Source organism: Tachysurus fulvidraco, chromosome 2, assembly GCF_022655615.1.
Source record: "Tachysurus fulvidraco isolate hzauxx_2018 chromosome 2, HZAU_PFXX_2.0, whole genome shotgun sequence".
NCBI lineage: Eukaryota > Metazoa > Chordata > Actinopteri > Siluriformes > Bagridae > Tachysurus > Tachysurus fulvidraco.
This window is the reverse complement of record NC_062519.1, coordinates 35063898-35124845: the sequence shown is the minus strand read 5'-3', so window position 1 is coordinate 35124845 and position 60948 is coordinate 35063898. Positions and strand designations below refer to the sequence as shown.

Below are 60948 nucleotides of genomic sequence, written 5' to 3'. Positions count from 1 at the left end.
TCAACAGTTTTTTTATTCCCTAAATCCTTTGGAATAATCCCTACCATTTGCACACCTCTGGTATTAATATTCTAAGCATTTTTGATTAATTGTGTAAAACAAAAGGCTCCAGGTTGCTGTTGGAGTGGGCTTTTATTAAACAGACCACTAATCATAAACAATATTTTTTTTACATTTTTTCCCCTGGGGGCAAAAACAAAGTCAAAAAAACTAAACTGAAAGAGGCAATCTCTCTAAACAAAGCTCCTAACGTATTGTACATTGTTCAAAAACCCTTTAATAATCACGGAAATGATTGCTTTAACAACACGGTCAATAAAATGAAAACTGCAGTAGCATCAGAATTGAGCAGTATATTAAGCATTATATCAGATCCAATGTGGAGTTACACCAACAGCCTGATTTGAGAAAGTCCTCATCAAAATCACATTAACGCCTTGTTCAGTTACACAGAACTGCAAAATGTATACATTGATACAATATCTTAATGGGGGAGAAATTCACCCGGAGCCCATTAGAAAGTCATTGACAGCTTTATTAATCCATATATTTTGACCATGTTCTACAAAACATTCTACAAAAGACTGAGGAAGGCTGGGCTCCAGTTCATCAAGCGTCTCAATGTAAGAGTTTCGATCAAGAATTAGCCATCTAAAAAATCACTGAACCGTGAAGGCTACATTGCGCAGCATGAGATTAACAATGGGATTAGACCTAAACTGCTCTTGAAGCTGATACAGTTGCTCTTTGCCAGATGTGCATGAGTGTGGAAAAAAAGCTACCCTGTTTATGCATGGCACACACCCCGACACCTGATTGCTCTGTGATGTTAAGGCTAAACAGAAATGTACACCATGTAAGCATCCAAGAAAGTGCAAACTGAAGGCAATCGTAAGCTTTACTATAGAAACAAAACAAAACATTTGGTTCAGCAATTCTGCTATTAATAAAACTGCAGAACAAGTGGTGCTACACCTGAAGGAAGTGATGTAATGCTGTAATCAAATGATGGCCTTTACACACAGGCAAGCAGGAGAGAGGTGTGTGTTACTGTTAAAGCAGAACTGAATGCATTTTATTGGAGTAACTGTGTACTGTGTTACAGCAAGAAAACACTGTCTGGAATTTAAGCAAAAGCCCAATGAGTCAGCCGTGTTCAGTATCAGTGGTTAGTTTGGTGGTGTCGTCTTCTCCGCGAAGGTCCGGTTTTGTAAGGGTGCAGGTTTTCATCTCAATCAAACAGAAGCCAAACCAGATTCCACCAGATTCCTCAGTTGATCTAGGCTTTCTGTAGACCCAGGTGTGGCTTCTGCTAGTTGAAATGAAAACCTGCACCCACACTAGCCCTTTCCATATAAGACCGTACACTCCTGCTTAAAACTAGTTGAAATCAGTCCACTAAAATAAACCCATGCACAAAAATACTGCAGCTGGAGTAACAGTGACAGCAGCAGATACTCTGATAGAGAACTGTTACAATGACATTTTGGTAAAAAGCTCATCTGGGGCACCAAAATACAGAGTCGGTTCCCTGTAAAAGAGCCACATAGCACTGTCCACTAACATGGATAACAAAATGAAATGCCTCGGGTGGTACCGGTTATAATTACAGATTATGAAAAAGAAAAGTGACTGGACGTCGATTTTGTTTTCTTAGTGAATTTATGACCTTAATCTGCCTAAATATCTTGTTCAAAAAAGCTCATAAAAACCAAACACATCATTCATTTGGTAAGGAATAAAATTGTTTTTTTTTTACATTAACAGTCGCTCATTCTGAGGCGTAGTTAATTCAGTATATTTCTCTTAAACACAATTGTCTTCACAAAGTTCAGGATATATGTCATATAGCACACTGTAACTTACAGCTTACATATTAGGACAGATCATTCAGGCTTGTGTTTCGGTGTGTACGAGCCTTCGGAAGTACTTGCATGTCGATCGATCGCTTAATGGACTGGAACTGGTCTTCATTAAGAGGTTTTACAGGAAGCTTGAACAACATTACTCTGACTGTATTAATTCTTGGCTGCATCAACCTGCAACCTGGTCCAGTTCTCTTCTTCGATTCCTGAGTCGTACTCCTCCTCTGCTGCCTCTTTCGCTGGGGCTCTGTGAGCGGGGATAAAGCCGTATTTAGTGGTCAAATCTTTGGAGTGAATGAATTGATCACATTCCCTGCCATGTAGTGACCTGTATAAATCACAGGACTTCTTTGGCAGCTTTGTTCTGCATTACAGTGCAGCCGGAATGTATGGAAGGAATTACGTCCCTAACTTTAAGGCTGAACATGAGTCCTAGAGCTTTTGATTCTGAACGAAGTGGTACTTGCAGTTTGGGAATGAAACAAACAAACTACAGGAATAAACAAGGAATTGCCAATTCTCATGTCAGCTGATGGACTTTGTTCATTTTTCCACCCGTTCAACAAGAAGAGAAAGAGGGCAAGTGTGTAGCGCTAAGACAAGCCTTATGTGTTGTTGGTAATAATCAGAATCTACTATACACAAATTGGTAATTTTTTTTTAAACTATAGCAGCACTGAAATCTACTTAATATACATCCAGTATGTAAAAAAGTGTTTCACATTCCACTCATATCCTAATTCATGAACACTCTCTCAAAACTAGCAAACACTGAAATGTCTTTCTTCAAAATAAATTCATCAGATCTTGTGGATTGGACATGAGAAGTTCTGGTCATACACCAAAACCTGTGAGTAAGTCAATGAAACAATGACGTCTAAAAAGACACTTCATTGGTGCGGTGTTATGCGTAAAATAGTGTCACTGAATAAATCTTTTTTAGTGTACGGAATCAAAAGGTTCAAGTCACTGGGATGAATGGAAATGATATGTTGGTTTGTTTTCGAACAGTTGTGTTTCTGCGGTAATTCGAATGACAGGTTTCTATTTATGTGCTCGTTCTAATGCGTCATCTTTTCTATAGTAATAATCTTAATTGAAAAATCTTCATTTAAAACCAATAATAAATGGAGTATTAAAAATATGTTGTTTTGTAACAAAGAAAAGTATCTAATCAATTATATGAAGTTTTCAATAAGATATGAAGTTTTCAATAAGACTTTTAACATTTATGGAAGGAGTCTCCTGGGACAGTGTTTTGTAGGATATCCACCATGTTTGGACAAGGTTTTATCTTATTAACTTTGAAGTCAAAGGAAAAAAAAGATAAATTGGTCAGGTCACAATGCACCTCAGTGTCAGTGCAGGGTTGAAAAAAGTCTGCCAAAGCCAAGTAAAAGTAACCAGCCCATAAATAAACATTTATAAAGGGTTGGAGACTTATTCCAAAAGTATGGAATAGAAGCATTTATTTATTTCGTCACTTATACACTACAGCACAGTAAAATTATTCCTGTGCATATCCCAACTTTAGAGATTGGGACCAGAGCACAGGGTCAGCTATGATACAGCACCAATGGAGCAGTGAGGGTTAAGAGCCTTGCTCAAGGGCGCAACAGTGGCAGCTTGGCAGTGCTGGGGCTTGAACCCTGATCTTCCTAACAACAACAACAACAACCCAGAGCCTTAAAAGGTGGGGTGCACGATGTTTGAAAAATGCTTCAGAAAACCGAGTTGGGCCGACAAACAAAAACGTGTAGCCAATTAGCTGAAAAGGGCGTGTCTTGTCAATATGCAGCGGAGAGTGTGTTCAGTGTTACCATAGTATTACTCACTGAGTTCATTTATTAATAAAAATATCCCCTTAGCCAGCTGCCCCAGCAGGTTCCGCCATAATAGTTGCCTGGGTTACGTATGTATGTGTGGGGCGGAGCTATCAAAACAGTGGTGACACCCATTTTGGTTAGGGGTGTGTTTGTTTAGGTGATTTCAAATGTCAACATTGGCTTTCAAACATCGTGCACCCCGCCTTTAACCACTTGAGCCACCACTGCCCCTTGAATCATGAATGCATACGCTATTGTGTCTAATCTACAAGATTGTGTTTATAATAGCATCCAAACAAGTGGCAATTCCTCAGAAAATGCTACAATACTTTAGACCAGAGCAGTGTGTATCGGTCACATGGTCACAAAGTTAACGTTTAGCATCCGTATCATGTGCATATGATCTTGTCTTCTTCCTTGAACTGAATGAGTATGCAAAAACCTACAGTAAAATTCAATAAGAGGAAATGAATCTCTGTCGAAAGGACACCACATTTTTGGGAACATGCGTCACAGTTAATGACGGTGATTCAGCAGAATTTCATCCTCCTCATGAGCGCTCACCTGACATACTGAGGTGACGTTTTCCCCAGTACCACATCCTCGTTTACTTCCACAGCTACGATGTCTGAGTGAGGGACTTCAAACATTGGGTCCAGTAGCAGCTTCTCCTGTAGAAGGTAAACACCATCACCAACATTAACAACCCGAGAGCATTGAGAAGGAAGTATTAACACAGCCGACAAACACAAGTGCTCACCATGATCGATCGAAGTCCTCGGGCTCCTGTCTTCCGTTCAAGCGCCATTCTGGCAATAGCCCGCAGAGCAGGAGAAGTAACAGACAAGTCACACTGGAAAGAAATAAGAGTGGAAATCTTAGTTGTTGAGCTTTAAATATTCTAATTTTCAATTCCAAGATCTGAAAGATTGACTCGTTCTAATCAGGTCAAAATGATCAATTTAAATTTAAAAGCAAAAGACCATGAATATGAAAAAGCATTAACATCTCCAACATTAATCAAGTTTAACAATGCAACATTATCTGATGATTATTTAAAAAAAAATCAGTTTTAAAAATGTCATGTATATAAACCTAAATTAAAAGAAGTAGTCATCTTACTTGGAGCCACGTATATTGTGAATTATACTTTATAAACCTTTGTGTTACCTTGTCCATGCTGAAAAGTGCTTGGTACTGGGGCACCACAGCGTTGCGGGGTTCAGTCAGGATGCGGACGAGTGTGTCCTCATCCAAGCTGTGGAGCGGCACAACCACGGGCAAGCGGCCCACAAACTCGGGTATCATGCCAAACTCTATGAGGTCACGTGCTTCCACATGCTTCAGTAGCCGGTCTCTTTCCTCTATCTCAGCCACAGCGTCCACCTCACCACCCGTCATGTGGGCCACGTCGGCTGCAGCCGCGGCTCTTCGGCCTTTACCCAGGCTAGATGGTGCTCCAAAGCCCAGGTACTAACAGGAGTTTAAAAAACAAGGTCAATTTTATAACAAATAACAACTTCAGCAATGTTTACGTTACAATCAAATGCCTAAATGTGACACAGACCTGATTTTACTTTTAACAGTTCAGGACCCTTCACATACCCTGAAAATTCACTTCAAACCAAAGCAGAGAAACAATTACAACAAAACACAAACCTTCTCATTCTTTCTCCTGCCGATTATGCGATCCAGCCCATTGAAAGCACCGGATGCCACAAATAAGATGTTTGTCGTGTCAACTTGTACCGTCTCTCCTCTCAGCTTTCTGGTATTTTTTTCAGGAACGTTTACAATAGTACCTTCCAGGAGTTTGAGTAATCCCTATTAAAAGATAAAGCACAACGAGCAGATATTCTTTATAAGATATTCTTTATCAACTCGATTAAACATACAACACGTTATAGATATTTCAGGGAAAACATTTAAACACTGAAATATTTAGTTACTAACAAATAAATAATGTTGAAGGTTGTTATGGTGGCAAATATTTGAAATGCTACTCAAGCTGACCTTCAGTCACATCTGTATTATTTAGCAAGTGATTATCATTTAAGCGCAGTGTTTCATCACTGACCTGCTGCACACCTTCTCCACCCACATCTCTCAACTGATGGATCCCGGGAACACTGCCAATTTTGTCGACTTCATCCAAGAAAACAATGCCTATAGGGTACAAAAATAAATAAATAAAGGCAAAAGTCAGCTCATCACAACACCCACACATGTTTCCATGACCATCATTCTTCATAGATGAGCAAAATATTTCCACGTCATAAATGTTTTTTCTTACCCTGTTGAGCCTTCTCAATAACATAGTTGGCGTCCTGCAGCAGCTTGGCAATGACCGACTCAATGTCCTCACCCACGTAGCCAGCCTGTGTGAGGGTAGTGCAGTCGCAGATCGCAAAAGGAACATCCAGGCATTTAGCTAGAGTTTGGGCTAGAAGAGTTTTTCCTGCATAATAGACACAAAAAGATTTCATAAATTTGCATCTCATTTCTAAAATGCGTTTTGCTGAGATGCACTTTAGAAACTATCATGTCTGCACTAGAATTATTAATGCAGAACAGTTTGTCTAGTCTCTAACATACCGATCAGGCACACAGGCAGCAAAGTTTGTAATTTGATACTATTTAAGGTTTCATTTGCAAAGTTTGGCCTTTACCTGACCTTTATTCAGGCATTTTAATCCGTACTTCAGGATCACAATGGCTAAAAAATGAACGCTGGTTACTGTGGCTTTAGGCATCTCTGTATCTGTAGAGAAGGCACCATACCACACATAGCTCTTTTTATATTTTTTACTACAAGTGTACCGTGTCCTTCGTTCTCAGTATCTCAGTGTAGGAGGTGCGGCCTCCGTGCCAGTCAGTCTCAGTGTAGGAGGCGGGGCCTCTGTGCCAGTCAGTCTCAGTGTACGAGGCGGGGCCTCTGCGCCAGTCAGTCTCAGTATAGGAGGCGGGGCCTCCGTGCCAGTCAGTCTCAGTGTAGGAGGCGGGGCCTCTGTGCCAGTCAGTCTCAGTGTAGGACGCGGGGCCTCTGCGCCAGTCAGTCTCAGTACAGGAGGTGCGGCCTCCGTGCCAGTCAGTCTCAGTGTAGGAGGCGGGGCCTCTGTGCCAGTCAGTCTCAGTGTACGAGGCGGGGCCTCTGCGCCAGTCAGTCTCAGTATAGGAGGCGGGGCCTCCGTGCCAGTCAGTCTCAGTGTAGGAGGCGGGGCCTCTGTGCCAGTCAGTCTCAGTGTAGGACGCGGGGCCTCTGCGCCAGTCAGTCTCAGTACAGGAGGTGCGGCCTCCGTGCCAGTCAGTCTCAGTGTAGGAGGCGGGGCCTCTGTGCCAGTCAGTCTCAGTACAGGAGGTGCGGCCTCCGTGCCAGTCAGTCTCAGTGTAGGAGGCGGGGCCTCTGTGCCTTTCAGATGAACAGTCATACCAGAGCCTGTGGGTCCCAGCAATATAATATTGCTCTTCTCCAACTTGATCTCAGTGTGTGTGGAGTCAAGCACATCTCCTCCTCTTCTTTCTTGAGGGACCTGCTGGTTCACCTGCTGCTGCATGGAGGCTCCTAAAGCATTACCATGAGGGCTGATCCCTGCAATCTGCAGCAGCTCTGTAATAGTGATCACACATACACAAAAACAGAACAAGTAGATGTAGTTATATATACTGTTGAAAAATCACTGCTACTTAAGTTAAAGTAATGCTTTATCAACACTTTTCAAGGATTACAAACAACATAGTCCACAAACTGGTGTCACAACTGTCTTTCAAAGAAGTCAATGCTGCATGATAAAAAGGGCTGAGTCAGGGATATAAATGGATTTCCTGTGGCAACAAGCTCAATAAACACGGAGAATGTAAGTTAAACATGCATGAACAGTGCAGGAAGAAAAAAAAGGTGATGAAAGAAAAATCTAAAAGATGAAGAAATGGGTGATGATTACACACATGGATGCAACAACTGAAATTACTCAACCGATCATCATGAATTTTGTGAAATTTCCCAACTAAATCACACAGAGGACTGAAATTTCTCCTGGAATGTCAATAAAAAAAAAAGTAAATCAATAGTCACATTCAAAAAGCACTGCCTCTATAACCCAGTTACAACCTCAGAAGAAAATAAATCCATAATCTTCTACTTAAAATTTTCACTGATGATGCCCCAGAATGCCACCTCACTGTCCTCTCTAATAGACAGACAGAGTTTGGCATTTGTACAATAAACAATTTCATGAACTGAATTAAAGTAAATGAAAAGAACCGAAAGTGTATGGGATTCGGGCTGCCTGCATGTTTACAGAAATTATAGACCTGCATTATAGTAAGTAATTGGTGAACTCTAAGGTTATAAGCATTAACAGGACACTTACTTGTGAATCTGTACTCATCTTCCCGACGTCTTAGCTCTAGCTCTACAGAAAAAGTAGGAAATTTACAAACATATCACTACCATTATGCACATATTTCTCTGAGCAACTTCAATGATTTCTTTTGCATTTAGGGTGTTTAGACAATTTTTGGAAATTGTACAAATGCCAAATCACAAACATTCTTCCTATATATATATATATATATATATATATATATATATATATATATATATATATATATATATATTATATACATACATATATATATATATGGGGCCTGACTGATATATGAACTGACCAATAAAATCAGCAATATTATTTTTTAAAAATAATTATCTCCGGTCTTAAGTGAAAATATTGCCATTATATTTTTGACCGTGTACATATTATTGGCTGATATTATGGATGTAACCTTTTTTTAACCTAAATTGCAAACAGTGCAAATTTCAGTCAGGGTCTAATTCCTACACCGGAAAACAATCTCAGTAAAAATATAATGTACAGCAGAGGCTCCTAAACATTTTGGCAAAAAAAGATCCCAAATGGACATCATGCATTTTCTGAGACCCCAAGTGTTGACTACCCAAAATTTTTTAATGTATATTTTTAATTTAGAGCTTTGTAAGGGTTTAGGCCGCAGCAGTGTCCAATCTTATCCGGAAAGGGCCGGTGTGGGTGCAGGTTTTCATTCCAACCAAGCAGAAGCCACACCAGAGTCTACTAAAAGCCAAGAACAGCTGATTAAACAGATGGAATCAGGTGTGGCTTCTGCTTGGTTGGAATGAAAACCTGCACCCAAACTGGCCCTTTATGGATAAGATTGGACACCTTTGGCTTTGACAATGTAAGCAACTTTAAAAAAACCCCAAAAAGCCCCTCAAGGGAAATTTTGCTTGCACTGACTTGCCTAATCCAAAGGGTAAACTTGCATTACTTGAAATAGCATGTCAAACAGCCAAGAGGTGTGTTTGAAAGGACAAATCATTTCTGCCATCAGCACTACCTTTGACTCTTACATAAGAAGTAAACAATGATGAGGTGTGGTGTCATTTAAAAAAAAAATTAAATAAAAATAAATAAATTAAAAAAAAAACAAAACTGAGTGGTATGATATGGCCCAACACAAAGCAAAAGAGCCTGGTTTCCACTTGATGAAGTGACTTTGTTCACTACATACATCTAAAGTATTAAAAGTGATGGCACATCAGCCAGAAGGTCCCTGTTTGTCAGGTTTCCAAGACAGATTATAAAATCTTTAGCAATCTCATGTGCAGCAACATTAAACGGTGCTGGACATGACTTCTCTTTAAAGACGTTCCACCGTCGTCGTGATTGTTGTCACGAGCTGCTCAAATCTCAATCTTAAAACATGTCTTTAGTTGAGTTTGACATGTTTTATTTAATTCATCTTAACATGGAAACAACATATGGCTATTTTCCTCATGACAAAAATAAATAAGGGAAGTGACTTCTGGTTAAATCAGAAACGATACTCAGTGTTGCACGGTCCAACAGTAAAAACCAAGGACATCTAAATGCAACAAGTCTTTAGGGCATACGCATAAAGTTTCACTATACAGAGTGACAGCACAAGTACTTCATTAATGCTGTCCATCATGCCACACTACTGAGAACAGTCATGATATTAAACTTACCAGCTGTTTTTTTTTCTAAAGGAAAGACCAAGTAATGATACTGACTCAGAGTACCGTATTTTCCGCACCATAAGGTGCACCGGATTATAAGGCGCAGTCTCAATTACGGTCTGTACTTAACCCATACATAAGGCACACCGTATTATAAGGTGCACGCTAAAACATACGGTCTACGAAAAAAGGTAATGGAAGCAAAACAGTGAGTTTAGTTGAACTTTATTCTACTATTTAACAATACACACACATTAATTTTTAATCAATCTTCTCCCACAAATCCATCTAAGTACTCACCTACCGGAGGCGTGGCGGAGGTAAGCGTACGTATTGTACGTATTACATAATGTTCTCTGATTGGTTTATCGCTGCCTGTGTACGTAGTGTATGTATTACGTCCCTGTGTCAGCGGGAAATGGTCGGACAATCAGTCAAGCGGAGCGCTTACCAAAGTCACACAACTACATTTTCATAGATTTTGGAACTCAGTGCACACACAAGGCCGGATTATTAGGCGCACGGATGATTTTTGAGAAAATTTAAGGCTCTTAGGTGCGCCTTATAGTGCGGAAAATACAGTATAAAATTTTCCTAAGCGCGCACACTTGAACTTGAACTTGAACACACACACACACACACGTTCTCCCTGTAGTGTCTCTTCTACTGTATAACAGATATATACGTGGTACAGACCTCGGGGTGTGAGAGAGGCCTGTTTCTCCACCTCTGCCTGGTGTTGTCTGGAGCCAGATGGCATGTTGTTATAAATGCGTTTGTAGTGATTGTACACAGCCACCGACAGCACCTTCTTCGCATGGGCCTGACCCACGACATATTTGTCCAGATAAGCATAGATCTAATTAAAAGGGAAACAACAGGGACTTTAAAACCTGTCTTTAGTTATTAGTCTGAGAAATAAAAATATCATTCAGTGATCTGGAAAGGAATGCATCGTTCAGCCGTAGTAATAACAAGCGAGCACAGAAGGCTATGTTGAAGGTCACATAAGATTTTTGGTTGAAGTTCTCTTGAAAAGAAAAAGAAAAACAAACAAACAAACAAACAAACAAAACAACAAAGTAATAATAATAAAGATGCCAACATGATACACAGGTACCTTCTTGGGTGGTGGTGGGGGTTTCTGTTGGAAGGCTAGCTTCACAGCTTCGGCAGCTGATTCAGGGTCTTTATTCAGACTCTTCTTAGTGTCCGTTTCCGAGAGCACCACGAAAAAGTGATGACATTTTTCACATTTGACAAATCTAGTTGAAGCTGAAAAAACAAACAAACAAACAAACAAACAAAAATAAACATATGAACTGCTTAGAGCGGAGTACAAAAATGCTTTTAGAAGACATTAAGTATTTAGACAGAATTCTAAATGGAAATCCAACTACAGATTGATCTAATATAGGTGCATACATTAAACGCCGATAAGATAGGCTTTAATAACCAGAGTTACTACAGGTAACTAACTTTAACACTGTTGCAATGTAAATCATGAGAAGAAATAAGGTGTGATCTCAAAATGTGTAATGATAATGATGGTCCATGGCCTCCAATATTTTTTAAAAATATTATTATTAGTAGTAGTAGTTGTTGTGTAATATCAATATATTTCAGGTCTAATCATAAAATGTGTAAATCTCATATGTAGAATGTCGTCACATTGAAGCTACATAAATCGTTCAGGTTCCTGAAGCATTGTTAGGTCGTGTGCTTAAGCTTATGAGCAGCTACTTCTGTATATTCTTCTCTTCCTTTTATTCTGGTAGTTCATATTTAACTTATCTGTTCGTAAGATGTTATTTCAGAACTGTACAGGCTCTCTTTCTTTACAGACAGACAGATGGATGGATGGATCTATAGATCTACCTCCTTTTAAATCTGCTATACATAAATTCAGAAGGCCAACTGGATAATATAACTTCATGAAACGTGGACCAACAGAAAACACGTACAACATACAGCAATTTGTCCAATTTGCCTAAATACCATCAGGATGCTGCATATTTGTATTATAATACTCACAAACAAACGTTTCCACGTGCGTGCAGGGATCTCCGCATTTAGGGCAACGAAGCTGACTGCCACCTTTCCCGGAGTTGCCTGAGCTGGATCTTTTTCCACTTCCATCACTCACAGATTTCTTTAAAAGCAACAGAGCCAAAATAACACATGGTTATTAATTTTAATTGAATCTCCTGATTTAAGATAAAACATAAGATGTAAGGTCCTTAAAAAAAAAAAAACAAGTCCACCTTTCCACCATCACCATCTTTGATGCCGTCCTTAGGCGCATAATACACTGAGGACTCTGAGAAGGGTCTGACTGGGACAACTCGTGTCTGGCGGATTTCGTGAGTTGCTGGTCGGCTAAGAGAGAGCAGATGAACTCTGGAGCCTGAGAAACCTGCAATCAAAACAAATACTCTAACATTAGCAAAAGCAGGAACTGCAGCTGAGTAACCCTTCAGTCACACTAGTCCTTTCTTGTGTGCGTATGTGTGTGTAGCAACCACTACTGTTCTTTCTGAAGGGAAACAGTACTAGTTATATATTACTTATAAATAATAATAATAATAATAATAATAATAATAATAATAATAATCCCAACATCAACACCCTCATGCTTGTCATCTTATTCAGCTTGATGACGTAAAGCTGATTGTCGATGTAGCTTTACGACATCAATACAGCAAACCATATAGTCAAGTTTATAGCATCAAAAAGCATGTGTGTCTCAAACAGATTATTACAAAACAAACACTGGCTTATTCAGTTTAACCAGTTTCAAATTAAAGAAGTGCTGTTTTGTGTACTTTTAAGGGTCCGAGCAGACACTTACTGAGCTCGGGGATCAGGAGGCTTTTTCTTTAGCTTTTCTTAATCACAGGTCAGAAATTCAAACTCTTATGTGCAAGTTTAAATGGTGCATTCGATTTACTGAAACTACTGAAAAAAAAGCAAGGCTGACTGATTGATTATTCCTTTTGCTGTAAAACAAATTCTATTGTGTTTCAGATCAAAAGATAAAAGAAGAAATTGAAATTATAAACTTTCTTCTCATGTTAATTTCCTGGTATTTATATGTAAATGTGTTATAAGACCTTGCACAAATTGCATTGGAATTTTAACAATTTGTAGGTAAGCAAAAATGTGACCGACGAGCGTTTCTTGTCTGCTGTGTCCTGCTGATTGTTTAAATAATAAATAGCTCTAAACATCTACTCTTAGTTTTAGTACAACATGAAGATCACAAAGCTGTTTATGAGAGAAAAGCAAGCCAAGATGGGAAAAGAGAGAAAAATCAATCAGATGAATTGCACAAACACTGGGTATAGCCAATACAACAATTTGTAATGTACTGAGAAGGGAAGAAACAAACGTTGTTCTACTGATCAGCAAACGTTAAACAGGTCAACTAAAGAAAACAACAGCAGTTGATCAAAGATACATTGTGAAAGCTATGAAGAAAAACCTCAAATCGGTAACGTCACCAACAACCTCCGCAGTGTAGAGGTGAAGGTATCATAATGCACCCTTCGAAAGACAAATATGAGGCCACAAGTTGCAAACTACTCATCAGCAGTAAGAATCAGACAGTTAGATATACAGACGCAAGCCACAAAACATCTGGAATCAAGATTAACCTCCACCAAAGTGTGAAGGAAGAAAGGATCCGCTCGTGACCCAAAACATATAAACTCATCAGTCATGACATGACATGACTTGGGCTTGCACGGCTGCTTCTGAAACAGTATCACTGATCTTTATGAATGATGTAACTCCTGATGGTGGCAGCAGAATGAATTTTACAGAAACAGAACATCTGACAATTTACAGAAAATTTCATCCAATCTAATTGAAAGGAACACAACAAAGGATGTCATCTGGGTGAAAAGTGGAAGGTTTTTAGACTATCCTGATCTCAAACCCAAATGTCTTTGGTTACATAATAAAGTACAAGCAAAGGAACAGGCCTTGCTGTTCTAGTAGTATTGAAGAGGACTTTAAATATTGCGACCTCGAGTCCAACACAGCTGTCGTGCAGCCAAGTCATTTATCTGCAGTGCTTTCTGGATCTTTATCACAAATGGTTACTCTCTCCACTACTTTGTATTTGTCATTAACATGACATTAACATCACGTGTTTCGAGCTAAAGGTTCCTTTTAATGCTTGTGACATGTTTGTTTTAGGGAATGTGACAGTCCTTCAAACTGTTTGAACAAGTAATGTATAAATGTTAAAAAATAAATAATAAAGTTAAATATAATAGGTGTCAGTTTATGAGCAATTCCTGTTCAAACAACTTTCTTTATCAGAATCAGAGCATTAACGACTTTTATACTCAACCCAGTTTGATTCAACATTCAGGTGAGATTATGAAACAATATCAGAAGAGATCAGTATAAACTGACAGGCTTTAATAGAGTGACAGGCCTAATGAGTTAGCTACATGACCATCGGGGTAAACACTCTATATAAGCTAACGTAGGTGAAGTAGCTTGTCAGCTAAACATGAACACAACAAATAAAGTGTTTTTACCTTTGTGGGCTGAATTTATGAACAGACGGGCCACTGAAGTGCATGCACAGGACATGTTTCCTTCTTCGTTTTATTTTTATGCTGAATCAGCTAGCTAAGAACTAGCTAATACTGAACTGCTAGGCTACCCAGCTCACCACCATACCGTTCAATTAGCTATGTTAGCTTAGCAATGTTTTCTAGGGAAATTAGTCGGTGAAATAATATGAATCTAGCGCTAACTTGTTATATGATTAAAAATATGAGCTATTTTATGAAATCTCCATAAGGTTAATTAAAGTGCACAAGCAACTAACAGCACTGTGTTCTCAGTGACAAAGCAAAGCTAACTAGGTAGGAGGCTAACGTAGCAGGAAGATTATCTTTGTGTCCCAAATGACGTCACACGCACTACTCTGATGCACTATATAGTGTTCGTTATAGTAGGTTTCTAAGGGGTTATGTAGTGCACTACATGCTCACTGATAACGAAATGAAACTGGAGTGAGGTAAACGTGACGAGGGCACACTAAAACTGTCGCAATGTTAAAACGTCCAAACAAACGTCACTTAAGGAGTTTTGTACATAAAAAAGACCCACAACCACAACTATAATAAAATTAAACAATTAAAACACTTAAAAAATATTGCATTTAGATATTAAATAAATGTATATCAATATAATAAGTTAAATATGAAAAATTTTTCATTTAAAATACTTTATACTTAAAAAAACTGAAAAACATAATTGCATTGAAAACTACATTATTATTATTATTATTATTAGTAGTAGTAGTAGTAGTGTTATAATTGTTATAATAATAATAATGATGATGATGATTATAATTGTTATTACAATAATATAGTAATAATAATAATAATAATAATAATAATAATAATTATTATTATTATTATTATTATTATTATTATTATTATTATTATGGTTGTTGTTGTTATTATTGTTATTGTTGTTGTTGTTGTTGTTGTTGTTGTTGTCTGGAGGCCTAAACGAGGAACACCTATTACAGCTGTGTATAATTTGGAGCAAACCTTCCAAGAGCGTTAAAATTGCCCAAAAAAACAATGAGGCACATTTAGGCACATTAGAAAATTTTATTGTATATTACAGCGTTCCCACATACTTTACTTTACATAGTTTATGATTATATTATAATACGTTTGATCACACTGAGCATGCGCAAGATAGAAACGCCTCTGCGCATGCGCATGTTTGATGCGGAAGTCAACTGTCATATGACTGCAAAAGAAAGCTAAAATGTCGCTAATCCGCGGATGACAATTTTCGCTAAAAGGTAGATCAATTCACCAAAATACAGTACGGTGAAGTTTGCTGACTTCTCAGAGACGTGTCTGTGTAGTTATTTGCTTTTCTCTGTTTACTTGGTTGACTGTTTACATGGCGTTCACTTGTGATGTTATTTGTGTAAGAAAGCGTGGGGATTAAGAGCAGTTATTGTTTTGTGTGTCTGGAGTTTTTCTTTCTTTTGCTTTGACCTCCGTGATTACGTGTGTGTGCAATTCTCCACTTTGTAGGTTGTAACCGATAAAACAAAGTGCGTGTCAGTCTGAGGTTGAATCCTTCAATGACTCTGAACATATAGTGCAATAGCTATGTTGTAGAAGTCAGTTTGTTTGTATTGTGTGTAATGCACGCATATAGGGAGCATTGTACAGTTTACGACTGAGCCTACTTGTAGTGATACAAAGTGTGTGTGTGTGTGAGAGAGGGGGGGGAGAGAGAGAGAGAGTGTGTGTGTGTGTGTGTGTGTGTGTGTACGTGTGTGTGTGTGTGTGTGTGTGTGTGTGTGTGTGTACGTGTACGTGTACGTGTGTGTGTACGTGTGTGTGAGAGGGGGGGGGGACTGTGTGTGTGAGAGTGAGTAGAGAGGAAGGTTCCACCCTTTCTCTCTCCGAAATGAAGGACTGTGACCCTTTGTCTTTGTATAAAGTTGATTTATAAATAGCCCAATTTATTCCAAAACTTCAGATTTTTTCTGTTTCTGCTAGAGATGGAGGAGATAAGACTGTCTCCTGACTACAACTGGTTTCGAAGCTCAGTGCCCCTCAAAAGAGTAAGTGTGATGTACTTTAACATCAACTTTATTATCATATAGCTTTATTACTTTATTATCAAATTTGTAATCTTGTATGGTTGGATTATTTAATTTCACAAGTTAAGTTCCTTTTTCCTTTTTTTTTTCATTCATTTTTTATTATTTTTTTTTAACTACAGATGATATTCTATGGTCTTTTGTTTATACCATGTGATTCCCCTTGTGATTCAGCACCTTCAGCAATGTGACTTAGCCATTTTTTTGCTTTTAGATTATTGTGGACGATGATGATAGCAAAGTTTGGTCACTTTATGATGCCGGGCCGAAAAGCATCAGGTGCCCGATCATCTTCCTTCCTCCTGTGAGTGGCACGGCTGAAGTTTTTTTCCAGCAAGTGTTGGCTCTTTCTGGCTGGGGTTATCGTGTCATTTCGGTTAGTTCCACAACAACATTATCTGTCACACAGGTGTGGAGAAGCAACATGGTTAAATAGACCACACACATTATTTTAGAGAGATTCATGAAGTGAGTTTTGTTCTGGAAGACTTTGAACACTTCAAAAAAATGTTTATTATATTGATGAGAAATATTTAGAAAGGACATTTTAAATAATGAGTTGTCATTGATGTCAGTGTTTGGAGGTTGTATGTGTCAAGTGACTAAAGAGAAAAGAAGAAGTAATACAGGAAACACCTGGGCATAAAGGGAACCTTCTGCAGAAACAAGACAATATTAAATATTTTTTTTCAATAAAAATAGTAATGAAGTGTCACTATTAGTAATCATTTAGGTAATGAACTCAGTCACAATTACTTCCTAATGACTAAATTACATAGTCATGTAGCTTGTCATATCTGCTGCAGCTCCAGTACCCAGTCTATTGGGATCTTCTGGAATTTTGCGATGGATTTAAGAAACTTCTAGACCACTTGCAACTTGACAAGGTTTGACTAATTTTTCCTTTACTATGTAAGTTCAGATAAGTCCAATAACATCATAAAACCTCATTTTACTATGACATACTCATCCTGATTTAAATAGGTGCACTTGTTTGGTGCTTCCTTGGGAGGATTTCTGGCTCAAAAATTTGCAGAGATCACTCACAAATCCCCTAGAGTGCATTCTCTGATTCTGTGCAATTCATTCAGCGATACATCTATTTTTAACCAAACTTGGACCGCCAACAGGTAAAGCATACACTTGATATATAGATTGATACTAGTTTCTTTCCTGCAATCCTCACATTTTCTCAATTTCTGTTTTTTTTTTCAGTTTCTGGTTGATGCCTGCTTTTATGCTTAAGAAGATTGTTCTTGGGAACTTTGCCAAAGGACCTGTTGATCCCAAAATGGCAGATGCCATTGACTTTATGGTGGACAGAGTGAGTAATTCATATTCATGAAGTCATTTTGGTAACCCTAACCCTAGTCATTCCAGTTCTGTGGAGCTGTGGATTGAATTCAGGGAAAGTATGTGAAAGTACTGCAACAGCAAGTCCAAGTCTATTATTTTTGTCTAAGTCGACTGAAACCCTTTCGGTTCGAAATCAAAAGATGAATATGAGATAATGGATCAGAATTTCAGCTTTCATTTCTTAATTTTTCCATCTGGATGTATTAAACAGCTTAGGACATGGCAGCTTTCGCAAACAATATTGGAATAGATCATTTTAACATACATAACACTTTTCATTCGGTTTCTCTAACAGCGTCAATGATGACACCAAACTGTTGCATTAATTTTTTGTGATGCCTTTCCAGGCTTGTACCATTCGACCTATTTCTTTTAGCTTGTTTGATTTTGGAAGCTTCTCCCTTCATTCTCCCCTTCAAGAGGTAAAACACTGCTCATCTAGGTTTGTCTGGTGATTATGTTAATTTATCCCCAATGAGAATGATTAGACCGAGGTGACTATGGCAACTTTGGCAAGGGAAAAACTCCCTTAGATGGAAGAGGATGAAACCTTGAGAGGAACCAGACTCAAAAGAGAACCTCATCCTCATTTGTGTGACACTGGAAGGTGTGATTTATAAATATATCGTCTGAAAATTGTCTGTTTGTGTATTGATAAGGCGGTTGTTGTTCTCAAACACCACATGTAGTTGGCATCACCTCTTGTCAGATGATAGAAAACTTCCTGAAGCAGAATCCAACTGGACCTGGTACATCTCTGTAGATGCCTCAGGATCCTCAACTCAATGAAAGTCCGAACTCTTCATGACACTGAATACAACTGGAGCTGGTACAATCTCTGGATGTCTAGAAAAAGAGAACAAGTGGAGAGCAATTAGCGTAGCTGCTGTTCATAATATTAGCAAGCACTAGATGATAATGTGAATTTGTTCATATTTTTACTAGAGCACAAGGTTATGGGAAGTATACACTGTATGTGTACACCTGACTAAAGAGATAGGTCTTTAATTTGCATTTAAACTGGGAAAGCATGTCTGAGCCCTGAACACTGTCAGGAAGGCTACTCCAAAGTTTGGGAGCTAGATATGAAAACACGCTACCGCCTTTAGTAGATTTTGATAATCTTATTTTTAACTTTAGATGGCCTTCATGTTGCTTTAACCTTTAAACAACAAATATCTGAAACTCAGGGCTCAAACTAAGCACAGACAGTCAGAGCTATGAGAACGGAGCACACCGGTCAGTTACTGGTTTTCAGTATTTTAAAAATTGTATTGAAGCAGCAGGTGATGTGTTCTAAGTTGTATAACACAACTAAATGTAAACATCAGGAAATGAAAGCATCATTTGTCCTCAAGCTAACTTAAGTATGTACACATGTATAATACTTTTCTTAAATAAATGTAGTTCACTTAAAAATAAACACCAAAATGAGTTCCGATTAAAATAAATAGCTATCAAACTATTTGTTCAGTTAAAACTCATATATTTTTGATTTCCTGAAAAGGATAGACCTCCGCCAAACAACATTTCTAACCCTCCCTTTTGTATAATCACATTAATTAATAAATCTTTGGGTTTTAATCCCTAAAATTAAAATTATTGGTTTCCCATTATCATTCTCCTGCTTATTAAATAGTACTCGATTCCAGGCAGCCAAATATTTTGCATATAAGCATTTGATACTGTATTTACAAACACAATGAAGCCACAAGAGATTAAATCATAGTCAGAAAATTGTAATTTGTGCACAGGATGTGGACTGTTAATTAACCAGATAATTTGCTATCTTCATAAGTCAGATTCCTAAGTTAATGTTAGTTCAGTCCACTCATTTAAAGAAAACATGTCTACGGTCCGAAGGATTAGCTATTCAGGCATTCATATGTAACATTTACAGTTGAGTTTTTGGGGACAAGGTCAGAGAGGATAGATTGAGATGGTTTGGACATGTACAGTGAAGGGAGATGGTTATATTGGTGGAAGGATGTTGCTGCCAGGTAAGCGGTCAAGAGGAAGGTCAAAGACGAGATATATGGATGTGTTGAAAGAGGGTACGAAGGTAATTGGTGCCAGAGTAAAGGATGTTCGCTGGAAAGACCCTAATGGGAAAAGCTGAAATTAGAAGACGACGAAGGTTGACTTTTTAAGTCCTCAATGTTTACAGTCAAGAATAAAGGTCTTTGGGGGATCATTTATTTAATTGATTGCTATGTCAAAGTTGTTGGAAGTGGGCATCCTGTGTAAAATGAATTCCATTCCTTTTTAAATGAAGTAACATTACTTTAAAAATGGTGTACTTGATCATTGAGTCCAGAGAATTATGTAACTGGTCTTAAAGGTGAATACACAGTTATTTGTTAAAAGAAAGCTTTGTTCCAGTGCTCGGTGCAAATTTGGCCTATTCCTTGCCAATAGTAACGTCTTTGTCTGTATTTACAGCTGGAGAGCCTTAACCAGAGCGAACTGGCATCCCGACTCACACTGAACTGCCAAAACTCCTACATCGAGCCACACAAAATAAAGGATGTTTCAGTTACCATTATGGATGTAGGCTTTCATCTTTATTAATCATTACATTATTAATGACTGCACTTAGTTTCTTTTGGCCTTTTTTGTGAATGTTTGTACTCTTGTGTTTTCAGGTATTTGATCAGAGTGCTCTTTCGAATGAGGCTAAGGAGGAAATGTATAAACTGTACCCGAATGCCAGGAGGGCTCACCTCAAAACCGGCGGCAACTTTCCCTACCTTTGTCGAAGTGCCGAAGTTAACCTTTACATCCAAGTGAGTGATTTTATAGGTTGCAAAATAAAGGGGCGTGCATATGTGGGTTTCCATCTTCTTTTTATTGTACTGGCTTGTTTGGCTCTGTAGATACATCTGCGACAGTTCCATGGGACGAGATACGCCGCCATCAATCCTGCTATGGTTAGTGCAGAGGAGCTTGAGGTCCAAAAGAGCAATCTGAATAACATTAAAGAGAGCGATGATGAATCATAAGGAGATAAACCACCCACCCCAACCCACAGCCTACACTGAGCCGATTACAGAAGCTTTGACTCTTTAAGTCCGTGCTATACATCACAAGCCGGGGAAAAAAACCTTTTGGCCTCATGATTTTCTACAATGGATTCAATCAAAAATGATGAACATAAAGAGCCTATTTTTACTTTCTAGAAACAATATTTTGATAAGTATTATTACTGTAAATAATTGGAGACTGGGCACTTGGTCTTATTTCACAGGATGTTATTTTGAACTGGTTGCCTTATACCTTGTATGTGATTATTATTATTATTATTATTATTTTTCCATATTGTCCTTTTTCACACTTTTGTTTTGTTACTGTAACTCATGCACTGATTAAAGGTACAGCTTACAAATTTCACAGGTTTGGAAGCATGGGAAAGATTATTATTGACAAATTTGTAAGTCAGTAAAAATTTCCAGCCTCAGCTGAATCATTGAAATTTTACTATTAAATTACCTAAAAGAATAATTTGTAGCTAAAATACACAATGTTCAGCTGATTAGCCAGGACATGCTTGGTGATTTGGTTTGGACTGGATCCAGAAAGCCCAAAAACATTAGAAGCCTGTCTCACCACATTTTTTTTTCCCCCTGTAAACTCTAAACATTTACCGATCTTCTCTGTAACATGATGGAGACCATCATCTAGCTAGGACAATCATACTTTTTTTTTTTGTGCCATAATGCAATTTATCATTGTGTATTAGGTCAAAGTTTACAATACTCATGTATACATGTCTCAACCACTGCAAAATTTAAGATGTAGAGAAATATGCACAATAATACTAAATCAGTTACTTATTAAAAAATCACACAACAGATGAATGTTTTTGTAGCAAGTGTTGGAGGATTTTACAGAAAAGACTTTGGGTGAGAGAAACTTCGTTTACCGAGTAAGCTATGTTAAAGATTGGAGCTCCAGTGCAGCATGTACAGTACATCCTTTACATTGGTAGTAAGTGCAGAAATTACTAATTGAACAATTTCTTTCTAAGGTGTTTGCACAGGATTAAAAAAGTGTGGATCTCTTCCACTTCATTTCTGCAGGCTAATTATGATAAGCATGGCTTGAATTCACTGTGAATATTCTTTGTGAAGTTTTCATTTAAATCGGCTTAAGCTTTTGCGATGAACAGAAAATATGTCTCACATGGCTTAAGATGTGATTCAAGATTAAGGAACTTAAGATTCTTCTTAGTCAGTAATAAACAAAGTAATTTATTTCCAGCTACATGTATGCATATACACATTGCTAATGTTTTATTTTTTTTCCCCCTCCCTTGTGAGGATCATGTGTGAACACTGAAGAAGGACAGGTGACTTGAGGCAACTTCAGATTCAGTATTTTTATTGCACACATTAAAAAAATCTCCCCTTGTGACCATATTCATGCTTGTAGCCTCTAAACTGAATCTTCTCCCAGACTCCTGTAAGAGGAGTTCAATTCTGAGGATCTTGCTCAGGTTCACTGATTTCAGTGCTGTGTACCAAGTGCTCTTACAATAAATGGCAAAGTTTTTTTTTTCCCAGGATGTCTGATAGTCATGAGAGGAGCACAAGTTTATTCAGGTTCATCTTGGAACACAGTCTCCAACTTGGTTCCCTTCAGCTATAATCGTTTAAAAGCCAAAAAAAAAAAATTAACACATTACCGTATGCATTGCTGCATCATCTACCATCTGAATGAATTGTATGTAAGTAATTTATTAGACATCCATTAGGACTTGACAATTATTTACTTTATTTATCCAGTACTGATAATAATAATATTTCTTATTACTTAATTACATTTTAAAGCTGTAAACAGGACATTTTATGAGCTAAAACGTTACCTGAGTATTAAACATTATTAGAAAATATTGTTTTGAAAGATTCTTAAAGAAATAATAATTCTAGAATTCAATCTGCTTGTGATTAAATTTATAATGTATGAGATAAAGGTAAATCTTCCCAAAATATCCTTATTGTAGCCTTAAAATGCTAATTAAACACATTTAAGCAATGAAACCTTTTCATTCAAAGTATACATGTATATACATCAACAGTTTTTTTTAAAAACATATTTGAAGTCACAGTTAAAGGCAAGTCTTTTCATGCTACAGCATGTGATATAGATATTTGGTTAAAGCCATGCAAGTGAAACAGTTCATGTATTTACAAAAAAAAAAAACAGCGGATTTAGGGATAGAGAATAAAGTGATTTTTGCAACATAAGATGGCAAACACTGACAAACGAGTCTCCCTGGTTGGACATTTATCCCCTATTTTCCAAAATCTTTCTCCTCGGTTGTCGAGTCAAACCTAGCCAAACCTTGCGCAGGAGAATCAGTGCAGTTAGAGTCGCGAATTAAATGATAATGTTTGAATGACAGTATACCGGCAATGCAATGCATTAAAAACGGATTCGATTATAATAATTTTTTTTTTTTTTGGAACACAGTGTAAATTAACACAGTGCTTGTAGCTGTAGCCTCTTAACCCTGGAATTACAACAAAATAAAGGTGACAAGTTGCTGATGCTGGTTCATTTTCTATCTTAGAAATCATATCATATGTCTTTATATCTTATCTTTAATACTTTACTATGCAGCTATTGTTGTGCTGTCTGACGTTTTCTGAATGGTACGTTTGCTGGTTTGAATTGTCTGAAAGTGGAAAAACTCCTAGCTATTGCTCAGCTATATCTGTATATTTTACACTATATAATTTAATATAAGCAGGGCAGACCTACATCTAAGGAATTTATACAACCATTTGGATATGTCACATCACAGAATTCTGCATATTTGCATAAAATTTAAAAGTTCAATTATCTGCTTTTCACTGGCATACGGATCGACAGGTAGTAACATAGTAGCCCTTCAAAACTGATTATATCAGCGTGTTGAGGAAAGAATCTTCTGAAAAACCTGGGTTTCATCCTTTATCTATTGCTGTAAACTTAATTTCCTCAGTTTCACATTGTTGCACACTTCTTTGGAGTAGCGGGGTCTGCATTGGCCTGCTGCCGCATACTCTCTGTGAGAAGAAAGCAAAAATAGAATTACTCAGAATAATCAAAACAGCAATAAAAAATATCTTAGAAATCCTTATATGTCACTTGCTAGCAGGTATGCATTACCATATGTCAGCTGTGTTCACCATATTCACATAAAAGACAAACGTTTCAGATAAAATCAAGAGATCTTGAGCTGTAACGCAACGTTGATGGCTGTCAGCATGGTGAAGATTTTACAAAGACTTAAAATCTAGGTAATAAGCAGATAAAACATAAGCCTTAAATATTTGCAAGCATATTCTCATTGAGCACTTCCAGTTTCCTAGCAACAATATGTGGATTGCTTTGCATGTTCACCTAGCCTTGTCAAAAGCATGCATTTATATTACAAACACACAAGTAGATCTGGTAAAAAAAATAAAAATAAATCACAGTTATAAATCGGTGCTCTTGATCTCTTCTACGGTCATAATTTAAATTCTTTGGACAACACTGAAAGGAAGTAGGCTATAAAATCGGCTTGCATTTGATGGCATATAAAATATTTTATTCAAAAAGCAACAATTCCAGAATGAGATAATGCTCTCTAAGATGTAATCATCACTGTTAAACCAAGGACTCCCCTTATTTGCTGATATCTTACAGTTTTAGGTTTGTCCTTTGTGTATACAGTGTTAGGAAAATGTATTTGCCCCCTTCTGGATTTATTATCGCTTATTTTTCACGCCGTATAATATTACATGATATCAGAAAAAGAGAATCTGACTAAAGACAAATCATATTTATAGTTATCTATCACCAGTATATCACCCTATAGTGTGACAAAAACACAATAATTGGGGGAACAAAGAAAAGGGAATTTATTTAAATATATATATAATATTTTTTTTTTATTATTATTTATTTATTGATTTATTTATTTTTACAGCACTAGTAAGCTTCAGGTTTACCATTTACATTCTTACCTGCCAGATCCTTCCTTGAGATTCCCATGAGCCCTTCATACAAGCTTTTAATTGGGTTTTCTCCAGCAATCAACACACCATGCAGCCAGATCAGCAGCATGCGATGCCCATGGTCCTTATAGCTTTTAGTACCTTATCAAAGCAGATACAGTAACCGCCATCACACAGATATTCTTACAGCATCTACATACAATACGTTTCTTTTTTATACATAATGATATCTTGTTCAAAAGCACCTTTCATGACTGATTTAGTATTTCACAGCTACAATAAATTGTGCACACAATTGTAAAATAAATAAATCATTAAAAATTTAATAAATAAATTTTGGTCTGTCCGCGCCCCATGCCATTATAGTTCAAACTCAATATGCAAAAATAGGAAGTAGCAAATAATAATGGCAAAATCCATATTGCTTCATAAATTTGCAAAGAGATCATTACTGTTATCATAATACAGCATTATACTAGCAAGTGCCTTAAATCTTCTCACATAATGTTTCTCACCTTAGTCTTTCTTTTTTATTTATTTTTTAACTGTCCGTTGCTTATATCTAATATACAACTGTACATTATTCTAGTTATATGGCATAAAAATTATTTTCTGCTTCTTCTGTTCTATGCCCTGATTCTTTCAGAATTCAAGGCAAGCATTTATTTTTATTTATTTGAGCCCAAATTATTTGAAGGTAGTAATTGGTAACATGAAACACTTTCAAGGTAGCAGAGGGCAGTACGGCAGCATTTCCGGGTATGAAAGGGTAATACTAGTCCACTTTATTAAAGTAATAGGTAACACCATATAATTTTAGAATTGCTGTACCTGTCCACTCATGTTCTATGGCTCGGATGTGTGTGTCTGTGAAGTGCCAATGCTGCGCCAGTGTCTTCCACTCGCCAGCTTTCAGGTATTTCGTGGCTAATTTCCACAAGATGGAGCGAATGTGCTCTGTCTCCTGCTGATGGTCTTGTTTGAATGTCACATTCCTTCCCACTAACGACTCTGTGCAGTTCACATTGTCCTGCAAAACTGAGACTCAGTCAAATGCGAAATATGAATCATGTTAAAAAGTCATACTTTCATAAACAAGATTGAATTTAGTTTGCACACAGACCTACCTGTTCCCATTTGTAAAATCTATCCGCTTTGATAATCATGTCGACCACGTTCACATGATTGCTTCTGGCTGCAATGTCCAGTGATGTCTTTCCCTGCTGCAAGGTGACATACAGTACAGAGGTGTTAATTCAGTCTAGGTGCAAAGAAGTATACATGGGTACAATTACACTTGTGTGGTATAACTCAGTTTTATTTATATTGCATAAAGCATTTATCTCAAACCATTTATTTGAATGTACATAAATGTTTTATATATGTTTGATGTTTAAAACAGCTTTGAGACAATGTCCATGGTTAACGGCACTATGTGAATAAAATAAAACTGAATTGAATTGGATTATACCACATGGACTATGGACCTTGGGGCTGTACCTTGTCGAGAAGTTTAAGGTTAACCCCAGCAACGAGGATCAGTTCAGCTATGTTTTGGCGTCCGTGTTCTGCTGCTATGTGCAGGGCTGTTTGAAGCCGCTGTATAGAAACATAACTACTGTCAGTATGCTGACAGTAGTCTGAATTGGGTCTCAAAAAACTGTGATATTTAGTTTGTTAGTCTAAGATAGATTTTTTTTCTGCTAGAATAAAAAGTGTACTCACCTCATCAAAAACATCTAGGTCACATTCTGCATCAATGAGTATTTTAACAATCTCTGTGTAGTTGTTGAACACTGCTAAGTGCAGTGCGGTGGAATGATTCTAACAAAGAAACAAAATGATATAACTATATCAAAGAAAATAAAAATGATATACTGCTAATGTTCAATACTGCAGGATTGTATAGCACATTTAAAATTTCCCATTTCCATACAATGGCATAGTATTCATCAGTACTAGTTATCATTTACCCTGATATATTGGTCAATAACATATTTATAAGATGGTCCCCTTAATATAGTAAAAGTTAGAGAGAATAATAACATACTGCAGACCCAATGACTGGGTTAGGAACATATGAGCTAGCAAGCACGATTACTTACAGTGTTCACCGAGTCCACACTAACTCCAGACTCCACAAGAAGCTTGGCCTCTCTTTCAAATCCATGCTGGGCTGCGAAGTGAAGAGAAGTCATATTCCTCTGAGAGAACAAATATAAATAAATGACTAATAAGGCCAATAAAGCACTTTTAATAATCAATAAAATGACTCAAATTTGGAGATCACATGTGAAAAATACGATGCAAAGTAATAGATAAGCAGTTAAGCATAAGAGAAGTGCCAATGTTACAAAGTACAAAGACACTGGGTCAAATAGTGGAAAGTCCATTAAAAACCTTTTACAGTCAAACCATTCTGAATGAAAAGAGTATGAACCCAAGAGCCAAAAAAAAACTAGCTCTTGAATTTAATGATCCAGCTAAATGACACACACAAAAAATATATCCAAGGACTGAAACAAACTTAAGTCTACAATGAAATCAGAGGAGAGTAGCTTGGTGTGAAAAATAATAAAACAAAGAAGTACAAGCATATCATAAACAGTAATATTTCTTCGTTTTTTTCTGTCAACCAAGCCTTTACTATCTAAAGCCTTTACCATACACCACGCATTAATGGTTTTACGTACATTTGTGAGTTCATTGACATTGCAGTGAGCCTCAAGCAGCAGCCTGACACAGTCATAATGTCCTCCATCCACAGACAAGTGTAAAGCGGTCAGACCGTCCTGACAAAAAATAAAGCATTATGAATAAGAGTCATAAGGCAGGCTTTCATTTAAAAAAAAAAAAAGAGTCGTCAGAGAAAAGCAATTATTACAATATTCCTGTTGTTGATGTTTTCCCCTGTTTCCAGAATCTTCTGAATAACTTCAGCATGGCCGTGTTTCGCTGCCAGATGGAGTGCAGTGTTGTCCTCCTGGCCACACAGCAGAACTTAAACATTAGTACTTTATGGGGTTTGGGATGCCACCATGTGGTCAACGCTTGAATATTAGCACCATCACATTAGCACATTTGACATCATGACATGTACACCTATAACAAATGGACAAAATTACACCATAGATTTAAACCAGTAGAAACAGCCTTACTGAAACCAGAATTAATGTCATTTATTCCTAGTTTCATAGTATGATTTCACTAATCACAAATATCAGACTCAAGAAAGAGGTGTGTCCAAAAGTTGGAAGTCTTAAGGATGTGTTAGAGGAAATTCAGATGATAATATATAGTGGATATAAAAAAGTCTTCACACCCTATGAAACGTACAGTTTGTTTTTTTTTATGTAAAAATCCAAATATCATCAAGATTTCTGGTATAAGAAGTTCTGATCTGATTTATTTTAAAAAAAAAACTCTTCTATGAACAGGGGTGTTGCAGACTTTTTATATCCACTGTAGATCTAATTGGACTTACAAAATCTTTTGGTTTTACTAAAAGCTGATGATATTTTATTAAACAGTCTATACAGCTCCAGTATAAAACTAAGAAACAAACCTCTTGGTTGACTGACTACATTTGGGGTAAACAAGAAGACTGTATACATTTTTATGTTTAACTGAACAGAACTTGACTCATCAGACATGAAAACATGCTGTTAATGCTAACGCTGTCTTCTGCTTTGTCCTCCAGAACCCAGAAGGGGTGTAATTAGCAGATCAGTGGGGCTGAAACACTCCATGCCTCCTGCTGTGTCTTACCTTGTCCTTGAGGTCGTGAGCACAGCCCATGCCAATAAGATACTCCGTCACTTCCAACTGTCCATGTTCTGTTGCCAGATGAAATGCTGTCTTACCTGACTGACACACAGGACAAGTGGGACACAGGGTTGATAGAACAGCATGAACCAATTCCTAATAAGCAGCAGTATTATTTCCCTGACAACTATTTAGCTCAGAAAGCTTATATCGTATTAACAGCCAATATTACCTTTCATTTCAGTCCCACTTGGGGTCTGTTAAAGCATTTATAGTAGTATGTTTTTAGCGTAATAAGTAACTTAATTTTTTACTTATTTTTGCAGTCAACTATGAACAATCATAAACCAAACCTGGAGTATGACTCTGTTTTTCTTACTTTAATGTGCTATGCTTAAAATATTACCTTCAACCTATTGAGGCTGACAGTGTTTTTAGATGGTGACGAATGCTGTAGTGAGTTGAGTTGAACCTTGCGTCTAATATTTAACTAGAATTTTACAATAAGGTTAATGCAATCTTTGCTCTGTTTATCTGTCAAGAAGGAGAGAATCTATTTGTCTATGCTTACGTAATACAAGCTACAATGGAATGATTCAACATAAGAAGTTAAATCTTAAAATGTAACTATTGTATATTCCATATGAAAGATATACATATGATATTGATTCTATTCAACAATTCTGAGTTCCACAAAAGTAGAATTTTCAGAGAAGAGGATTTGAGGTTTATTGACTTTAAAGGTGAGGGAAGGATGGTTTATAGTTGCTATCATGTAAGTTATAACAGAAACTCAGAAGTTTCACATTTAACTATTGTCTCTGTTTGGTTGCACTGGGCATGCCCATGCTTTTTGTTGTGTTTTATTCTTTACTTTTAACATGTTGATTAAAAGTATCAGTCATTAAATGTCAGTAAAACTCATTGGTATTAATAGCTTGTAACTGATCTAATACAAATGACTCTAATTACAATGACTGCAGGATGAAACCCATGTATGTTTAGTATAATATACAAATTTCCAGAACCTATGCTAATTGCAAAGTCACATTGCAGGACGAGGTAGTTTAATGTTTATCATCACCTTGTCAGCTCTGTCAAGTCTTACATCCTCCAGATCCTCCATGATGTACTCGAGAATATGAATATGACCTCGTTGTGCAGCACAGTGCAGAAGATTCAGCCCATTCTGAGGAGCAGGATTGCATCATTCAGTGAACAAAAATTACATTTCAGATTCTTCCAAAAAATGTTATACCCAGAGCATTTACTTGTTTCCCTTGTGCTAATGTACCCCATCCTGAGTTGGGGCATGAGTAGGTTTACTTGATGTCTCAAGTTTATCTGACCCACTACAAGTGTAAAGTATTTTCTCTTGTAAATTAAAAAACATTACACTGCCTTAAAGAAAAAAATCCACCCTGTTTTTCATTTCTTTGTTTATTCTTCTTGCTGTCGACTTTGATTGAGAAGTTTGTAAATTTCAATTTGACTTGGTTACATTACCCACAATGCATTTTGAGGGATAGTCTGTAACCACCTTTACCTTAAGTGAGATACAGCAGTGCTTTAGTCCACAGCTGTACAGTCTGCTCAAAAGTCTTATAACTGCACTGCATTCTGGAAATGTTATGTATTTCTAAATGGAGCTTTCCTTATAATGGGTAAAATGGTCTATTTTGCACAGGAATGAAAGTTCTCCCACACCCAACACATACCCGTCCTGTGTGCCTTACTTTGTTTTCACAGTTGAGTTTTGCACCAGATGAGACAAGGATCTTCAATATTTTAAGGTGACCAAACCATGCAGCCAAAAGCAGTGCACTCATGCCAAACTGAAAAACAAACACACACAGTTTGTAGAGATGTGAATCTTAGCAGGGAACAGAGATATGCAAGTTATCGGTTTATAGGGTAGGTCAGATACAGGTTTCTGATACTTTACTATATGTAACTCACCAGAACTGTTCTTGTGAAAAGCAGAAGATTGAGATCTTATCTAAATCTTGAATAATATTTAACTTTACAATTCACATCACTAGTGTAACTTGTTCCAAGCATCCATCAAAATGGTGCTTTCCTGCATGAAGTCATCAATGCAGAGAGCAAATACTCTTCTGCTTGAAGAGTATTTACTTAGTATAGTTCTGCTTGAATGGCATAGCAGACTGCCCAAGGAATGTTAATCAGCTGTGCGGATTATAAAAACCCACGAGTAAAGATCGTAGCTCCACCCTAAAAGTCAAATAATTGCTTTTCTTAAGCCGAGTTAAAATATAACGATACATACAATTGGTTGTTTTCAAACAGATTATCATACATACACTGTCTTCATCATCCAGCTCTGTGTCATGCTCCAGCAGCAGACGCAATGCATCTTCACTACCTGCACCTGCAGCCCAGTGCAGTGCCTTCCTGTCTACCTGCATATAAGAAACCATTAGTCAAACTGAAAAGATGTTCTCATAATCCCAGTGATACTCAAACATTGACCTAGGAGTGAACTGTTAAGAAAACATTCAGGATAGTGACATTCAGGAAGCCACACTGTAATATAACAGCCTGGCAAAAAAAATCCCACGATTATACATAAAGGTAATACTGATTGGAAGGTTGTGAGTTTGAATCCCAGATCCACCAAGTTGCCACTGCTGGGCCCCTGAGCAAGGCCCTTAACCCTCAATTGCTCAGTTGTATAAATTGAAATAAAATTGTAAGTCACTCTAGATAAGGGTGTCTGCTAAATGCCAAAATTGTAAATAATGATGGTTTTAGTTGGTATGAGTTGAACTAAGAGTCATATCCTGTGGTAAGAGCAGATAAAAAAGAGTTTCCGTAGCATTGGTGCATAAGTGATCTCAAAACAAAGCATTCCAAAGACAATATCTAGAGTACTTCCGTTGAATTGACTTCCTCTGATTTCTGCCCACTGCTGAAAGTTGTGCAGACTGCTGACTATGACTTTCATTTTACTCTAAGAGTCATTCTGCATAAAACTAATTTGTGTGTATTTTGCATGGTTTAATTAGGACAGTAGAACTTTGAACCAAAAAAAAATCAATATAGAAATCATAAGAAGTTCAGTACAGCCCTCTAAGTTGCAAGAGACTTACTTTATTTTTAGCTTTGATGTCTACCCCATTCCTAATAAGCTCCAGCATCTTTCCTGTGTCATTCCGTTTTGCAGCATTGTGAAACACCTTTTCTGAGTGCAGCACTGCAAAATTCACAGTGGTTAGTTCATGCAAAGTCCTGCATTTTTTTTTTTTTTTTTTTAGCATTCTATGATTTTTTGTGCTTCTTCAAGGATATCTCAGAATTCACTAAGTTCCTCTACTATACATGCAACATACAATCATGCCACTTTTCCTATGCCAACTGTGTAAAAGTAAAAACGTTCCTACTGTATGCCAACTGCTATTTTAGACAGCTTGGAGCTCTATTTCTGCTATGGTCAGTCCCAGATCTCCAAATCATACACTGTTTATTCAATAAAAACATTTTGAGAGAATTTATGAATTTACTTAATTATGTTTGTGAACTTGGATTATATTGTGTTTACAATAGTAAATGTCTGTTCATAGAAATCTTTTGATTAATTTAGTTTTACATAGGAAAAAAAAGCACATTGTTTATTATGCAGAAATAAAAAAGATTCACAAATTTACTTCATTCAAAGTTTGTTTAAATTTTCTGAGATTCGAGTGGATCAACTCATGATTGCAGTATTTTTAATGTTTCGATACGTTGTTAATCTAAACCACACATACAGTACAATACAATAACAGTGTGTGTGGCTAACAAATGTATTATGTAGCCTTCTAACAACATTGACAAATAACTATAGTAAAAGGCCATTTGTTTGATAGTAGTTAATGTGAAGCCCAAATTGTTTCCATCCACCATCACACTACCGAAGTCTACACTACACCGTTAAAACACTGTAAAAATATTGTTTATAGCTTATTGTACATACAATGTACATTATATATATTGTATTTTTATACTCCTCACTCTCTGTTGTGCTTTACATACTGTACATCTGCACTATTTCATTTGTGTCTTGTCTTTATATTTATTCACTGTACATATGCTTACATCACTGTACATATGTTAATATACCTATCTATATATTACATGCTGTTCATATGTTTACATATATACCTATATATTACATACTGTACATATGCTACACATTTATCTGCACTTGTCTATTTGCACAATTGGTTCTCTTTGCACTTCTGATTGATGCCAAACTGCATTTTGTTGCCGTGTAACTGTACAGTAATGACAAGTTCTATCTATCTATCTATCTATCTATCTATCTATCTATCTATCTATCTATCTATCTATCTATCTATCTATCTATCTATCTATAGACTACAAGCGGATTAAAGAAAAACAATAACGTTTAGAATGAACTATAGACACGTTTTAGCAATTGTAAGCTTACTCACAGATATCGTCTTCTGACGCCAAGCCGTCCTCCATTTCAGTAGCGAATATATTTGTATAAACATAAATAAAAGACAAACACGACTCTTCTTTACCGAGCGGTGTTTAGCTCCGTTTGCGGTTAGTATTAGTAATGTACAGTACTCGAAATATTTCTATTCCTATTTCACCGTTTTACACGAATATCTTATTCAGAAAAATGAACCCAACGGTGTCGAAAACGTCTTGAATAGGCAGGTCATGGTCAGTCACAAGGAGCCAGCTGTCTTTTGTTTAGCCTCTAAACTAAATATTTTACAAAATATGTGATAGGATTATATATATATATAAAATGTTTCCTCGCTCCAGTCCCTCCCTGGAGGAAGGAAAACAGTGGTGAACCGCTCAGCCTGTGCTTTCCTACACCAGCCCCTGCACCTGCCCAGTGTTTGCGGTTAAGCAAACAAAAAGAATCTTTTCATGGAAATGAAATGAAAAGCCAGTCTGACAGGAACACTGTATTCTTTATTTATTTTATTTCTTATAGTAAGATTATTGTTGTTTTTATCCGCTGTTGTTTTTTTTTCTTTCATGACTACTATTATATGCTTTTTTGTCTACTCATGTCAGTGTCTGATCTTGACATCTAAACTGATGTGACTTTGGATCTGCAATTCATCCTGAAGTTCCACTTCAACTCGGAGCTTCAGTATGTTTGTATGCTTGTATGTATGCATGTATGTATGTTTGCTTGTATGCTTGTATGTATGCATGTATGTTTGTTTGTATGCATGCATGTATGTATGTATGTATGTTTGAATGCATGTATGTATGTTTGTATGTTTGTATGCATGTATGTACTGTATGCTTGTTTGTATGTTTGTATGCATGTATGTATGTTTGATTGCATGTACTGTATGTATATTTGTATGCATGTATGTATGTATGCATCCATGTTTGTATGCTTGTATGAATGTACTGTATGCATGTATGTATGTTTGTATGCAGGTATGTATGCATCCATGTTTGTATGTATGTTTGTATGCATGTATATATATTTGTATGTATGCATGTATGTATGCATCCATGTATGTATGTGTGCATGTATGTATGTATGCATCCATGTATGTATGTATGTATGTTTGTTTGTATGCATGTATGTATATTTGTATGTATGCATGTATGTATGTTTGTATGTTTGTATACATACATACAAACATACATGTATGTATGTATGCATGTATGTTTGTTTGTATGATTGCATTTATGTATGTATGTATGTATGTATGTATGTATGCATCCATGTACTGTATGTGTGCATGCATGTATGCACGTATGCATGTATGTATGCATGTATGTATGTATGTTTGTATGTATGAACATTAAGTGAGCAACAGTTTTGGAAACCATGTTTCTGGTGAATGATCTACCATGAAGGATATAGTAGTTAATTGCTCTTTACAAGTGTAAGGATCTCAACAAACACAATACACCAGACCTTCAGATGGATGGGCTACAACAGCAGACCACATTGGGTTCCACTCTTCTTGGCAGAGGAGGAACCTGAGGCTATCTTGGACACAGGTTCACCCAAACTGGACATAAGGGCAGCATGGTGACGCAGAGATTCCAGATATATTAAACCTAGCACAGGGGTCGGCAACCCGCGGCTCCGAGCCGCAAGTGGCTCTTTCATCCCTCTGCTGCGGCTCCTTGTAGATTTGGAAAATAAATATTTAATTTAATTTTTTTATTTTTGTTAGTTAGTTTTAAAAAAAAATTATTCTAAATTATAAGATCATGATGCTCTTGTAACATTAAAATAAACCGTGTTTAATTTTTTTTTTTTGGTCGCTCAAAATATGCGCCATAACTGTCGACTTGCAAAACTTGACACACAGAAGCAGGCGCATTTTTGGTTTGCTGCAGCCGGCAAGTTAATTTTTTTATGTCATGCATGGCTGCCAAGTGCCACGCATTGAGAGTGACAGTCACGCATTTCGGTCTTTTCTCACGCTCTCCCGCCGCACATCGTATTCTCACGCAGAAAAACTATCATATATTTAATAAGCCGCAGCGCCCAAAATGTATCAGTCCGCACCGCTGTCTCTGTGGAACCGGGCAGGAATCAAGCGCGTCTCAGTTCTTAGTCGAGCCTGACACTTATCAGCCAATCAAAAAAGAGGCTACACAATAGCCAATCAGAAAATAGCACTATCTGGGAAAGATTAACGCAACATCCAATGAAAAAAAGCGAGGGGTTGGAGATGTCATGCTTGCCTGTCTTCAAAACTTGAGAACCCTGGTCATGAATACGGATGACTCAATTATATATTAAACATTTTATTTGAAAGTAACCTTCAACCCAGCGTCTTTTTTCTTAAGGTTAGTTCAAACTGTTCAAAATATTTTTGTTTGCCTGCAGAAATAAAATTGCGTTTACTCGGTAGCAGTTAATTGATTTCATAAATGCAACACACTACAGTTTTTTCTATACTTTCCATAAAGGTAAAAAAAAACGATATATGCAGTGTTATCTTCATTTTAGATGTCAAAGGGGTTTTGTGGCTCCCTGTGGTATTTTTTCTGTGGGAAACGGGTCCAAATGGCTCTTTGAGTGTTTAAGGTTGCCGACCCCTGACCTAGCACATTGTGTTGACTACCAATGTAATTGTATGAAATGTCACAAGAGGGCACTGTATGTTAACACACTGCATCTACATGACGCTTTAGGTACGGAAGTCACAAAAGGCCATGCACTATTCTATATTTTCTTTCTGGTTTGTCGTGAGTTTGAATCCCATGTCCACCAAGTTGCCACTGCTGGGCCCCTGAGCAAGACCCTTAATCCTCAATTGCTCAGTTGTATCAAACATGTAATGGATTATAAACAACTTTAGTTATGTCAATATCACGAAAAACTGAACACTTAACACTTTGTCAACACGACAAAACAAGAAAGAAAAAATATACTAATGCATGGTTTCATGGTAACAATAAATTCACAGTGGGAAAAAAAAACAGCTGTGTTGCAGAAGGAAAAACACAGAACAGCATGATCAATTAAATGTACTGTACATGGAAGAAAGGACTAGAAAAAATAGCAGCAGATAAAAAGGTATCTTACAGAGTGCTCATTACAGATCCTTCTAAAGCCAACACTGACACTGAGAGATGTAGTCAGCAGTGTAAACAACAAAAATACATCCTTGCCTTGTGTTTCCCTGTTATACTGTACCAACCTTGCCAACAGGGTTTTAGATTGATGGCACTCTTAATCCCTGACCTACTGTCGAACTAACATGACTTCTATAATTAATTTGCAGAAGGAAGGGTTCAAGACCAGCTGCTTTCCTATAAATCATCGTGGGATGATTATGATGAATACTGAACTGAATACTGTTTTTTCCAGCTGGGTCAGTGACAGGTTGATGGCAGCAGCTATGGCATCCTTTGTTGGTAGGGTTAGGTGGTAGGTAGGTATTGAAACTGGTCCAGTGTTGTGGGAAGTCTGCTGTTTATGTGTTGCATGATTAGCTGCTCAAAGCATTTAATGATGAGTGGTGTAAATGCTACATGCTAGTGGTTGTTGAGTCAGGACAAAGATAACGGGATAGTCATAGTCATCTTAAAGAGATCATCTTTAAGAGATGTCTCAGCGACAAATTTTGTATTTGGTTAGGATATCTGTAAGCTCAACCAGAACATTTCTAGAGCAGGAATATTGTATCCTAAACCAGTGTTGCTGAGCATGCAGGTCATCAGAAGCCTGACTTGTCAGAACATTATCTGCAGCAGACCACATTAAAAAGCCAATGTGAAAAACATCACAAAACAATCAGAATGATAAAGAATTTAAGTGCTTAGGTTTACAGTGTGAGATGGGAATAGTGCTATGACCAAGATTTATTACATTACCCACATTTTTTTCCCCTAACAATTACCAACGTACACCTTTTTTAGTTCAAATCTTACTGTGACTGATTTATGGAACAATATAATGGTAAAATCTACACATTTAATTGCAAAATAATTGCTACCGTTTAAGATTTGATATTTATTATTTTCTAAACAATATTTCTAATAATAAATAACAATGAGTTTATGCTTAATGGTTTCTCAGTTAAGATGCCACTGCACCCCCAAAGTTCACGTCTCTCATCGACTTCTCCTTGTGAACGTTACTCCCACGTCCACATGATTTTATGCAGTACACTGCTGCCACATCATTGGCTGATTAAATAATTCCAGGAATGATTGTGTATAGGTGTTCCTAATAAAGTGCTCAATGAGAGTATGTTGCTTTAGAAACCACATTTCCCTCCACCAAAACCTGTAGAAAACGCAATATCTGTCTACTTTCTGTGTTTCTAGAATAATAACTCAACAAACACACTGACTTTATTTTTTTGTATAACAGTACAAGCAGATCCAGCTGTAAAAATGAACTTTCATATTAATGCACTTGTTGTAATATCAGTCAGTATATTAAAGACATCTGGAGGATTTTTAATAGTGAAACTGCAAAATGATTTTGGCCAACCCTGTTGCTATAGAAACATAACATGGTAGTGAAACACAGCTTGAACCCCCAGCAGCAGAGGGAGACAGTGCACTTTTATTGACTCAGGTCCTGTTATTACATCAGAAGGCCTGGATTTTTATTTCAGTGATCAGTTATGCCATGGTCTTCCTCTGAATTTGCCTATTTATTTTAGCAGTGTGGTTATAAGTCTAATACAGATAACAAATAATGAAAGTCTATCTTATCTAAAGACCTATTCTGTAAATATTTGTCTCAGAGGCTCAGACCACATTCAGTTCTTCCAGTAATGTCACCCACACACATTTGCTGATGTGTTTAGGACACAGTATGAATGTTGTAACATTATGTTGGCGGCCATCCTGAAAACCAGACTGACTTTTTCCTTAAAACAGTTTGGCGTCGTTCCCTGCCTAAGTTTATGAGTTATAAATTTAACTGAATAAATACAGATTTGTTGCAGAAATACAGAACATTGCTTATGCATAAGATTAAATTGCTCAGCAGTGTTGCTTATAGTGAGTACAAGATTTTATGTTTTTGAGGAAAGGAGTTTAGGTGAAAAAAAAAGACATCCATTACTTGTGAGGAATATTAACCTTGTATCTGTTTGTGGGAGAGAAAAAAAACGTCTCGGCTTTGGGTTAATTGGAAGCCAGAGTTAAATATTTTTGAGGATTTTTTTTATTTTTTTTTTAGGTTAATGGAATTTGACTCAATCCAAGGCCAAGGCTATTTCTACAAGTTCATTGTTAATCGAGCTCTCTGTTTCACTGTAGAATTCATGAGTGACTATGATTTTACACTAAACAGCTCTCTGTGCTGTACTGTTTTCATTTACATTGCCAAATTTGTTACAATTTCAGATTTTTAGACTCCATACCTCCTTTATTCAGACATTATTTAATTTTCAGTGACAGCTTTATCCTATTAATACATTACTGCTACTTTTTATGTTTTTCTAATCAGCTTCAATTTCTAGAAATATACAACCTAATTTAGAATTTAAGGTTATGTTTATGTTACTGAATTATACAACACTTATACCCAAAATATACTCCAAATGACCTTGTATACAATTTGTTTGCCTTACATATATAGAAACATACAGTAGAGTTGGGCTTCCTGTATCTATGTACAGAAGAAGGGAACAGTGCTTTATAGTGAGAGGAAGTCACTATGATATAAGCCTGGAGAGAGCAAAGCAACCAAGCCAACCAATCCTTTCACTTCTCTATCATGTTGCAGTTTTCAAAACCTCTGGTTGATCCAGTAATAGTGAACCTGCCCACTTCCACATACATCTAATATTACATCACATACACAAACACACTAATCGCCTACTTCTACATACGTACCTACTACTACGATACATGTAAACACATGTATTTTTCCAAACAAATGTCATTAAGAAATCAGGAAGCGTTCTGATGAATCATGTTCAGACAGTTTTTAGACTTAACTCATGTGCAACACATCAATTTCTACCTTCAATACCAATTCCTGGCTATAATAACAAGGTTTCAACTCTTTGGTAGGTGCTTTGATACCAACTTCAGTCATGTATGCTTGAAGTTTACATGTTCTGGGGGTTTCTCCTAGGTACTCTAGTTTTCTCCCCATAGTCCAAAGACATTTGTTGATTAATAATATCTCTGAATTGAAATAATAATAAAACACAGATTTCAAATATGTGAGTAATTAACAAAAATATATATATAATAATTAACATTGTGAAAACTTGTGATAACATTTGTAACAGAGGTAAGTAAAATTGTTCCTTATCTCATTAACAATATAAATGAATTTTTTAACTAAACACGATGTATGCAAGCATGAGTACAGTATATTCTAACTAAAGCTTCTGAAACATGATGGTTTCTTCCTGAGCTCATTACAGTCTTGGTGATAACATTAGGAGCTAAATGAGATGCACCACAGCAACACTAACCACCAGACTTTAGTGTGCAAGACACTGAAATGAGATCAGTTATGGGAATGAATTATTGTCATTTTATTCTACAACGAGTGGTCACAAAAGCTTTCACATCCTCACTAATAGACCACCGTCAGTGATGATAGATGCTTTCTTCTCGTAAATACAGTGATGCAAGGGTCACATTGTGAAACCGTTAAAACTTCATAGCCAAGTATTATGGAGATGTGAAACATTCAAGTGTCATTTTCTTTCTGGTTGTTTATAATACACATAGAAAAAAAATCTTTAGGTAAAGGGAAGACGTTTTTATTAAGACATGCTTAGCAAAGCAGTGTGTTAAATTCTTTTTTTTTTTGCACATGAAACATAAGACATAAAAAAAACTTATTAGTCCAGTTAGTAAATGCAGTCACTGACAAATAATATATTACAATATATAATCATAACTCTTCTTATAGTTTAATGGTAAACATAACTTATTAGTTTAGTAAATTGGTATCTCTGAGTAAATTTATTAGTTTTTTTTTTTTTTAGGACAGGAACCAGTATGCCAGAATATTAATAACTTAAATATTAAGCAATTCATTGGTAGACATGTTATTTACAAAAGAAAATTGTTTATAAAAATAATAAGCTAATATTGTGCTATACAACATAACTATAAATGTTATTTGGATGTTCACAGAGAAATACTTTAGGTTCTTTGAACCATGTTTCAGTAATATTTTGATGAGTAGGCTATAGCAATCAATGGAGGTTTAAGACCTGTACCACATCTATTCCCATGTCTAATGATTTTGTTTGAAATAAAAATAATGTATTAAAATTATAACCAAAATTTCATACAACACAGGGGGTTAACTCTATTTCTAGGTCATACACTGCATTTTTGACAGAAATACACTATTAACAATATTAACAAACCAAAAAGATACATGCCTTGACATAAAAAAAAAAAAACATTTAAGAAGACCATGGAAAGATAGCTGTTAGCATAGCATTCTACCCAGTTAAAAAAAGCAGAGGAATTCACACCGCATTTCCACTGTCAGTATGAAAATAAATGTTTGCGTGATGCACTCTGTATAAACTATGAAATGTATAAGAGCGATATATCAGACAGGAAGTTACTAGTTCCCGAGTACTCTATCATAAAACCCATAAAAGGCCACTGCATTATTTTTAGCATCAGACTAACCTGACACTATTTTCTTCATCATAAGGCCCTGCTTTTTTGCTAGTGTATGGAACACTAAAGTAAGATGCTCTATGGTGGATAAAAGCTGTACTGTAGTACAGCTAATATAAGACAACATGGGATTTTGAGTGCAAAACCGTTCGAGTAAATTACCAAAGATCATTTTAAGTGCTAGTTGGATACCAGTGCTGGAAGGCTTTACTGTCGAACTGACATTAGGCTAAGTGTCATGTTAACCAAGTGCAGAAAACGTCAAAGATTACAAACGCAAACAGAAGAATACATGTTGACATCCGCTGAGAATCATAAACTTCCATTATCTCTCTCATCAAGTACATCAACTGGGCTCATAAATCACGTTTAAATCATTTAATTCAGGGATTCATTTATCCAGCACTGCTGAGCAATGTTGTTTTGATATCAATACTCAGTATTGGATCCCTATTTAAATCCATGGTACCTGGTTATAAAGCAGTTTTAGAAGGTTCAATTAATATGCACTGGTCCTGTGTAAAAAGTAATGGGGATATAATTGCACTTAATGATTTGTAATGTTTGTGATTCCATTAACACAATATTACCCCAATATCGTCATAATATCAATTACCAGCTTATTCTATTGCTCTTGTTCTCCTGCTCTTTAAAACACTTGGCTTCTTTCAAGAACTGGTCAGCTTTTTTAAGTTTCTCCATTGCTGTTGCAAGAAGGGTCTCTGGGTTTGTTATCCCTTCACTGTCTTGACCGGCTTCAGGGGACCCTCTGGGTGCTATTTTACCCAGCAGCTCTCCAGTCTCCTCAAGCTCCCTGGACACATTACTTTGCAAACCCACCATTTCCTCTAGAATATCTCCTGTGGATGCAGACCGTTTCTTCAAGGGGGAGTTCATTGATGCAGTAGGACTGGAGATGTCAGGGGTGCTTGTATTTTCTGCAGTAACTGGGCTGGAGTCATCCATAGTGGCTTCAAGCTTAACATTTATGATTGCTGAAAGTGGAGCTTCCATTTTCTGGACCTTGCTGTCTGGTGTCTCCAGTTCCTCTTCACTGGTTACACCATCTAAGATTTCCAGACTACTCTGCAGCTTATCTGTAGATGGAGTAACTTGCTCACTACTTTCAGAGTCTTCAGCAGAGAGCTGACCACTGTCAATAGACTTTACCTCTGCTTCCACTCCAGATTTATCATCCTGGTCCTCACTTGATCCTGAATTACTGAGACTAAGAATAACAATCTTGCGCTCTTCTTTTGGTTTGTGAGTAGCGACTTGTGTTTCATCTGGCATGCTGTCAGAGCCTTTTTCAACTGAGGGTGACACAGTAACAGGAAACGAATTAGTTGAGACCTCAGGGTTGTCTAGAACAACTTGATCTACCATTTTGAGAGGTGGTTTAAGAATTTTCTTTTTGGGTGGAGCAGCAGGAGCAGCACACTTTTTAACAGCCTCTGGAGTTGAATGTGGAGTTAATTTGAGTTCACTGGCAGGTTTTGAAGGTTCAATCGTTATTGTAGTTACTACACTTTGAGCAGATTTGTTAGCATTTTTATCAACAGAACTTTTCTCCATTGATGAAGAAGGTGAATCCCACGTCACTCCTTGGGGCTTTGGGATATTATTCGAGAGTACGCACAGTTTTTCTTCTGCCTTACCCATATCGGCCTCATCTTCCTCATTTTCCTTACTGGTAAAACCTTCATCTTCTGAAAGAATTTCTTTGTCGCTTAAGCTGAGTGACTGTTTGGGTTTCATGTCTTTGGATGGTGGACTGGGAGTACGGACGGTTTCAGGAGCATCTGTCTCACCTTCAACTGGACTGGACTTGTCAGGAGTGGTTGCTGCTTCAGATTCACCATTTTCTGAGGCAGTGTCTTCACTGGCACTTATTCTGGGTTTATTTTCCTTTGAGGGAGGCATGGGTGGCTTCACAACTTTCTCTTCTCCATTTCCTTTCTCTTCTTTTGAACTTTCAGATGGTTTCTGATCTTTTGATGGTGGCATTGGTGGCGTAAGGATCTTCTTCTCTGGGGCAGGTTCCCCATGTTTGCTCTCACTGTCCTGGCTTTCGTTGGAATTGTTGTCCTTTGAAGGGGGCATAGGAGGCTTCAATACTTTCTTGGGAGGTGCTGTATCTACACCTTCAGTTTCCTCCTGAATATTGTCAATAGACTTGGCTGGACCCACTTTGGTTTCTCCATCAGTACTATCCATTATTAAGTGGGCACCATTAGGCATATTGTCAAAGGTGTCAAGATCCAGTCTCAAGATTCCATCGGATGAAACGTTTGCCGTCTTAAAAAAAACAAAACAGAACTTTAATTGGTAAAGACTGGTCATCTAATTTTTGAGCATTAATTCCAAATAATAACAAATAGGAATGCCACCTATAAAACAATGCCTTTAGGCTGCTACGACATATGTGTCTAAATAAACTCAGCCTACCTCCTTCATGTGTATCCTGGTTGGTGGTCTTCTACCACGGTCTCCTTTTGGTCGAGAACGTGTCACATGATCTAAAGATATACTTTCATCTACTTTTACCTGCAGTGAAAAAAAGATCACTCATATAGAAACAAAATGTATTACATAAAGTACAGTATATGCTAATTATATTTTGTCTGGGAAATCCTAAATATTAAACTGTAGTAATATTATTAGAGCGTATATTATTCTTACTACAATAGTATTCTTTATATTATGTATATTAGAGTTTGTCCAACTAGAGGCTTAAGTCAGCATGCTAACGGAATAAAATAAGTCTATAAATTCAAAATTTTTCAGTGCAATTCACATTTTTATGAATGTCTACTAATGTTGTAGTGATTATACGTGCACAAACAACGTGACATTTCAGTTGATTGTTTTTAAGTTTAAAATTTCAAAAGTGCATTTTGGATACCTCATCAAAGATTTTGTTCTTTGCCCTGTTAATGCCATCGCTGAATGCCTTGATCCAATCTTCTTTCTCTTCCTGACTTTGAGCCTGCAGTTTGACGTCACAGACCTATAAGTAAATCGGCAAAGTTTCCAGAAACAATTAGTTTCCTATGTTACACAAGATAAAAATAATCAGTTTTAATAAGATGACACACCTGTAGCATGCATTACTTGTGGATGTTTGCGATCTACTTTTTCTAAATGAAACAAATAAGCCGCTTTTCTACGGTGCTAAAGAACAAATGAAATAAAATTCACTGTTTAATCCATACCCAATAACAAACAATAAATTATCAATTAAAATACACGACTAATCATATACACCAATTATCTATGACCGTAATGATCTAAGTGCGATGAACCAAAAAATATAATTTTGCTGTATCAGTAAACCATTTAAAAAAAAATAACCACCAGGTTGAAAATCTTTTAAGAAGATTTTATTAGATTATGAAATGTCTTTGCATATAATTGTCCACTTTATTAGGAACCCCAATATCCTTGCTCATTTTGCAGTAATACAGTCAGCCAATCATGAGGCAGTAACACATATAATAAAATCATGCAGACACAGGTGCAAGAGCTTCAGTCAATGTTCACTTCAATCATCAGAAAGAGTAAAAAGTATGATCTCCATCACCATGGCATGCTTGTTGGTGCCAGATGGGCTGGTATGAATATTTTAGAAACTGTTGATCTCTTGGGATTTTAACACAAAGCAAATATAAATGGGCTGGTGAACAGCTGTTCCTTTTAAAGTGGATGGTGAAGGTATATATAACAAAACAAACAAATAGAAACAAAAGTATTAAATGCTGTTTTTCATATTTCTATTACATTGTCAATATTTATCATGTCATTGTTAGAATCTGATGGAGGGGGGTAAAGGGTGAATGCTTCGGTTTAGTTTTGGTCAGCAACGGTGTGTTGTTCTGTGCTAGAGGTCATGTATTATGTCAAAAACATGTCAGGAGCAGCAGCAGAGGTCACAAAGCAGAGTCAGATAGTTTCGTTGTTAATAAGGGGTTTCATTGTTGCCTCCTGCATAGAGCCTCTGAGGTAGAATGCTTTAGGGCATCCTTAGGATGGGGAAAATCCTTGGGGAGTTGAAATCAGACACAAATTAGAGGAGAAACTCTGGTGTCAGAGGCCTTAGGTGGGTTTGTACACTGTGATAAACCATAAAACCCTGATGGTGTAACAACACTAGTGCTCACTTCTGTGCAAAAAAAGCACAGAAAATACATTGATAATGATTTGCTTTAATAATTATTTATTTATATCCTAAAAGCATTCCAGTCAAATGTGATATCGATGAAAATGCCACTGTGCTGACTTTTTGTGAATGAGATGCGTTCCTGTCAATGGATAACAGTGAATCATAGCACCTTATTTCCACCTGATTTAAAACCAGGTTGGTTTTTTTTTGTTTGCTTTTGTCTATTAAAAGTATACTGTTCTGCTATCTGTACAGATGCTCACAGAAATACCAAGATTTTGCCCTGTACCTTCACACGCAAATGCTTCAGTTTTATGTCGTTTGTATAAATAAAATTCTAACTTTTTATATGTTCTGTAATCTGCTCTTCATTTAATGTAATTATTAACTATACTAGCCAACAAGACCATATAAAAAAACAATAAATTATTTAGCCGAATCAAAATAAACCTGCTTTCTTATATAACCCCTAAATCCACAGCATATTTTTCTATTCTTTGGTTATGTCTAAGTTTATTTCTACAGTTTATTGTTCTGGTGAGTGAGGTTTAAATGAATTACTGTGGAACTCAGCATGTCTGCGAAGATGCCTTCCCTATCCAACATAAACTGCAGTAAGAATCTACAACAGGCACCAAACTGTTAAAGTGTAATGGATCTTAAGTCTGTTCTTTAGACGTTTAAGCACTTTTTGTACAACTACAGTTCATGAGGCTAAGGGTTAAAATGAAGCCATAGGTGGAGCTGTCTGACTCACACAGCTGGCCAGTCACTGTGTTCAAGTGAGGGGAAAAAGTGACTGGCAGACTTTACTGACACACACACACACACACACACACACACACACACACACACACACACACACACATTCTTTTTACAGCTGCTGAGTCCTGATGAGCTCGCCAAAGCTTCATTTTCATCATCTGTTAGTAATACTGCCGGTTTCACTACTTAGGTATCTCTTTTGCATTTCTCAAGGCTTTTTCTGTCTCAGATGAAGCTGGGAATGTTCTACAAGAGCTCAAAGCTCACAGTTTATTAAGGATTACACACTGTGTGACTAGTCGGTATCTTAAAAGGAAATGAGAAAATGGAAATGGATGCATTAGTAAATTGTGTCATGCTATAATTATGGCAGACGTTAAACAAAAGCTGAGTAGACATTATGTTCTGACTGAGTAAGACCAGGGGAGTTTGGTTTTCAGTATTGCAAAGAAGAAAAAAAAGAAAAAGAAAGAAAAAAAAAACAGCAACGACTGATACCTATTAGTCTAATGAAACAAACTAACATACAAATGTACTTGTAAAACTTGGGTCAGAAATAGGACACACCTTTGTAAAACCACAATAACAAAAAACATAGAAAACAATATAAATAAAATAAAATAAAATGGATCCATATAAACAAACAAATAAATAAATATGACGTTCCTCGTTTATTTTTATTCAGAACACATCTCATTTCTGCATGCTACTGATCTGACCTTCTGCTCACTTTGCTCCAAAAATAGCATTACTGTAACCCAAAATATAAGCATGTTAGCTTCATTTCTTGTAGTCGAGTCGATTTTTTTATCCCTGCGCTCAAACTGAACTAGAATTCACTTGGAACCAGACTGAGACCAGCTCTCTCAGATGCTTTAAGAGCGGTTGTGTTGGTCTGCACCCCAGCGTGAGTGCTGTGTTCTCACTCGCCCAAACAAACCACAGCGAGGCATGAGTATACATGGGCATATATGATTAATTCCAGGGATATTCAATAAAGCAGCAATTCATTTTACATCAATACAGTAACATACAGTGTGTCCCAGAACAACCAGCAGTCACTATAATCATTTCATCACACTTTAGGATTTGTATTCTTAGGAATAAGATTTTTATTTGACATGATTACTTTTACTACTTTTAGAAAAAGTTTTGCCTTTTTGCTGCTTACCGTCACGTTTTCACTTAGAATAATGTTACAAAAGTTTACTTTAATATAATTGAGGCAGGAGGTGCACTGTCAATGCAAACATGAGAACCTAAACAGGAACCATAAAACAATCTGTGGCATAAATATGTGCACCGACCAGAATTTATCCCTGTACTCAACATCATGTAAAATGTTTCAATAGCTACATTTAAACATCTGCATATAACTGCACTTAATGCAATTTTATAATGACATTTTCCTATGTGATTTTTTGTTATTAATATCAGATTTGAGACAGTTTGTCTGATATGAGCTCTATTCCATTTAACCCAGTTGAACACTTTTAATCTTTAAGGGCGTCTGCCGAATGCTGCAAATGTAAATGTAATCTGCAGAAGAACATCTGGCACATATTTGAAAGCAACATAAATGGTCTGTGGTTAGATTTATGCACCACAAGATATTCCTATTAAACTTGTGTTGGTAAATATACAGTAATTTTCAGTCTTAAACGTTTTTTTCTATAAAGTGACACAGCTATGCATTTTTGCTCGGTGATAGGTGGGTGTGTGAGCATTACGTCAGTGGATGTGGAACAGAATGTTCTTTTTCTTTTAGTGTTTTGTGCTATGCTAAAACTGTAATCGAATACCCTTATCTCTAGCTTCGCAAGTTAAATAATTTATTCCTTAAATAATATAGTAGGTCTCCTTATATAGGATTTTAAAAAACTCTGATGGTGCAGTCACAAACGCTTGTGAAAAATGACTGTTTCCTTTTCAATGTAACGAATCATGGCGTGTTACTAACCACTTCCGGTCAACTCTATTGCACACGGTCATGCACACAATTTCTGTTTAAAGTTCATCCTTACTAATGCAAAAAGTCAGAAAAAGATGAAGTATGACAAACGAGCGATATAGGGACTGGATGAGTGCGGACAGTTATGGGTCTGACTCATAGCAGCCCACACAAAGACCCAGTGTGCTTTTCCTGCATGCCATATTGAACCGCTGATGTCAGAGCCTGCTGACCTGCCCTTGCTTTGCATTGCATTGTAGATCGATGAGAGCCCCTCTTTATATTACAAGCACGAGAAGAGGGCTGCAGTGTGCCATGTCTGACATTGCAATGTTACTCATGATTAACTGGTAGCGTCGAGACTTACCTTACTCGCAGTCTTAGGCGCTCGTATCAGTATCAGCCTGTATTTCTTCTTGAATGGGCTGCGTAACTCGTGGCATTTGTCATAGTTTTCCAAGTCCAGACGCTCCAAGCAGTTCTTTAATTCCTGAGTGTAAGCGCAGAAAGGACTTGTTTACATTCAGATTTAAACAAGAATATGAAAGGAAGGATTTGAACAAAACTTTCAAGTACTTTGTGTGTTAAAATGTTAAGCACGCCAAGAACAAAAATAGGCTCCTTAAGAGATATATTATGTAAATGTATTTTTGAATGTGGGTGTTTATTGTAGCCATATTTTTGTATTTCTGTGCACAGATTTCACTCTTAACATGGTACGAACAGTATAATATGCACAAAACAAATTTAAAGGAAGTGTAGTAGTGATTTAGACATGCAGTCTGTATAATGTTAAACTGGTAGCAATGAGCATCTCATAGTTTCTTTACAGGAATTTGTCATTTATTCCAATCATGAAATTTTAAGCTAACGCTGGATTTAGTAAACAGGGTCACTGCAGCGCACTAGAGCATTTAACACTTTTAAGGACCTTTCTCAAGGGCCCTTTTGTGATCTAGAGGTTCAGGGATTTTGACTCTAGGAACTCTGAATCATAACCAGAGTTACTGAGATGATATTCCTACTTTAGGATCATTCTCGGTGCATGGTGAATCAGCAGTCGCTGTCGTCATTACCTCGTTCTCAAACACTGCAATCTCGGTCTTGTCCAGCTGGATGTAGCGGTCCTTGTAGCTGCCCAGGAACTTCCCCGAGGACTTCTTCAACCAGCCAGCTTTGCCGTTGAATGTTGTTTCCTTGGGCTTGGCTGGCTCATCTTTAACATCCTAGTACATGTGGGAAGAAAAAAAAAAAGGAGGGGAGGAAGTCAAGGTTGCACAGTGGGACGACTCATCTGCTTCGTTTGCCATTTATTTTAAAATTCCTGAGCGTGTATTATGGTGGGAGAGCAGAGTGGGAGTTAAAGATGACTCATGTAACAGTGCTTAAATCTTAAAACAATAGGCAAATTCACAAATTTGGATTTAGCAGCAATTTCTTATCACTTTTGCAAAAGACAGCACCCAAATGAAGTAGTTCACTTGATTGAACTCTGGTAAAGTAAGATCATAAAATATCATAGAATTGCTTATTAACACTTTGAGGACCTGACAAAGAAAGCACTATTTAGCTTAATGATGACTAAGATTCTGAATACGTATGTGTTACAATGTTATTTGTGTGTGTGTATATATATACACGTTTGATAATAACAGTTCAAATTCACTGGTTTCACTAGGAGAGGAGGAAATGTCTCTCAGGATGTCTCTTTAAAGGGTCATCGGGGCTGTTTTTCCACTTTCTCTTGGCCTTTGGAAAAAGCAGGGATGGGTTAGTGCTAACAGGGAAAGCGCAGCTGTCCGACAGAGGGGGGAAAAAAGGACAGAATAATAGGAGTAGTGCCGTGCCACACAATGCCTTTGTCCAGGAAACATCCTCGCTCAACCAAGCCAATGCAGGCTCTGCCTGTCTCTACCGAGGAAGGAGAGGTGGGGGTGGACATCGGAGAGGCTCTTTTGTTTTGCACATACAGACGGGAAAACTGGAGCACGGTGCACGCTGCATCCCAACGCCCCCACTGCTGAAGTCTCACTGTGGAAAAATCTATACACCATAAAGGAGTTTGGATGCACAGAGTGCCATTTGGCTTTGAGCACTGAACAAATTAATGTGAAAGGTGACAAAAATGAAAGCCTGTCAGCAAATGTCCGTGGCCTAGAGATGTGAAGGTTCGGGGGGTTTTAGGTTTAGGCAGGAAATGATCAGAGACACTATCAAGAGTTAGTCAAACAGGAAGCTCTGCTCTAAGAATGAATTCACTAACACAGATATGGAACGGCTGACTGTACTCAAGTGCAGATGTTAATGTGAAAGTTCAACATTTACGTGTTACTGAAAATCTGCCTGAAAACTCTGTGCTTTCTATTCAGTTTAATGTTTTTGAACATCCACAAAACAAGACAGTTCCTGTTGTCGCTTATGTTATAGCACCTATAAATGGCTGTTCCCTCGCCGGCTCCTCGTGTTAATAAAGTTTCCCCCTCTTGTTAATGAAGTTATTAAAATAAAAAATGCAGCTTGTAACACTACCAAAAATAACAAGTATCTTCTTCATAAGGACTTACCAGTGTAAGAAAAACTACTAAATAAATAAACTCACATTAAACATGACTGTCAGAGCGGTTCGTATGCAGAATGAATCAGCACTTTAAACCTTCAACAGTGTAAAAAACAGATTCTAATCTCACTCAGTATTTAATATCAGAAAGCTAAGAACTCATAACACTGCTTCTAGAAACTTTCTGAGCAGGTCACACCTTAAACATGTGTTCCATATAAATGCTGCATGCGGTGAAGTGAATGGCTGCATCTGGGATGAATCTAATATTGTCCTCTGTAGAGAGGGCTGACCTGCTGGGTTTCAACCAACACACTACTAAAGTCCAATCATCTGCATGCACGGCTGGGTTCATCCAATGGACTTTTTAACACTTATGTAATGTTCACGCTACATTGACTCATTTTGATGGTTTTACAGAGAACGGAACGATACTAAACCAGTATCTTGTAAATCAGTCTATCAAACAAACAAGTTACATTCCTACCTTTACATTTAGTAGATTACCCAAGTGTGGGAAAACTTTTCTTGTTCATGTTCTATCTCAATGATGATACATATTGGGTACTTTAGGATAAATGATTAATATGTTGCTTTAAAATGCTGTATGGAGAGATAACGGGTATGTGTCATCTTCCAAAGACGAGATCATGAACAGAACAGCTGAGCTATAAACTAAACACCGTCTTGTTATCAGCTGAACTCAAACCCCCCAACCAGTTTGCAGAATCCTGAATCTAGTTCTGGGTAGAACAGAACTCACTCACAAGGCCTAAAGATTCTTGCAACCCGAAGTTTCAGGACAATATCACCAGCTGATTGCAAAAACCTTGTGCCAGTTCAATAAAAAAGAGGAAACTGACCTGTCCACTACAGTGTTAACAGGAATTAAGACACACTTGCCAACTGTCTGCTGCAGCAACAAACACTGATTAGGCGAAGACCGAAGAGTGAATGTCTGCCTTCTTATGAAATGCACTATTGAAGTGGCATGTACTGTACCAGTGCTGTGAGACCGATGCAGCAGAGTAGGATATAACACAATATCAACTTTTTCCTTATAAAGGAACTAGTGCTATGAGAATTATATACAAATGCTTTTTAGATTCTTTATCTTTTCCATCCATTTGTCTTTAGCTCTACAGCATTTGGTATATGCCCTCATCCAGAGTGACTTATATGTATCTCATTTATACAACCGAGCTGTTGACGGTTAAAGGGCCATGCTTAAGAGGCCATCAGTGGCAGCTTGCAGTGCTGAGATTTGATTTCATGATCTTCAGATCGATATATCACTGAGCTACAAAAGGCCACAGCGTCAAATGTCCTTGTGGGTTGATTTTCCAGATTATTATTGCCTGTTCCTTTTTTAACCAATTCAAAAAAGTTACACAATCTTTAATAACGTTTGTATATGTCTTGTTTGTTTATGTCAGTTCAGATCCTTGTATTTCCTCATTTTCTGTTCTGTGTTTCTTGTATTAGTTCCTGTAGTTCTTGGTTTAAACCTGTGTCTGTTTGCTCCATTTACATTACAGGCCCATATGCCCTTATTCTGAACTCTTCCACAGACTTTGACAATAATTTTAAGTATTTTGCATCTGGCTATCACCACAATATTTTTTAATTCAAAGCTTAACAATACTTTAACTAGGAAAAGACAAAGATTTGATGCAAAGATCTTTGATGTCCAAAAATACGACTTCATCCTGATGAGTTCTTCTTCTTAAACCACATCAATTTAGCAATAATTCCACTTTTTAATTTATTAATGAATGCCACATGATGCTTATTAACTGTTAATTGTGTTTATCATTGCCGAAGGTCCTTTTCTGTTAGCATATTAGGGTAGATACAAACAATCCATCCCTCACCCCATGTGCCCCAGTAGAGATCAAATTCTAGAAACGCCAAGTCTTTCTGACTGTTTATATACTATAATATTCCACACCTTCTACCCACAATCAAAAACTCAAAGGTGCCGTGGTATAAATAATCATATTACATCATGCTGCCCACTCCTTTCTGTGAGGGAGCCAGACAGAGAGAGAATCAGGCAACCGGTTGGACTTAGTATCTTCACGTGAGAAAAGACTCCCGGTTTTGTATATTTTATGATCCTCACACAAGTGCTCCACATCTACAGCTTAATGCCACTATAGGCAGCTAGCCTTTCTTTCCTTGCCATATTAAATGAAGCTTGATTTTCCATTCGCTCATTATCATTCAATAAACACAGCCTGAAACAGACGGCACCTCGTAGCTTCAGAGGCTCATCACAGGGTACGGAGGCTGACAGAACTCTCTCGTGACCTGAAGCTTCAGATCCAAGCACTGGTTAATATTACAGAATTAAATAATAATATTAAGGAATGCACCGGTTTACATTTAAAGGGAAACACAGCTGCATTTTCAGCACACCTTGCCAAAGAAAACGCTTCAGACTGATGAAACATCTGCAAAGCTGCGAAGCCTGTGTTAATAACAACACCCGATTTAAGTGCTGCAACATGCACAACTTCCTCTTATACTTTATATTTCCTGAAACTGAAACTTTCTCTCAGGGTGCTGTAACCGCCTTTTTGTACACAGGCCTGAATATGATTTAATAACTTAATAAATTCAATCAACAACTTTTTTCTTCCAAGCATTGCTACAGGTGAAGTTGAATTTGAAATGATTTGAGTCATAATTTTACCATCCTCTTTCAAAATCTTAAATTTAGGTGGCAAAAGGCTGACACTGTGCTATAGGAGAAAACTGCAATAACGGAAAGGGCTGCTGGTTGCTATAACAGTGTTTCCCAATGTTGCTCCTGTAATTCCCCCTTACACGGCATGTTTAGGTTTTGCTCTGAAACAGTGTGTCAGATTAGTGCTAAAAAAGGAAGGACACTAAACATGCGGCAAGAGACGAATTTTATAAATGCTCCATGTGATAAACTTTTCAGAAAACATAACAGGTACTTCTTCTACACTGACTCACTCCAAAGCTGACTGAACTGAGTAGTTATTAAATAACCTTCCGTAGACATTCATGTGACAAGGCAAATGTCTTCATAATACATCATTATATAATAACGACATAAACAAATTCCATTAAATAAAACTTCACCATTCAGTATTCACTTCACCATCTAGTACAGAAGTACAGAAATGCTGGTGTTGTAAGAGAACAGGTGTTTAGGTGTTATTTAGTTCAAACATTAACCTCACTTCAGGCCCTTTCTCTACATCAAGCTGTTTCAGGATCTGAATGTTTCTTGAAGCACAAGAGACATGTAAATACAACTGAGAGAGCAACAAGGAGACACAATATCTGGATGAAGGGACAGTAATGTCTATAATATTTAATGGTTTAAAGTAAGCTGTATTGTGTGATAAAGTGTGCTGAAATACACATGAACGTCGTCAGCACCTCGACAGCACTGGCACGTTGTATCATGAACACAAAATTAAGAGAATTAATGTCAAAAATCGGAAATACCGAATACAACCAAAATACATCCAGCTGAATCTAGATGGATGCTAAAATATTTTCTAAAAAAAGATATATTATAGTTTTAGAATATATATATATATGAAATACATTTACTTCCTTCTCGTCTCCGTCTCATCTCATCTCGTCGATGATTGGTTTCCCTGATTGTCTTTGCCTGTTCCTTATTTCATCCTATTTCATTAGTTTGTCTAGTTAAGCCCTCTGTGTTACGCTTTGTATTCCCAAAGCAATGTTGTTCACAAGCATGTCAGCGCTGCGGGTTTTCAAGCTTTCTTTTGTCAGTATCTATATATTTTTCTATGCATAATAAAAACCGCTTCAGGTACAGTGATAGGACGTTGGTTTTTTTTTTGTTTTTTTACCAAATCACTCATCTCACACCCATTTACAATGTACTGTCTGAAATATATAATAAATATGATAAAATATATAATAAATATGATATAATATAACAATAAATACAATATAATATTACAATAAATATGCTATAATATTAAATAAATATAAGACAATATTACAATAAATATGAGATATGATAATAAATATGAGATAATATGATAATAAATACGAGATAATATATGACAAATATATAAAGATATAAATTGAGATGAAACATTAAAATAAAGGTATGCATTAAAGTCGAATAACACTTGCAATAGAACACAAATAAAACATTAGAATGAAACATTAGACTAAAATAAAGTTAAATACAATCCTGTAGGTGATAATACAGTTCTGAGCTGCATTATGAGAAAGCCTACAGAAGAACCAGGAAGCTAATAGATAATAAATACTCACATCTCCCATGATAAATCACCTAAAGGGTCCGTTATGTGAAGGAGAGGAGAAAAAAAAAACACTCGACGGCCACTTTATCTCAGGCCAAATGTAGATATTTCACTTCTTTTTGTTGACAACTTTCTCAGAGCCGACATGATGCGAAGATGAAAAAGAAGGAACTGTGCATCGCTACTGTGCTGTGCTGCTTCTGCTCATCGCTTTTCTTTTTTTTTTCCTCTTTTCGACTCAGCAATGAAACAAGTTTGAGGTGGAAAAAAAAGTTTGGTTTCCGGTTTAAGTCCCACGAAAGCTTCTAGTCCGAACCACAGATAAAGCTACGTCTAAAACCGCATACTGCAACACTGAATAGTGCTGTAGTGACATACTATATAGTACGGTAGTATACAGTTTTTAGACGTAAGCTAAGCTAGCTTGGAGGAACCGAATAAGTCAGTGATGAGACCTGAGTGACTCTTTTACCTGAGTCGACTCTTTGAATTGTTATGACATTCGAATGATAAAACGTTCACCATTTATTCGTATTTTTAGCAGAATCGGTTCACCTAAAATGAAGTCTTTCAACAGATTTGCAGGTTTTTTTTTATTGTAACCGTGCTTATAACTCTACTGTCAAAGGACTGGGTGTCAAAATCCGTGCCGTTGTACCGAATAGTTTAAACATGGGATGCCGTCTGTTGTAGTGAATCAAATTCATCCAAACGCCCAAAGCTCGATTCTTTTTAAGCTGTTCAAAGGAATCGATTCATTTAAGTGAGTGAAGTGAATAGAGCAGAAGTGAGTAGAACTGAATTGACTAGAGAGAGACACTACGTGCAAAATGATCCTTGTGGAGACTTGTGAAAATCATCCACATGCCCAAATGTTTCTACTTTACATTTTTCTAAACACTACATAAAATTAACCCAAACTTAATTATAGGTTGTATTAATTGGCTTAACACTTTTTTGTCATTCTGAACATGCATGGGTTTGGGTCTATATTATAATTATTAAAAGCTGACAAAAGCAAGAGGACAAGCTTTTGGACAGGACTTTTATACCTCTCATACGTTTGAGGTAATTCAAGAAGGATTCAGACAGAATTTTTGAATTTTTTTTTTAAAACATACTTTACAAGTACATATACAAAAATACAAAGAATCTAAATTAAACTTAAAAGCATGACAGTACTTCAATTATGTTCTGTAATTTAGTTATAAGGAGACACATTTTCTCAGGTGAAAGATGCATGGACTAATACTATTTTTAGTACTAGTTTTTAGTCTTAATGTCTATTAGCATTAATAGATTTTTACCCTGAAAGGTAATGATTAGTGGTGTTGCTAGAGCATACAGTTTGGTTAATGTTGTGAGAAGGCCAAACCCTGAAAGAGGCAAAGAGAAGTGTTACAGAGACCATGGCTTCCTCTTAGCAAGTTCTCCTAATTTAATCTAACATATGCTGAGAGCAACTTCTGCCTGAGTTTTACCTGATTTAAAAATGCTCTTGCTTTATACATCACACTAGATATTACACACATACAAAGTTTATAATGCCAACACGGTTATATACATACACACATATAAATGACCCATATGTACTGGAAAACATGGGGCTCAACTTAAACAGTTATTACTTCTCATATTTTCATGCCAAGATCAAAAAAGAGGATTTGTATTTTATGTTAGGGGATTTTAGCAACAACTTGCAGCATTAAACAGGATAAATAGCTGGCTTTAGCATGAATTATTAATATGCATGAGAAAACAGAAATGAAATTCTAACAATACTGCATGAAGCCTTTGTATGTGAAGTGTGCAGTATATATAAATAACTTTGTGGGTGGTGTAGCTCAATAGAATAGTGTGAAACCACACTTGCTTGAGGAACTACAAAACCCAGACAAAACCCACCTGAATGTACTATGACTAGTTTATATTTTATAAATTCTTTTGGTAATACTGACAACATCAGTGAGACATAAATTTGGTTTTACTTGAGCGAACAACATACTTTTTGTCATTCTCATGTCAATTGATGCCACAAAATGTTCTGAAATGTAAAACGCGGTCACCAATCTAAACACCCAGCAGCCAACAGAAGTGAGAGAGCGAGCGAGCGAGAGAGAGAGAGAGAGAGAGAGAGAGAGAGAGAGAGAGAGAGAGAGAGAGAGAGAGAGAGAGAGACTTTCTGAGGGTCAGGAGAGAAACCCTGGAAGAGGAACGTTTCACATGTGTAATTTAGAGACATGGTTAGCATCACTTTTGTGTTGTTAGCACTACATTGCAGTCTTAAACGTATAAAACAGTGTCAGAGCTTTTTTTTTTCATCATCAAGCTTTTTTGTAGTTTGATGTTGTCTGTGCCACATTATTGGGACTAGTCATTACGTCTCCATAATTCGTTTATGTCTTCTTGTTCTTATATTTTTGGTTGTGTTAATTGTACTTTATAACTTATCTGCACTTGCATCCACATCCATCTCAATACTGCATCAATAACACAGCAGTGCATGCTACTCTTAATCAGAGAATTCTACTCATCCTATAGTACATCAATTTCTATCTATCTATCTATCTATCTATCTATCTATCTATCTATCTATCTATCTATCTATCTATCTATCTATCTATCTATCTATCTATCTATCTATCTATCTATCTATCTATCTATCTATCTATCTATCTATCTATCTATCACCCTGACAGATTTCTCAGAAAAACCTTCATCTTGCTTTAAAATGAATATTTTCTATGGGATTCTATGCAATGAGATATTTGTGCAAATCTGGTCAATTTATTTTAAATGAGGTTAGTCAGTACCAAAAGCAAAATTGGAACTATTTTAACAAAATAATTTAAGATCATGATGCAAAAATGAGTACACCCAATGAATGTGTTACAAGAAAGCATAAAATGAATATGTAATCAACAGGAATTCACCAGCAGATGAGTCTAATCCATCAACATATGTGAGGCCACAGAATACTTGACAATACAGTGGTATTTAGGAGAGAAAATCCACTACCCATATAATGCTGAAAAAATGGTAGCACATAGAAAAGAAATGTGACAAGACCTGAGAAAGAAAAGCGTTTCTTTGCACAAAAACGGTCAAGACTATAAGAAAATCAGTAGGCTTGAATCCTGTCGCAAAAATAATTCAAAAATTTAAAAAAGATGGACTTGTGGGAAGCTCCCTTAGACATCCAGGCCGTCCCTGCAAGTTAACACCTCATCAAGAATGTTTGGTGATTAGCGAATTTTAAGAATATTGCATGCAAGTTCAGAACAGTTGGCTTAATCATTAGAAATTCAACTGTGGTGAGTGTTTCCTGTGACACCCTACAAGGGTGCATAGCTGTCATCCACAAAGGAAGCCACTGTTGAAGCCCATGCACAAAAAAAGCCCCTCTAGAATTTTCCAGGGCTCATGTTGATAAAGGGGAAGTCTACTCAGACTCTAGACAGTACTTTGGAGTGATGAGACAAGGATTAATGTTTTTGGCTTTGATGGAGGAGTACAATGAAAAATGCATGGTACCAACAGTAAAGCATGGAGGTGGCGATGTTCTTGTGTGGGGTTGCACAAGTGCTGCAGGTGTTGAGGTGTTGGTGTTGAGACATACTGTGAAATACTGAAAAAGGATGTGCTACCATCACTCCATGCCCTCGGTCACTGGGCACTCTTTTAACATAATAATGACCCAAAACCTACATCTAAGATCACTGGTTCATTTCTGAGAAGAAAAAGGGTAAAAGTGATTCAGTGGCCAAGCATGTCACCAGACCTCAACCCAATAAAATTCTGAAAAGACAATTGAATGTAATTCTCCATCCAGGATCTGAAAGAGTCCATACAGTACTTCAAGAATGGAACACAGTAGATATAGCTGTATGTCATCAAATTTGTCGTAGGGTGTAATAATTTTTGCAACACCTCATTTGAATTAAATGTATTATATTTCTTATTCTAAAGATGTTAGGTGACCACACTCTTATTTTAATAAAAATGAAATGTTTAATAAAACAGTTTTTTTTAGTGCAGCAAATTGCTCTCATATCTACTGAGAATTTGATAAAAAATCTTAATTTTCAAACTCATTTATTCTGAGCACTGTACATGTAATGGTGGAAAGTCCACAGAACTAGTTTGTTCCTGTTACCAGCTTCTCTTTTTTCTCTTTTGAAGCTTGTCATGTTAGTGTGGTGCAATAGTTAATAGGAATATTCACTCCTAAATGTTCACTCCAAGACTTGATTTCAAATGCAATAGCAATATTTAATGTTCTTCTTTCTACATATTTTAGGAAATTATTCTGCAATTTGACTATATTTGTCTAGCAGGTATTTGAGGTCAAATTTGCTTCTATTTGCATTGAGAAAATTTATTTGGTACACAGGAACTCCAATGCAGTTGTCATTGTGGTATAGGGAAAGACAATAGCTGTTATGTTTTTATTCTGTTAATGCTGATTTCTGTTCATGTGGCAGCATAGTGTTATACAATGAGGTACTTTCATATGTGTTGTTGTGAGCCTGTCCAACCAGGAAGTATTTATGAAAATGTGGCATTTCTAGACATTATATATATATATATATATATATATATATATATATATATATATATATATATATATATATATATAGAAATATATATATATATATAGATAGATAGATAGAAAGATAGATAGATAGATAGATAGATAGACAGACAGATAGATAGATAGATAGATAGATAGATAGATAGATAGATAGATAGATAGATAGATAGATAGATAGATAGATAGATAGATAGATAGATATTACACCTTGGTTGAGTCTAAATGTGTTATTATATGTGTATATACTTATTGCAACGAAGGATTAAACACTCACAATTCACAGTTTTATAAATATCTATACATACAGTACACACTTGTGTGAAAAAATTAAGACACTTCATGAAAAGCTCAGTTTTTTTTATCTTCATTTTAACAGCATTGAAAGATTCAAGTAATATTACTAAACAAATAAAACCAAATGTTTTTTAAATGGTCTGTAAAGTGTAATAAAAAAAAATCCAATATCTTTTGAGGAAAAGGTATGTACACCTCTGCATTTATTTGTGCTTAAAATGTGTAAAATTAATTACTGGTCTATTAGATCAGGTGCAAATTATTAGAACACTGTTACAGAGCATTTTTAAAATGGATTTTATTATTTGAACCTAAGATATTTAGTTTAGTTTGCTCTTAGTTGTTGAAGTGAGACGTACCACCATGGTGAGCTCCAAAGAGCTCTCTGAGGCCTTCAGAAAGAAGATTGTTGATGCGTATGAGTCTGGTAAGGGATATAAAAGAATCTCAAAAGAATTTGTAATCAGCCATTCCATTGAACATTTAAACAACTGGCAGAATGGCCCGGTCAGGTCATCCAAGCAAATTCACCCCAAGAGCAGACTCCATGATGCTTAAATAAGTCTCCAAAAACCCTAAAATCATGGGACCTACAGTAAGCTCTTGATACAGTTGATGTCAAAGAGCATGAATTTAAAATCATTCAATTACATATCAAAGGCCAAGACTTCTGGAATAATGTGCTTTGGACAGATGAGTCTAAAATTGAATTATTTGGACATAACAAAGGGCATGTTTGGAGTAAGCAAAATACAGCATTTTATCTAAAGAACCTCTTACCAACTGTGAAACATGGAGCTAAAGTGTTATGGGTTGAGGATGCTTTTCTGCAGCAGGACCTGGCCAGCTCATCATCACAGAATCCACTATGAATTTTATATTGTATCAGAAGGTGCATGTGAGACATATGAGACCATCTGTCAAAAAAATGAAGTTAAATCCTACTGAGTTCCTGTGTGGTGATTTGAAACTGTGCACGTAAGAAACCGATCAAACACAGCCGAAAGGATTCTGCATTGAAGAGTAGGGGAACTTTCTTCCAGTCAATGTCAGAAACTGGGAGATGGCTACAAAAAAGTCTCATTGAGGTTATTTCAGCCAAAGGGGAAAACATTAGCCTTTTTTCAGTTCAAATGCTATTGTTGTTTACATTCAGTTACATCAGTTTCATCTACAGGTACAAATGGGGTGTCCTTATTTTTTCACATCACGCACAGACACTGAAACTGTCACACACACACACACACACACACACACACACACACACACACACACACACACACACACACACACACACACACACACACACACAAACCCCACCTTTCATCAATGATGGCATGCTGTAATGTGTCTGTCTGTGTTTTCCCCTTGTTTCTGTCTGCTGTCTCTCCCTGGTATTAATTGTTTTGCTCCGCCCACTCATTGCTCACCATGGACACTAATCACATTCCATCTCTTCCCCAGGTGTCTTGTCTTTGTCTCTAATCGTCTCTGCTTTGTTATTGGCTCCTGTCCACTATATCTACTCTGTCTGTTCACTTCCCGGTGGTTGGTCGTTGTTTGTGTTTGTATTTGGTCTGTGTCGTTCTCTGTTCCTGTTCCTGTTCAGCGTCCCGATCTGTTTTGCCTGCCTACTGTTTGTTTGTGTTTTGTTTATTAAATCCTTAAACTGCATTTGGATCCTCACTCGCCTTTGTCCCACCGTGTCACAACCGTGACAGAACGACCAACCACATGGATCCAGCAGAAATCC

At 36.8% G+C, this 60948-nt stretch overlaps 4 protein-coding genes across 6 annotated transcripts; 1 reads left to right on the top strand and 3 right to left on the bottom strand.

The window, feature by feature from the left end:
* Positions 1-517: 517 nt before the first annotated feature.
* clpxa (caseinolytic mitochondrial matrix peptidase chaperone subunit Xa) lies at positions 518-14628 on the bottom strand. 2 transcript variants are annotated; one of them, XM_027162412.2, is made up of 14 exons: positions 14261-14628; positions 11972-12123; positions 11742-11859; positions 10828-10982; positions 10404-10566; positions 8062-8103; positions 7122-7298; positions 5985-6149; positions 5769-5857; positions 5351-5515; positions 4862-5164; positions 4452-4544; positions 4256-4362; positions 518-2112 (listed from the first exon to the last, which is right to left on the bottom strand). In XM_027162412.2, exons 1-14 carry the CDS (start codon positions 14313-14315, stop codon positions 2019-2021), a joined length of 1878 nt encoding a protein of 625 aa, XP_027018213.1. In that variant the 5' UTR covers positions 14316-14628; the 3' UTR covers positions 518-2018. The 2 variants fall into 2 exon arrangements, with proteins under 2 accessions (XP_027018213.1, XP_027018221.1); XM_027162420.2 differs by lacking the exon at positions 8062-8103.
* Positions 14629-15463: 835 nt separating this feature from the next.
* Positions 15464-21580, top strand: spg21 (SPG21 abhydrolase domain containing, maspardin). 2 transcript variants are annotated; one of them, XM_027162389.2, is made up of 9 exons: positions 15464-15552; positions 16270-16332; positions 16586-16747; positions 17178-17258; positions 17356-17501; positions 17587-17695; positions 20170-20277; positions 20373-20513; positions 20604-21580. In XM_027162389.2, the coding sequence occupies exons 2-9, from the start codon at positions 16270-16272 to the stop codon at positions 20727-20729; spliced, it is 936 nt and encodes a 311-aa protein (XP_027018190.1). In that variant the 5' UTR covers positions 15464-15552; the 3' UTR covers positions 20730-21580. The 2 variants fall into 2 exon arrangements, with proteins under 2 accessions (XP_027018190.1, XP_027018200.1); XM_027162399.2 differs by lacking the exon at positions 15464-15552 and adding an exon at positions 15553-15575 and having other exon boundaries at positions 16268-16332.
* Positions 21581-22090: 510 nt separating this feature from the next.
* ankdd1a (ankyrin repeat and death domain containing 1A) lies at positions 22091-33347 on the bottom strand. Its single transcript, XM_027162377.2, has 15 exons — positions 32936-33347; positions 31592-31695; positions 30803-30901; positions 30215-30313; positions 29563-29667; positions 28482-28580; positions 27598-27696; positions 27407-27505; positions 26819-26917; positions 26439-26537; positions 26214-26312; positions 25841-25936; positions 25545-25743; positions 24723-24854; positions 22091-23777 (listed from the first exon to the last, which is right to left on the bottom strand). Exons 1-15 carry the CDS (start codon positions 32967-32969, stop codon positions 23716-23718), a joined length of 1524 nt encoding a protein of 507 aa, XP_027018178.1. The 5' UTR covers positions 32970-33347; the 3' UTR covers positions 22091-23715.
* A 6337-nt stretch (positions 33348-39684) lies between these two features.
* plekho2 (pleckstrin homology domain containing, family O member 2) lies at positions 39685-54752 on the bottom strand. Its single transcript, XM_027162366.2, has 6 exons — positions 54318-54752; positions 48538-48687; positions 47829-47951; positions 43489-43593; positions 43032-43130; positions 39685-42881 (listed from the first exon to the last, which is right to left on the bottom strand). Exons 1-6 carry the CDS (start codon positions 54324-54326, stop codon positions 41196-41198), a joined length of 2172 nt encoding a protein of 723 aa, XP_027018167.1. The 5' UTR covers positions 54327-54752; the 3' UTR covers positions 39685-41195.
* Positions 54753-60948: the final 6196 nt, after the last annotated feature.

Excerpts from the sequence above, each read along its gene's own strand:
- clpxa (XM_027162412.2), bottom strand. The coding sequence starts at position 14,315 with ATGTCCTGTGCATGCACTTCAGTGGCCCGTCTGTTCATAAATTCAGCC. Across the intron at positions 5,858-5,984 it reads TATTGAGAAGGCTCAACAGG|GCATTGTTTTCTTGGATGAA; the intron begins GTAAGAAAAAAC and ends TGTACCCTATAG. Across the intron at positions 4,545-4,861 it reads CACTTTTCAGCATGGACAAG|TGTGACTTGTCTGTTACTTC; the intron begins GTAACACAAAGG and ends ATTTCTTTCCAG.
- spg21 (XM_027162389.2), top strand. The coding sequence starts at position 16,270 with ATGGAGGAGATAAGACTGTCTCCTGACTACAACTGGTTTCGAAGCTCA. Across the intron at positions 17,502-17,586 it reads CAAACTTGGACCGCCAACAG|TTTCTGGTTGATGCCTGCTT; the intron begins GTAAAGCATACA and ends TTTTTTTTTCAG. Across the intron at positions 17,696-20,169 it reads TTGACTTTATGGTGGACAGA|CTGGAGAGCCTTAACCAGAG; the intron begins GTGAGTAATTCA and ends CTGTATTTACAG.
- ankdd1a (XM_027162377.2), bottom strand. The coding sequence starts at position 32,969 with ATGGAGGACGGCTTGGCGTCAGAAGACGATATCT. Across the intron at positions 26,313-26,438 it reads ACCTAGATGTTTTTGATGAG|CGGCTTCAAACAGCCCTGCA; the intron begins GTGAGTACACTT and ends GTTTCTATACAG. Across the intron at positions 24,855-25,544 it reads CATAGAACATGAGTGGACAG|GTACTAAAAGCTATAAGGAC; the intron begins GTACAGCAATTC and ends TGCTTTGATAAG.
- plekho2 (XM_027162366.2), bottom strand. Across the intron at positions 47,952-48,537 it reads TTGCAGTGTTTGAGAACGAG|GAATTAAAGAACTGCTTGGA; the intron begins GTAATGACGACA and ends GCTTACACTCAG. Across the intron at positions 43,131-43,488 it reads AGAACAAAATCTTTGATGAG|GTAAAAGTAGATGAAAGTAT; the intron begins GTATCCAAAATG and ends TTTTCACTGCAG.